Genomic DNA, 62,351 nt, shown 5'->3' with positions numbered 1-62,351 from the left:
TAAAACACAACACAAGATCTTGACATAGCTTAGAAACTTCCACTTATAAACTAGTGAAAGTTTAGATCCTACACCAATGTGGGACAAATGTTTTTCAACTCCAACTTATGCAACAAACACACAACTTTGAAACTCGATATCTCATTTACCTTTAACCCAATTTGGAGACATCTTAGTTTGTTGCGTAGCCTTGGCCGGGGACTACAAAACACACTAAACGGTTTTCGGTATATGTCACATGACCATATATTTATTGATGTCCAAAGCGGTGGAAAGACGCATTTTTTTCAAATATTAATATCTAATAAAACAAACCATCCCTTTTTTTTTTCTTAAACCTTCTACCTTTGAAAAATCAAAAATATTCTTCTTTTTTATTCATTAATTTAAACATCTCCATCTAACATACTTATAATGTCCTTAATGAAATAATTTACAATATAGATCCCCCGACACTTAAGATAACTACAATACCACCTTTAACATCAATTACTTTTACATTCACCACCATCACCGCCCCATCACCGTCCCCACTACTTTCGCTATCATTACCACCACCACTTCCGCTATCATTACCCTCACTACCGCCGTTTTACGCGAGCATAAGTCTAATTTATAATAAAGTAAATTGATGATTACATACTAAGTTAAGTTTGACTAATAAACAAATAAGAATATAGTTAATAAATTAATAGGATTACAGTGAATATATTTTTAAACAAACAGTGAATTTGTATTGATTATTTGTACGTCATTGTACATCCCCAAGTAATAATACTTAAGTGATACTCTCTCCGTCCTATTAATTGTGTTCATTTTTGAATATTCAAAGTCTATTTATTGTAAGTTTGATCTTAAATATTTTTTATTGTATTATATAATATTTGGCAAAAGTTATACCCAATGAAAACACATCTAAACCTCTATCTATTTATATAATTTTCATCAAGTATTACGCAATGCAAATAAAAAAAATTGTGCGCGGTTGGTCAAAGTTGTTGAGAAAGAAATTTGAAAATTAAAAAGTGGACACCATTAATGGGACGGAGGGAATACAAGGTAAACCACAATTCACCCCAAGCTTATACCAACTCAATAGTCCACTAAATCACAGCTAATTTATATATTAAATTTTTAACAGAGAGAATTCTCTAAAGTTATCCTAACTTGACTAAATCTTGACCCTTAGATGAAAATCAAGGGTCAAGATTTAAAAATAAGTTCTAAATCTTGACCCTTGATTTGTCAAGGAGAATCAAGAGAATGAGAGGAAAAATCTTGAATATATCAAGCAACTACCTCTCCTTAAAAAAGATCAGTTAGATGGAGAACAAAGTATGACCAATGCATTACTATTACAAAATGGCCAATTATAAATATATGACATCCGCGAATTTTGACCATTTGACTTTTCATGTAACAGGGCCGGCCCTGCTACCGGATGAAGCGGGTGACAGCCCTGAGCAACAAACAAGTGAGGGGCAGAAATTTCCTGAGCTATATATATATATATAATACTTATACGATTAATTGAAAAATATACATGTCTGCAGGATGGAAATTAAACACTGAATCTAAATTTAAAAAGGAATTACATGTTGTGTTTTAATGGAGATTTGAGAAATGTTCCGTTAATCCTCACGAGGAAGATGAGAGTTTCCACCATGCCTTTTTTTGTGTGGCTATTTTTCCACCACATTTCCAGATGCCTGCCACACTTCATGATTTTTTATTTTTTTTTTTCAATTAAAACCTCACTTGATTAGTGCATACTCAAAATAAACGCTTGACTTTGTAGGCTTTTTTAATTTGTTTGATATAAAACACATATCTGGGTTTTCAAAATAAATAAGTACATTACTTTAGGGTATATGAAATACACTAACATATTAAATCCATCAATGAGATATAATAGTAACAACAAAAGTATATTTCAAGTTAGATATAATGTTCTTAAAAAGGCTATTTTTAGTTTGACAACAGTCTTATATAAAATTAGTCTTGTACTCGCACGATGCCGCGGGACCTTGGAAAAAAACGCTGGTTAAGTAGCGGTACCGTGTTATTACATGAATGTATGATTCATCTCTAAGTGTTTCTTAGTCCGGCTCAAAGTGCAAACCACCGTTATCGTTTTTGATTAAGCGTTTTTTATGTTGATTGATTATTAAATTCAGTAACGTATGTGTGTTATTTTGGTATACCATATGAGCAACTTCAGGGAAGGGAAGAGACACGCGGTTGGGTTTTTTTTTAAAGGGTTGTTTTGGAATTTCAAGGATAAAGTGTTTGATGATCGTATAAATTAAAAGGGTAAATTAGAGATTTTAAAGGTAGAGTGTTAAATTTTTAAGGGTTAGTTTGTTTATATAGATAGTATAGATAATAAAGATTTCGAAGGTATGCAAATTTTTACTCCATATATAACTGATAAAAAAAAAAAACTTATGGTGATGTAAAAAAAAAAGTTAACATATTTAAAGATGATGAAAATATTTCAGTCTTATAAAATTTAATTTAAATGATCAATACATAAATTAGATGGACATATCACTTGCATATATTATGTATGCATGCTGTGAAATTGTAATTTATCTGACAAGATATTGTTTGTGTATATACTTTGAAAGGCCTCGTAGAAATCTAATATACTTTATTGGGATGAGTTGTCTAACTCGATTAGGATTCGCTCTCAAAAATAAGTTGTTGGTAATTAAAAAAATTTAGTAGGGGCATATTTTGATCATCTCGACCTGAGCATCTAATTACTCAGGACCGACCCTGTCATGTAATATGGCCAACGACTTAACATTTTTAACAAAACATGTTATTGTGTGTAGATAATCAAGATGATAATTGTTTTTTTTTAACGGTATGCTCTTTTATTGTTCTTTATGTAGTTGTCGCCTTTCCTACTGTCTGATTCAAGTTACATGTTAAAGTTGGAAAAACTTTAGGGAATCATTTCTCAACTTTTATCAAGTCTTGCAAAAACATATTACTATTTATGGTGTTAGAAGAGGACCAAATAATCTCATCTTTCACGACTCGCTATTCCAATTCACATACACTATTCAACCATTCTCAAAAAGGTTATACGTTCGGAATCACAAACTGCTTTGATTATTATAAATATATCAATTAAAAGTTATTTAAAGTGGCACTTTAGAGTTGAACCATTTTTATCTCTCAAATCCAAAACTAATAAAAAACATCAAAGACTAATAACTATATCAACGTCAAGAATGATCTATCGTCAACCAGAGCCGTATTAGTCAATGGCTTAACAGCTTCATATAAGTTTTCTTCACCTTTCAAATCATGATCTCATAAAAAGTGTTATTATAATTGGAAAGGACAAAAGAGTAAGTGGCCAGGATATATTAGCAACACTAAATTACGCATCCTTCCGTGGCTTGATCGTAGGGTTGGGTTTAAAAAAAAAAATAAACAAAATAATTCTCTCGTTTCTTCTCAAGTGTCTGTACTAACATTTTTGTGTATCTAAAATTAATTGTTAACTACTTAACTGTGAGCGTGTCATTGACAAGGAGAAATGTATCTCTTTACTTTCTTGGGAGCGTGTCATTGCTCCCATTGAATCGGGTGGTTTTGGGTTGGGTGATTTACAATTTAAAAACATCTATTTACTTTCTAAGTGATGGTAGAGACTTAAAGTCAAGTCTCATTCTCTTTGGGCTCGTGTTATTAATGCCATTCACTTTTCTCCTAGTCAATGTTCGCCACTGCCTCTTAAATCCAATTTGGTGGGAGTTTGAAAAAACATTACCAAACTAAACTCCCACCTAGCCGCTTTTGATATTGCTCTTGAGTCCTTGTACACAGGTAAGATTGGAAAAGGAAACAATATTAGATTTTGGCTTGACTCCTGGAATGGTAATGCTCCACTTTCTGTCACATACTCGGATCTCTACAAACTGGAAAAGCATAAATCATGTCTTATACAAGATCGTTTTACCAATGATGGACTCTCCTGACAGTGGGTATGGCAATGGAAACGTCCCTCTTCATCTTCTATGGAGCTTTAGCAACTTCATGACCTTTGCTCCCAAACCTCGCAACTATCACTCAACGATGTAGACAATTCATGGAACTGGTTACATGACCCATCTGGTTCGTTCACAGCTGATGTGTGTTTTTATTTATGTCTTTAAATTTATAAGTTGTACAAGGATCTTTCCTTGAAATACACCACACTAACGAGTAGAGAACCCGGTCAACGTGGTATAGTCTAGTGATAAGCTACAGGTCGTTCGTAGGGACGCGTTGCTTTACCTAATCTAGTATTATGTGTAATTCTAGTTGTTTTAGGGGTTTGTCACTAACTCCTAAATAACTAATACTTTTAAAGTAAATATAATTGTCGTAACCGCTTATTCAGCGAGAGGCTAGGTCTAAAAATAGTTTGAAAAAGCAAATAACAATAATTAAATTAAATTACTTGTTTGACATCTCCGATCTCATGGTACGACCAAATACTATCCTACTGGTTTGCTAGACGGTTGGAAACTTCATCAAGGCTCAGATTCTCGTTAGATTCACTTCGCCTAATTAATAGTGTTGTCGCTAGACTCACACTACCCTATAAACAAATTATCGCTAGATTCATTGTTTAAGTATTAATGACCTAAAGTTTGTGTTACTAATTCATTTTTTAATTACCCAGCTCTTAAGCCATGACCAGATATAATTATCTCCGGTGACCACAGTGCTCGTTTCCAAGTCAAAGGATCGCGTCTGACATTGTTAAGCTTCATGTTCAATTCATCCTAATTACTATGGTTCTGGATCTCTCGGTTACAAGTGAATCAACTTTTTACTTCTAGTTATAGACCGACTAGTCGTTTTCTGTCCTGGCATATTAGTCCTAGTGTATGATCATAGAAAACCATCAGAATTAAACTAATATGTTAAGATATAAAACCAATAGCAATATGAACTACTAATAAACATGGATCTACAATAAATAGTAATGTACACTTCAACAGAATCTAAACAAACACAGTAAAACAATAAGCGTCTACATGATCAAATTGATTCAAACAAGTATTCAGCCTACTAGCCTAGCATTATTAAAGGAATAACAAAGTCTGTGAAGATAAAAGACATTGTTCAAATAAAATAAGTAAAATAGAAAAGCTAGATCTAGACCGAGGATGAAGATCGGAAGGCGTTAGAAGCTCCTAAACCTTCTGGAAATCTGCAAAGTCGACCTAGGGTTAATGTTGTGAGGCTAGGGCTGCTGAATCGGCTCTCTCTTAGGGTTTTGAGGGTTAGTTCGACTTAAATAGGTGTTTAAGTCGGATGTTGATCTGGGCCGACTAGCGGTGCTGGTTGTGGGTTCTGATGGGCCAGCAGAGCTGTTCTTCAGGGAGCGGCGCTGGCTTGTGGCCAGCGGCACTGGTGGCTGCTGTTCATTCTTTTGCGTCTTCGTTTGGCTCTTGAATCACTTTCTTGTGTCTTGTAACTTCATAAGCTTCCTTCTTGAGTCACTTGATGTCATTTACTCTCTCTCGCATCTTCCGTGAACCTGCATAAACATACAATTCATTAAGTACCAATAGTTACGGAATAATAGCTTATTTAGACATAGAAATGAAGCCTTTCAATAGGGGTTTTTATCACAAAATGGACGCTCATCAACAGCCAAATCCATGTGCCTCCTTCATCTAAAGGCACATCTCGGCCCTCAATTTTGGATCTTTCCTTGGAACAAAGTCGCATCATTAAAAGTTAATGTCCTCGGTTGGAGAATCGAAATGAACCGTCTTCCCACAGCTGATCAATTGCTTCAAAGACATATCCACCACGTCCAGCCAGTTTGCTCCCTTTGTCGGGTTCAGAATGAAACAACAACTCATCTCTTTATTGATTGCTCCTTCGCGAACTCATTATGGACATACATCCTCTCTTGGTGTCGTTTTCCTCTAACCAAGCGAACAACATGTCGTGACCTCTTTGAGTTAAATAAAACAATCTCCATTGCTCCCCATAAAAGGAAATTCATCAACCTGATTCTCTTAGCATATTGCTGGGTTATATGAAAATCTAGAAATGAGACGATCTTCTCCAATAAAACTCCATCGCTCCGATTTGCTTTTAAAGAAATAAAGTCACTAAGTTTTCACTCACTCAGTTTTCTTTGGTTGACACAACGTTCATCCCGATCCGGCCCCAACTGGTCAAACTGGAGCAACTTTAATTTAAATCATATCGTGTAACTACTTTTGTCGTTTATTTTCTGTTCCTACTCTTGTATCCTAGCTCCTCGCTAGTTTTGATCTTTCTAATAAAATTGAATGTTCTTAAGAAAAAAAATGGTTGACTACTTAACTCTGATCAGAAACACTAATTATTTATAATTGGATCACTTATTATATCATAAATTTATATTTTTATTATTATTTCATTTCTAGTTTGTCTTAAATAAGAGAGTAAATATGACAATAAACTAAACATTTAATTAATTGCGAAATGTTCGTTGATGGGGTTTGAGTTTAGGGAATATAAGCGTGAAAGTGTTGAGAGATTCGGAATCAAAAAGTGGTATCAAATGGACCTATAAAGTATAAACCAAAACCCCACCGCAATGGTGGGTTGGGGTATTATACAACTTTTGATGGATTGATCATTGTCTGAAAATATTTTGATATTCACATACACTATCTGAAAACCTACTTTTCTATTAAATCTACAAATTCTACACTCATTTACTAAATCCATTAACAAACCAAACGCGCGGTATGATAAAATTGTATCATTTTTGTACAAGGCTCCATTTCATTAAGGAAAATATATATGGAGTATAAATGAGAGTGGAAAGATGTTGATTGATTGGTTAAGGTTAATTAATTACATGTGTTTCGTATGAAACTTTTTGAAAATCTTTTGTAACTCCAATTAGCATAATATTTTCAAATTTTCTTAAATTTATCCTGCGCATTTTAATATAGATTGTTAAAGTTGACGTAACTAGGAGACACACAACCATAGTTACCGATTTGTAACTTTTGACTCGATTCGAAAACACTCATTTCTATCTCTTTTTCTCTCTCTCTAATTTACTTCAAGACGTACGCACATATGTCTCTCTCTATAGAAATTCTCTAATAGATATATGGTAGCCTAAGAATTACGTTGACTAAAAACGTACGCACATATGTCTCTCTCTATAGAAATTCTCTAATAGATATATGGTAGCCTAAGAATTACGTTGACTAAAGCTTTACTTTAAGCATAGTCGTATCACGTATGTATACATTATCAGTTCGCAATAAATATCCATGTTTTGCTTATGGTGGCCATTGACAATTTAATTATATACATATGCACTCCATCAAAATGATGTCATCTTTATTCATATATTAAAGCATACTAGATGGAAATTTGTGTCATGCATTGATGATACCAACAACGGCAATGTAATGGTGATTGACAATAACAACTACTGATAATGAGTAATATATTGATGTATAAAACATAATGAGTAATATATTGATGTATAAAACATAATGAGTAATATATTGATGTATAAAACATAATGTAGTTATTTTAGTAGTTAAAATATTGATGTTATATATTAATTCAATAAGAATATTTTTGTCATGCAGTGATGATACCAACAACAGTGATGTTATGGTAGACAATGACAACAACTGATATTGACAGTAACAAATAGTATAAGTTATTGATGTAAAAAAATTTAGTTATTTTAGTAGTTTAAATATTGATGTTATTTATTAATCAATAAGAATATATATTTTGACAGACTATATTTGTTGTTAGTTACTAGATTCATTGATTGAATGAACATATAATAAGATGAACATATAATAAGGATATTGGTTTATGAATTGAGATTTAAGTGGGTATCAAATGCTTTAATATATATACTAGCATGATATCCGCGTAATGTGGCGGTGATTGTAGCGGTAACGGTGTGATGGGGGGGGGGATGTTGGTGGTGGAGGCGTCGTCAAGTGGTGTAGATAATTGATATAAAAGTAATTGATGAAAAAACTTAATGGAGATATTTTGGATAAATGACTGATATTCTAATTTAATCATTAATAGTATTCTTAATAATTCCTTCATAAGTTTTAAATAGAAGGTTGATTTATTTATTAAATACTATCAAAGTATAGATTAGGTGTATAGGGGAATTAAGATTAAGAAATAAGTGTATTTTGAGTATAAAAAAGTGTTGAATTTCTTAATATATGAAAGGTCAATATGTTTTATAAGGAGTTATAGATAGCCACTAAATTCATTCATTGAATGAAGATATAGTAAGGATATTGGTTTATGAATTGAGATTTAAGTGGGTATCAAATGCTTTAATATATACTAGGACGATACTCGCGCAATGCGGCGGTGGTTGTGGCGGCAACAGTGTGGTGGACTGGGGGGCACTGTTGGTGGTGGAGACGGCGTCGAGTGGTGTAGATAATTGATGTAAAAGTAATTAATGTAAAAGGTTATGAAGATATTTTGGATAAATAACTGATATTGTAATTTAATCATTAATGGTATTTTGATAATTCCAAATAAAAGTTTGATCTATTTATTAAAATAGTAGGAGTATAAAACTATAGATTATGTGTATAAAGGAATTAAGATTAAAAAATAAAGGTCTTTTGGGTATAAAAAAGTGTTAGAATTTTCTAAAACCGAAATATGCCATAAAGGTTATAGATAGATAGGTATAAAGAAGTATCCAAAATTTCTAAGAGGTTAAAAAATGACCTAAATTAAACACTAAAACATGTCATAGGGGTTCATAAGACAAGGTTTTATCTTTGTCTATGCTCTTAATCCATTAAAAATATAGTTTAATCTGTAGATAACTATAAGTTTCATCCTTAGTTTATAAAAAACATACGTTTATTTAACCTCCAAAATTAATCTGGTCTAACTATATGCGCTATTATCAGTACCATCTTCCATCTGCCCCACCATTGTATTGATAGTTTTTCACAACATATTCGAGACCTTCAATTCATATGTATGATTACCCTTGTAGTCATCTTAATATGTATCTTCAAGTGTAAGTGACACATTCACCTTCGTACACATCTTTTTTGTGATCGCTTGGTTACACAAATAACCAATTTCCAGAGTATGGACAAGTTTGAGTTTGTACGAAATTAAGCCCTTCGAATTTTATTACCACCAACAACAAAAAAAAAAAGTGAAAAACAAAGAATGATGGTAATTTACAAATAGTATATTTGATATTTTAAAGTAATTATAATAGAAAATCAATTAAAAGTGAAGCCATTATAAGATTGGATGATGATGATATATTTCCTTTTCTCTTATTTTAATGGACCTCGTTTCTTTTCTTTTTTGGGCAATAAAAGTTTTCCAACTTGTAATCATTAATAATCATAATAAATTTATAGACCACAAGGCCACTTGATCAAACTAATGTTCTGTTACGTGGTAAAACACAATAATTAAAGAATTGTATATAATCATTATATAAGACATTACTAGTAGTCTAGTACAATCATAAAGCTTACCGATCCTATCTGCCAGTTGCCACTGCAATCGCAAAATTATCATTGCTATACATATATTTTTACGCACTTTTAGAATATGTGTTATCAACTTTATTTGGCCACATTCACAAAAGGTGTAAAAAAATAGAAGTTAAAAGTCACAAGCTTTTATTAATAAATGTAAAATTATGTATGCATTTGTACTATGAAAAATGTATATACAAGTTTTATTTTTAACGTGTTTTCAAAATTATCATATACTTTTTAAAAAATGAAAAACTCCAACCATTATATAGAAAATTAAAAATACAAAATTAAAAAAAAAAATTCACAACTAAACATGCCATTAACCACTCTAGTCTTCACCCAAAGTATAAATATAGTATAAATATATGTGCACTTAAATATGTAGATCTATCATATATAATCCATGATGTTTCTAGTTTGTAAATAGGACCATGCATAACTTATTGTAGTGTAACTTAAGTGTTTATCATGTTGATAGAGAACCTTGAGAGTAGTTGCGGAATCCCAGCTATTACCGATCCATATGTCTGCAAGTTATAGCAAATATAATCAAAAATCCATATGATCAGTTTTAAATTGGGAAACTTGTACAAAGTTTTACCTAAAAATTGTTTATGGTCAGTTTTTCAACTCGAGGGCACACACATGAGTTCTCAGGCTATAAATGAGTTTTCAATCCAACTCAGGAGTCCATATAAAATTGTTAATGATCGAAGTATTAAGCCACAATATTATTATTGGATTTATCTAGCAACATTTCTTTTTTTGATTGATTTTGAAAGGAAGTTATCAAACTCAATACAAATCAACTTAATAATCTAGCCTAACAATTATGATAACAAAACTATGCATAATCAAATAAAAAAATGAAAAACCCATAAAAAGATAACTTTTTTACACAAATTTCCTATTAACCTATTTAATTTTTGTATATAAAAAATTTGCAATAAAGGACAAGTCGTTAGTTTTTAACGTTAGCCCTCTCTTAAATTCCACGTCACCACTACCACATCATCAAAACTGCTTAAGTGGCTTTTGACTTTGACTAAGAATATATATATGTGTTTTTATATTAAAAAACAAGTTCAAATTGTGAAATATTCGGTCAAAATTCCTTTTATACACAAAAACACATATATATGTATTCAAAAAAAAGACAAAAATACATTTAAAATTTCTTTTTATACACACATATATATATATATTCAGTCAAAGGCCACATAAGCATTTTGATGACGTGGCAGTGTGACATTACACTTAATGGAGAGCCGGCTTTAAAAACTAACCACATTCTCTTTATTGTGAATTTTTTAGAAATAAGATCCTTTAAATAGATGAAAACTGCATAGGTTCCCTTTAATAAAAAATTTGTGTAAAAGTTTATTTTTTTATAGATTTTTTCCAATAAAAAAACTGAGAGATAAAAGTATTGAATTAATGGCCCTAAATTGATTGTTGTGGTAATTTGTTTTAGTTGATCTACATTTTCCTAATTGAAAATATGTGCATTAGATAAGTGAAGTTTCTTTAGGAAATTTGATTTTATCTTTCAAGGAAATTCTTAAATAGCATAAAAAAAATTGACTTAACCATGATAAACACATTTTAAAGGATTTATACACTAACAATTAAAATGCAAAATACTAATTAAAGCAAACACGCTCTCATTATAGCTTTTTACTTCATGTGTTATAGCATGAAGTGATATGACCATATTCTAACACAACTTATAATCTCAAAGAGTAAAGACACACACATATATATATACCTCGGAACTTTCGTGAAGCTGGCACATTGGAACAACTAGTAACTTGAAGTTTTTCGGCACAACAAATTCCCGACTCAGTGGCAACTTCACAAGGTAGAGTTTAATGCACTCCTGCATACCCGAAAAAGGAAAATCTGTATAACTACCATCTTTGTGCATCAAACCCCCCGCTTAATATAGTCTGATAACACTGTGAATTCACCTTGGGAGATTTACCACTTGCAGGTAGATATGGGAAAGGCAATGTCTCACAATCCGATCTCCACCATGTTCCAATGCATTCGCCAACCTAAAGAAATGATAACTCGCGCATTCATTCATGCTACTTTGCCCTACATACAAGACATAAAGTGAAAATTCAAAACCAAAAATACATATACCTTCCATTCTGTCCGGTGGCTATCATCATCAGCAGATAGTTTGCTTAATAGCTTACGCTTCATGCCGTTGACATCTACAAGATACATATTAGCTGTAAACATTCAATATATGTACAAATACATGGACATAACAATGCTTTCCCTTGCCGTTTAAAAATTATCAAGAAGTTAGTATGTGATTACCTGATTCACCTGGTCGTAAGCGGCCACCAGGAAGCTTATAAACGTAGTTTCTGGTTTGAAGCAACAACAAATGAGGATGCTTGAACAGTTCTACCTGATTTCCAGATTCAAAACACACATAAAAATGTGTAATAAGGCCTCTAATTCACCTACATTTACATTACCCACGAGCATGCACTATCATGTTAATAATTCTTAGATGTAGATGAGAATTTAAAAAAATAAATAAATTTGACTTTACTTCCAACATGAGAAACTTTATGTAGTATGAATTTTTATTTATGATAGATTTGGTTGAGTTTTCCCCTCTAGCTAGATGATAAGGGTTTATCACCAAGAGCTTTGAATTGTAGATCTAGCTACTAGGAGAGGCTCTTGGGTCCTGTTAAGAAAATTTATGCTAGACCTCCCAATATTTACGAGTAATTCACACCTTTAAGGAAAACTAAAAAAGTGAAAGTCCAATTCCGTACAAATTCACAAATAAAAATTCTTTTTTAACTTTTAACAAACTTATGAGTACGTAACTACAACAAATGTAATTACTAGATAACAACCTAATTATATTTTACAAATATCTTAGTTACGAACCAACCTTCAATTCATTAACAACAACAACGTTGTCACTTAATTAATGTTCCATTTTATACAAGCAATATAGAAGGTGGATACATAGAAGAGGAATACTTGAAAATTTCGAAATACATTCATAACGATATGATAAAGGCAGGTAACAAGTTAAATATATGCAATTTTTTTTACCAGTAATACATATGACAGCCTCGATCAAATAATAAAGTAAGTCTTTTTGGAAGTGTAATTACGAGACATTGATGTATACGTACCAATATGACAGCCTCAACACAAGTCCTCATTCCATGAATTTCATAACTAAATACACACATATACACATTAATTAATTAATTAGAAACAGTAGGTAGGTATACATATGTATGGATCAGAAATAATGTGAACTACAGAACATAAATTAATTATGATAAAGTAATTTAAGGAAGTGGTGGGAACATATATAAATACTTGGATTTGAGACGTAGTGCACGATCAGCTAGGCTTTCTTGATCCTTGACGAATGAGGAAATGTGTGGTTGTTTTGAGGTGAAGTAATAGTTACTGAGAGGGTAAATATCCACAACAACTAAATTAGAATTCCTACCATTTTTATCTCCCTCTTCTTCCTGATCTACTTCGTAACTATTAATGTTCAATAATCCATGATGATTAACAAACATTCTACTACTCCTTAATACTTTATTATTGTTACTTACTTCAATAGGGATATAGATATCATATATGATGAAGGAATTAACTGTGGCCGGTTAACTAGCTAGTACGAGTAATTAATTGCATTATATACATGTGTGCGTACTTGTATATGACATATAAACGTGGCAGTTGAAGAACAAAGAATGGGTGATGAGGTGGCGGTTGGAGAGATAAACGTCGGTGGGTGGACGGTGGTTGGCGGAGAACGGGAGAACTTCCAGAGGAAAACGACATTTGATTTCACCGCCATTGGGCTAGAGTGGGCTGCTACATGTATGGGCTTATAATTATATTATATGACCATTATATTTTATCAAATAAATTGGATGCTTCTATTTCTCTTCGACTCGACTATATTTGAGCCCACTTTCTTTTCTATTATGGGCTTCTTGATTTTTCATATCTCAATTTTATATTAGCACGGTACCCACGCAATGTGGTGATGGTGATGGCCGCGACAGAGGTCTGATGGTGTCGGCGACGGACGGTGATGGCGGCGACTATTCGTAGTGAATTGGTGATGACGGTGTCCAGTTATGTAGTTTGATTTAAATGTAACTGATGTAACGCTAGTGGTACAATGCTGGATTATTTTAGAAGTTAGAAGGATACTCGTGCAATACGATGGTGATATGGATATGGGGGCGACCGGTCGTGATGGTGGCGAGTGGTGTTGACAACGACGGCGAGTGGTGGAAGAAATTGATGTAATAGGTAATTAAACTAAAGAGGTAATGGGAATATTTTAAAAGATTAGGAACTCATGGTGTAAATTAATTTTATATATTAGGTATACAATTCTCATTTCGTAACTCTTATTTTTAACAAAGAGATATAATTTGTGTATAATAATATAGAAATATAGATTTCACCTATTAGTTTGTGCATATATATATGTTATTTAGCTAGACTAGCAAACAAAAAGTCAACTACAAGTAATATGATGTAGAAAATCATTCATATATTGTAAGGTTTCAACCATAATCTTATTGTTGGCGGAAGACAAAAATCGTATCGACAAATTCCAAGCTTCAAGCGATCAAGTCACACAAGTATTATTTTTGAACTTTATTCTGGTGAGTATATACCATACTGTGTTCACAACTACCTTTCTTACTTGGGCAAGAGATCGAGTAGTGTGTGCAAACATACAACTATTCCTTTATTGTCATACAAAGTAAACGGTAGCAGTAACACATAGCGTTCCAATATAATGCTTATATAAAGACTTTAACCATTCTATAATGTCAACCCGTTTTGTTGAGTCCTATTGCATTCGAACCATGTATTTTTCTTAGATCCATATTTGCTTAGCAAAACCAAAATTCAAAGAAAATGTGTTCATGCAAATCAGGACCCTCGTGACATAGAAAACAAAACATAAGATTTAAGTTAGTAGCATCATTTACATCTAAATGTCTCATATTGTTTTGAGACTTAGCTTATTATCTTTCCATATGGCTAATATCTATTGGGACTATGACACTGAAGTGAAACCAACTATGACTCAATGGTTATGTAATGTATTGACCTTTCAAACTGGCTATCTGATGTAAGTACCTTTTATTTTTGTTCGTTTAATGTATCCTACCGGGTAACATCCTATTTGTAACCGGTAATGCCACGTTGGACGTAAAAAAGAATACGAATTTAGGCACCGGAGTGTAACCAACTATGAGCGAATGGTTATGTAATGTAGTAACCTATCAAAGTGTTAAATTGATGTAAGAAACTATCTGTTTTGTTCACTCGATGTATGCTACCGGGTTACTCCGACGAATTTATACCCCGGCGATTTTCTCCGGCTAATTTCCGGCACTATCTTCGGTAACAACAATTTTTCCCGGAGAGCAAATGTGAAACTGTAACTCAATATCTAACTTTAATCCCGAACACAATTCAACACAAATAGATGTATATATACGTTTATAAATGTATTGTACGTAACGATGGTCCTCTTGTTTCCTCTTTGAGAACGAATCCCAAATCTTATTCCTACAATCAATTTCATTTCATTTCTTCTACATTCAAAAATAAACAAATTTTCATATCACATCACAAAGTTGAACACCATCCACCATCCATTTTGTCGGAGTTCACAACCCACAATCGTAATCATAACTGTCCAACAGGTCAACCGGTACATGAAAGGAACAAAAATGAGAGGTTCTTACATCAGATAGCCAGTTTTAAAGATCACTACATAATATAATCATTCAGTCATAGTTGGTTACACTCTAGTATCATAATCCCTATTTTATTTGTTTAACTTATGGATTTTATTATTTTATTGTTGTTGTTAACATGGACTACAATATTGTAACATATAAATAATTAAGTTATCAAAATTAATTTTCAATTATCGTGTATAAAAAATTTGCTTTGTTCTCTTTTTATTATTTTACATTTTGGATAATAATAAATTAATTTAATTGATGTGCCTAAAAATCAATCATTTTAATAATAAAATAATAGTATTTGAAAAATTCAATGTATAAAATTACGAAAAAAAATTTAACAGAATTACACATATCAAAGTCTTAAAAAATTTTAATCCCTCATTAGATTATCCTTTTGAATATCAAATCCGTGAAGTTACCATCTTGCAAATTATTTATCTTTTAATTTACTAGTATATCTATAGAGATCTAAAAAAAAGAATTTATGACAAATAAAATGCTTCCCAAAAGGTCAATGAACAGTCAAAATAACAATCAATCAAAATCGTAAGAGTACTTCCGTTTAGGGTTTTCAGTTATATATCTATACTTATATATTATTGAAAAGAAAGCCAAAAAATTACAAGGAAGAAGCAATGAAGGTGGCGTGGCTAAGATCATTGGAAACATCACACGAAGACTGCGTATGGGCTTGCACTTGGGTCCCAGCCACCGACAGATCCCCTGCCCTTCTTCTCACCGGCTCTCTAGACGAGACCGTCAAGCTATGGAACCCCGAAGACCTCACCCTCGTCCGTACCAACACCGGCCACTGTTTGGGTGTGGTTTCCGTGGCCGCACACCCATCTGGGAAGATAGCAGCGTCCGCATCAATGGATAGCTTCATACGTGTCTTCGATGTGGAATCTAATAACACCATCGCCACTCTTGAAGCCCCTCCTTCTGAAGTCTGGCAAATGCAATTCGATCCCAGGGTAAATCTTTTTTCTCTCTCTCTCTCCCTCATATATAATATACATATATATATATATATAGGAGTTTTTTCACTTTGATAAATTTAGGAGTTGGTTTTTAGGAATGAGATTCACAAGATTACCCCTAATTCTAGACTAATTAAATTTAGTGGCTTTAAGAAACTGAATTATGTAAATGTAATTGACAGGGTACTACTCTTGCTGTTGCGGGAGGGAGTAGTGCGTCCGTCAAGCTATGGAATACCGCTGAATGGAAGCTGGTGGCAACTTTATCCATTCCTCGTCCAGAAGGGTCGAAGCCATCTGATAAAGGCGGCAACAAGAAGTTTGTTCTTTCAGTTGCGTGGAGTCCTAGTGGAAGACAGCTCGCTTGCGGCTCCATGGATGGTTCTATTTCTGTCTTTGACGTACAACGCGCTAAGTTTCTTCACCAACTTGACGGCCACACAATGCCTGTCCGTTCTCTTGCTTACTCACCACTAGACCCGCGAGTTCTTGTTTCGGGCTCTGACGATGAGCGTATCCATATGTACGATGCGGAAGGGAAGACCCTGTTGTCTTCGATGTCAGGCCACTCTAGTTGGGTTTTGAGCGTTGATGTGAGCCCAGATGGTGCAGCTATTGCATCTGGCTCTAGCGACAGGACTGTCAAGTTGTGGGATCCTAAAATGAGGGCGGCAGTCCAGACCATGACTAATCACACCGACCAGGTTTGGGCCGTGAAGTTTGAAGCTGCGAGTGTTGGAGTTAGAGGAAGTCTACTTGCGAGTGTTTCGGATGATAAAAGCATATCACTATACAATTATTCTTAGCCACCGATTCTCCCAAGTTTGTTTGTATTTTTCAGTTTGTTTTCTTCCTAGTAGTTTAGCAAGCGAGTTTTGTTTGCAGAATAGACTTGACCTGAACAAACCCAGCCATTAGTACTATGTTGCTGTTGTCATGGGTAAGTTGTCATGTTGGGTTGGCTTGTGTTGATCTAGAGATTTAAGATTAATGGAGTCAGTTTCATCAATATCTATGTCATCTGTCTCATTGCATTATATTTTTATTGCTACCATTAAATTAAATTATACACCGTAATTAACAAGTTTATTGATAATTAATAATATGAATGCTACAACCGAATAAAATGAGCATCTTTGATTGATTGATGCGTTTGCTTTTGATCGATGAACCATGGTGTGTTGTATTTGATTAGCTACTTCATATCTAGTTTTGAAGTATGAATGTCCGTTAGGAGTTTATATTCTTGGCTAATTTCTTTATGGTAAGTATCATTCCGGCTTTCCTCAAATCGCATGGTTTTTTCTTGTTCAGCTATTGACCCAGTGTTTTTGCCCTTTGTGCATTCTTTAGCTTTGCTCTTCGCCTGTGCAGCAAAGTGGACCATGGAAGGTTTTATGAGGCTATGGGAGGGATGTCTTTGCCTGCATTATTTACAAATTAAAAATAAGAGTAAGTTTGTGCCTTATATGAAGAAAGGAGAGACAACTGAAATCTTTGTCTTTAGTTAGGATGTGCTCATTTTATATCAACTTGACATATACCTGTTGTATATAATTAGAGGTTACAATTCCAATTTTCAACCATTCTATATGAAATACAATCAATTCGGGTGTAGTTAATCATAATGGGTCAAATGGGTAAATGATAAGTTGAAAATTTTGGCTATGAGGAAAGATGTCTAATTGGTTGAACCAGTCAGGGCCAATCAAATGCTTATAACTTCGTCTGTTTTAATTTTTGTATCGTTCTTAAATCGTCTGATGGGCGGACGAACCCAATTCAATGTGAACAATTTTGATTTTGTTTTACTTCAAAGTAACTAGTTTTGACCCATATTCTATAATTACATACGTTGACCCGAGCTTATAGATTACGAATTCTTAGACGGACCAATTTTGACCCTTTAATTAGTCCAGTGGACCCTCGGTGCTGCCACTTGTATAAGTTACGTTGGTCAACTGTCAGCACTATCTTTGTTTTCTTGCCTCTAGTTCAAAAACTAGTATTCACTTCTGTTATCTTATTATTTAGATAGAAGCATGAAGTGTGAAGTCTGAAACTGAGTGTATTATTTTTGTAATTTACCTTAATTAGTATTGAGCACAAACCAAGTGCTACATTGGAACTTAAAATAAAGCTAAACACATACATATAGGCTTGATGGGCTGCTTCTCCTGTTGCCAATTGGTGTGTGGATGGAACCCGTGTGTGCTTATATGTTTGAGCTTGGTTAGATGGGCTAGTTGTTATCGGCAAAAGCTTATGTTGGTGTTAGTAGTTTGATTTGTAGACATGCTTATGTAATTGCTAATTGTTGGACGATTTTTCGATGTTTTGTTAATGATTTATTACAGTTCCAATGGTGAATGGACTTGATCATCCATTCACATGTGAGTAGCCTGGATCATTTACATGTGAACACATTAGTTAACATTCGCTTTAACACAATCCATTTTTCTTTTGGTTCTTAATTGAATCTGAACTAATTTTATACTTCTAATGACTCTTTTGTAGTTCTCGCTTGAACCTTAGGCTATATATGTATGTATATGTATAACTTTGAGTGTTGTTTTTTTATTTATTTGTGAGCTTATTGGTTCTTGTATGCTTTTACTAAAAAAATCCTTTTTATCTAGATACTAATGAAAATGAAGCCTACGTGTTCATGATTTGCAGGAATTCCGTAATTTTTAATGATTTGCATCTGTTAAGGTTATTTGTGCTTCGGTGCAACGTAATCGGATGGATGGTTCTCATTGGGTGAATTCCTTTTTAATCTGAATAAGTTTTTAAATTTTTGATATTTTGTTGTGGAGATGCACAAAAAGCGAAGGACAGGATTTGATTTGGTTAACGTAATGGTGAAAGCCTGATTTGGCAGGAATCAGTTGTAGAGTCTTCTCTATTGGCTAAGACTCTTGTAAAACTGCCTGGCCCCTGCAGTCATCATATCTGGTAAGATTGTAAGACATAACCAAAGTTTTAAGTGGTTCACTTACTTTTTCAATTTAATTCAGTTCTGATCTAGTTTTAGCCTTCCAGACATACCAAATCAATCCCGCCCCTCTCCCTTCTTTTGAATTTGTGTAAAACTACTGGTGAAGGTGGTGATTGGTTTGCTGCCTCTAAATCTAAATCACTATTATTTGATACAACAAATATAAAACGATTGGTGAAAGATTCCAGAATTAATGAGTTAATAGAACCTGGATTTGTCAACAACGATGCTTATCCTCGCTTTGTGGGGGGCATTGTGAGATGTAAACGGTCATACCCCTATCCGAAGGTTAAGAGACTATCTTTGACCAATAGTAAAGTCAATGATGACATCATCATTTTGATCTAAGGGTTGTAATTAAAAGTTAAAACTCATCTAATGGTCCTTCCTTTAATATTATCTAAATACATGAGGTTATATTTTGTCTAAATATATAAAGTAGAAGGGCTAATGTTGTCTTTGACCAATAGTAAAGTAAATGATGACATCATCATTTTGATCTAAGGTTTGTAATTTAATGTTAAAACTATCTAATGGTCTTTGCTTTTTCATAAAACAGAAAGACACAGAACCTGAATCCCTGAACCAAATGTTATTAGTAGTAAACTAGTAATATTGTACAATTATTCACTGTAATAAAGAAATACCACCTAATTTGTATCATGGTTGAGTGCTTGACTACCAGTAGTTTCCTTTCTTTTTCGTATTTTATTTGCTATATATCTTTTCTTTCAACTTTTCGCTTTTATTGACGCCATTATATTTGATCAAAAGAAATAGACTAGTTCTTGGCCTTGTTTTTCTTACTCTTTATTGATATGCAAGCAGACTAAATATGTTTTTGTAATTCAATTACGTAGTTTAGACATTAAGTATGAACCCACTCTAAGTTATATATGTTTGTAGACTATATATGATGAGTGCATTTGTTTGGGTTGAAAACCTTCCACTGTAGTTATCTGGATCAAACTTGGTCTTGATATACTAAATTAATGAACCTAGTCTAAGTTATTTATGCTCTGTTCATGCCTGAAAAAGTTATCAGGATCAAACTAAGTCTTGATATTCACCAACCTAATGAAATTTTCGTTGTAGTATCGTCTTGACGTCTTCCCCATGAACTTGCCGTCTCGACATTTGTGTTACTTCCATTTGTCATCTCTAGAATTCATGTAATCTTCTCAGCTTCTCTTGGAAAGTTTCTATCTGCACGACTAAGAACTATATTCAGGTACCAGGCAAAAATAAATTAATCTAATGTTTTTGTTAATTTTTGTTGCTCATGCATCACCATTCTTTATTCGTCTTTTTATAAAATTACAGAGAATTCAATGGGAGTGGCCAAAATGGAGAAGCAAGGGTGGCTACACTTGTAAGTATATTTAATGTGCCTGCATAGACTCCAAAAGATAAGTTCAGAGGCAGAATTCGAATATTCCTTGTGTATATTCATGTGTTCCAGGAGATGGCACATGTTTTCTCTAATTCGAAAGAGCTGAATCTGGGGAGAAACCCCAAAAGTCCCACAATGAAAAGCAACAATTAAGTGACAATGTTAGTGAATTCTGCAAAATTGTATTCTTGAAACCAATTGATGCTATTTCTCACTTGTGTTTGTTTTTTTCTTTCTAATTTGTTGTTTACCTTCCATTTTCAGGAGAACCAGCAGTTGCTTATCAAGTGTATCACACAATATTTTGGGTTCTCGAGTGGCAAGCCAATTGCTGCTAGCATTCTACATTGGAGGTCATTTTTAGTTGAAAGAACTACCGTGTTTGACTGGATTATCCAAATCATTGCTTTGGCTATAGATGTAAGTACTTCAGATGTTTTCTCATGCTTTGGTAGATCCACAATACAAGAATTGAAGCTCCGTTTAAATTTTGTGTGATTAAGGTCTAGGATGGCAATGAGAAAAAAAATATCTCCATTGCTTGGATTATGTGTCCAGGCAATTCCTTTTTTTTTTTTAATGTTATTGGTAGTAGTTAACAAGCAACCAAGAATGCGCGTGGACACAGTGGTAGTTAATCCATTGAGGTGGCAAAATGGAAGGGTTGCTCTCTCCCTGAAGTGGATGTGGAAAAGCGGGCGCTAGGATAAATATTAGGCCCAAACTGAGAAGTGTTGCCATCGAGTTATGCTACTGGGGTTAGAATGGCTTTGTTTTTAAGCAACAGGTGAATGTGCCATTAGTCAGGTTAGTTTTGGTTTTTGGGTCTAAAGATGCACAATTTATTTGATGCAGATTCCACATCTCACAGAAGTTGACGATTAGCTTGAACTACATAAGTTCCCTACGGACAGAAGAAATAAGGTGGTGTTACATCTTATAATCATCACAGCCTCTTGGTGCATCTGGAAATCAAGAAGTGGCAAAATTCATGATAATAGTTCCATCCATTTGTTGAAGCTTAAATAGGACATTAGATCACTCTCTTTTCTTTGGATAAAATAAAGATCAACATTTAGAAACATCTCAAGGGAGGATTGGTGTAATTCTACTTTTTAAAGACATGTACTTTTGTATTCCAGCTAGCTCCTTGCTAGGGTTTCTGTTAATGAAAGTTGTTGGAAAAAGAGAACAAAGAAGTTTAGTTAAATATTTTTGAAAAAAAAGGATCCATCATATATGAGCTGGTAGTTTTAAAAAGATCCATCATGTGTACTGGTGGTTCTCCTGTTCAAGTTATTAGGAGATGATGACATGATTTAGATGTATAGGACTTGATGCAATTATCTCTGTGGCAGTTTCTGTAACCTTCTAACCACCACCAATGGGGGGGGGGGGGGGGGGGGGGGGGGGGGGGCGGAAGGTTCAACCCTCCCATCTCCCTTCAAATAACCAATCAAATTACTCCATCTCATTTCAACGCTCCAATCTTTTTTTCAACTTTTTTTAGTGGCAACCGAAACTCCCAACTTTTTCTTCAAATTTTAATAATTTACCCTTAACATTTATAAACTTTACATAATTACTTTTTTTTTTTACATTTATATGTTAAGAAAACAAAACACATTTATAAGCTTTACATAATTAATAACAAAATACATACGTAATATTAAAAAACACACTACATAATAATAAAAAAAATATATTACATAGATAAAAAAAGAAATTTACATTATGTCAAAAAAACAAAAAAACCTTCAGAAAATAAAGTTTTAGCCCATTTTTTGATTTTAGGCACAATTAAAAATAAACAAACAAAAAAAAACACTTTTGGATCGCAGCTAAAAAAGAAAAAACAAAAGAAATAAAACTTTAGGCCAGTTTACATTTTTATATGTGAAAACTTACACTGCTAGTCCCTGCAACTGTCAGAAAATTTTGCACTTTCAGCCCCTCCTTCCCCAACCCTCCTCCAACCCTCTCCGATCTCAAAGCTCGCTCCCCCATCTCGCCGTCGAGCTCACAACCATGGAACCCGAATCTCCATCATCTGGCTGTAGCCCTCTTAATCTCGCTTTCCATCTCCCCTTCGGCTCCCTCCCCCTAAAGGGAGGTTCAAACCAGAACCTTTTGTAAGGGAATCAGACGACCTCAATACTCAACCTCAATATGTAAACTTTGTGTTTACGCATATCATTAATTTATAGGCTTAACTAAAACCACTTTTTATCTAACTTTCAATTTGAAAATATTTAGAAAGCACTAAATAGTTGAATGCAACAATATAGTTTTTATATGCATGGCCCAAAAAAACGGTTCCTCAAGAACCGGTTTCAAATAACCGGAATCGAAATTGAAAATAAATTGGTTCTTCAAGAACCGAGAAACTGACCAGTGTGGGACCGATTCCACTTTTGGTCCCAAATTCAGTTCCTTACTGGTAACAAATCGGTTCGGTTTTGTTTCTTGGACAAAAAAACCAAAAAATAAAAATAGTCAAAAGTTGACTAAAACCGGTTCCAGTTCTTGAAGAACAGATTCTTCGTCGTGTTGCTAAAATAAATCCAATTTGCCCATATGCTAATAATAGCATGTCACTTGAAAATCAGTTGTGATATTGATGAAAAGCTGAGGTGATATTGAGAGCCCTTTATGAGTACATCTATATATATTAAGGAAATGATAAATTCTCCTAAAAGTTAGCCTAATAATTCTTCTAATAACCTTAAAATATGACATGTGTTATCCATTTAATCGCTCTTTTAATTTTATTCATTGATTTATATACACATGTCATGGTCAAATTTTAGGAGGATAGATAGGCATAGGCTATTCTTTTAAGAGGAATTATCATTTCTCTTTTTCGTCACTTCATATGTGTATATATAATATGTTTTGTTCATTAAATATGAATTGTTATGAGTAACAATGTGTATCTATGTGTAACGTATGTCATTATGTGCAAATGAATATAAAAAACCTTTTTCATATTTGTATGTTTAAGTTAACAAATGATTCACGAATGAATAACACAAACCTAAAGTTGTATTCATGTTTGATTGAGAAGTAAACTGATTCGTAATAAGAAGTATCATGACTTATAGATCAATATTTTAATCACTAAACTCGTAAAATAATAGTCAAGTATGCTTGATTGTGATCTTATTATTAGAAATTCATTATTCAAGTATTTTAAGACGTTAAATTAATGGAATGAAGTTTTAAATAAAAAGTTGATATGGTTTAAAAGTTAGATAAGTATTTATAGTTATATCAAAGGTTTTTATTTCTTATAAATAAAGACATAGATCACAAATAAGTTAGATGTACTTTATAAACGAACATATTTAAATGAATGTTTACAAACAAACTATTGAACATAGTCGAACGAAAGCTATATTTATATTCGTTCATTCAACTAAACAAAAGATTTTATTTACTCAAGTTTGAATTTAAATTCGTTAAAAATTATCTATTGTTGTTCATGAGTAGTTTAATAACTAGTAAAAAGGGGTCCATATTCATACCATATTTTTGTAATCAACCACACAGTACAACTAATATTACATGCACTCTAAGTACATATAATACATAATGTTAAATTTATAAGAAAGTGTGATACGAATATCAGTTTAGTTCGTAATATTTCTATCTCTACTTATATTGTGTGAACCTATATTTTGGTATTAAATTATAAAAATGTGTTATATAAACTTTACATATCTATACTTCCTATATAATAATTATCACACCCTCCATTTTTGAAAATAGTTACACAATAGCTACATACGAAATTACTAAATTAGTTTTAATAAACACTACTATGGAAATAGTTTATAAAATATCAAATTTGTTCTTAATGAATTAATTTACATTCTAAACCTTTATTTTAATATTTAACACTTTGAGTCCTTATATTCTAAAAAATTTTCACTATCACAATTAAATCAACCTACACCACTTGACATCGCCACCACCACCAATAGTACCATCACCGATACCACTAAACCCCCTTCCCCACTATCACCGTCGTATTGCACGGATACCATGCTCATTTTTATAAAATAATAATACTCCAATAACGTTAACATGTAAACAGAAATTGGGAAATTTCAAAATTCAAAAATTGAGCCAAGCTTAGAAGTTACAGCAAATCTAGGTGAAAAGTAGTAAGAAAAGGGCAGATTGGTAAATAAAGCTGGAATGTGGAAAATACAAAGACTTTGCACAGTGTCTGATTTTGAGCCTAGAGCCAGCCACGCAACCCCAGCCATTTTGTGTGTCTTGTGTTTGTGGACGGTCTGACTGACTCCCAATACAAAAACACTATCATAACTCCTCGCCGCTCGCTCAACCTTCCTTCCTTCCTTTCATGTTAGTATTTCATTACATTTTGCTTGCTTGACCACCAAAATCTAGAGAGAGAGAGAAACTTAGTGAGAGAAAGCAAACCCCACACACAACTCTTACATTGCTTTTGCTTTGCTGTGTGTATCTCTTCTCTATAATAATAATAATAATAATAATAATAATATAAATATATATACAGAATAGATACAAAATTCTCTACCTCATTTCTGCGATAAACAAAATATAGTTCCAAAAAGTTGTAATTTACATCATCATCACAATTTTTTTACCTTCTTCTTTTATATCATAATCATCATCATCGTCTTATTGTTTGTATCATTAATATCACCGATCTGAGTCACCGAGTTACTTCCGTGTCACTTCGGTAACTCGGTCGTCTCATTTTTTTTTGTTTCTAAATTGTGTTTGATGACAAGGAAGGAGATCGATAGGGCTTTCTAGTCATCATTTTCAATGGTAATACTTTATATTTTTATTTGCTTTTCTCCTTATTTGAAGTCAAATTAATTCAACTAAGTTTCTTCCTATTTGTTTGAATCTTCGTTTTGCCAGCTGTCAATTGCTTACTTAATTATGTTGTATCTATAGGTTTTAAGCTGATGCAGAAGATGTTATTGTATGATTATTTTGCTTTATTTTTGTTAAACTCTAGTCTTCAATCAAGTTTGAAGTAGTTTATTGTTTTTAGGTAGGTAGGTTTTAGGATCAAAATTGGGGCTAATTTAGTTGTTAAGTAACTCTATATTATTGAGTTTGTTTTTAGGTTGTTAAGGATTTAGGTTTATACATGAGGTTCACATTTTCCGAGCATGACCTTAGGTATATCGATGCGTCAGTTCTGAGGAAACGCGAGACAATTGCGTAGTGTGTGGATTTAGGTTAACTTCTGGACTTCTTGTTTAACCTGAAGGCCAGTTTTTCTGAATGTTGACTTACGTATATTGAATAATGATGAATTTTTATCATCAGTTGGTAGGAGACGTGAGATAATTGTTGACGTATGATTGCTTGACATAAGCTGTGGTATATATGCTTAGGAAACTTAAATGGAGTACTTATGGAATGACTTATCCTCGTTTTTGCAACTTATTGTTTGCTTGTTAGTGATGAGAGATAAAGTTTATGAGTCACACGAGTATAAGTTAATGCTGAATACTCATCTTGCATGGGAACTGCATTTACTACAAAGCTTTTTTACGAAATCGAGCTTACGCAAGTTATCCTTGATTCAATTATAAAGTACTGGTATTAACGCGATCCATTGAGGTGGCTGATTTTTTGGTCATTTTTAAGTATGCATAAAATCCATAAAAGCAACATATTTAAATACCACTTATCTACGGTCATGTTGACTAACAGTTTTGGGGTAGGATCAAACCGTAAGTTTATAGGTGCTTTTACAAACGTGACCATATTGTTTATATCGACAGTAGTTGCAAAACATTGATACTCATGTTTGCATGGTTGTTGTCTAATATAAGGCTAGATTAGATGAGTATTAGACGATAATACTGCTTGTAAATGGGTTGATTGTGTCATGTATTTGATCCCTTTATGGTTTTTAAACTTCTCCTTACTTCCGGTGTAAAAGAATTTGAGTATTATGAAATGAATAACAAGGGTGAGCTTTGGATTTTGGTAAAATATTATAACTCTATTTCATCATCCCATCATAGACCAGTTATAATTAAATCCGACTGATAAAAGGGATGTAGTTTAGTTTTTTGTAGTTAAATCCATGTAAGTCTTTATTGTATGAATGCTGATCCTGCTCAGATTGTAGCGCAAGTCTGTAGGATTCAGTGGCGAGTACCATATTCAATATTATGATTTTGCAATCTATGCTCTTTTTGTGTCTAAACCAGTAAATACTTGCAGGCGGCACCAGTCAATATTATTGTAGGTTCGCATGTGTGGGTTGAAGATCCTGTTTTAGCATGGATTGATGGGGAAGTGACTAGAATCAATGGGCAGGAGCTTCATGTACATACCACAAAGGGGAAGACGGTTAGTGACATAATGCTACATTGACTTGGTTTGACTTGATCGGCTTGCGTTTGACTTACTTGACTTGTGTCTATTTTAATTGACTACAGATTGTTACAAATTTCTCAAAAGCGTACCCTAAGGATACTGAAGCTCCCCCTGGAGGTGTCGATGACATGACACGGCTCTCATATTTGCATGAACCTGGGGTGTTACAGAATTTGGCAGCCAGATATGAGCTTAATGAGATTTATGTGAGATGTTATAAGTCATCTTCTCTGATTGTTATGAGCTGTTTTGGAGACATAAATAATGGATTGCTAATAGTATATCTCTTTTTATTCATTTTTGTAGACATATACCGGGAATATTTTAATTGCTATAAATCCGTTTCAAAGATTACCTCATCTGTATGATACACACATGATGGAACAATATAAAGGAGCAGGATTCGGGGAACTTAGTCCCCATGTTTTTGCTGTAGCTGATGTTGCATATAGGTATACCGTACACATTTTATCCAGTAATTTAGTCTACTCTCTGTTCCTTAAGCTAATGTAGTTAACTTTATAAATAGGGCGATGATTAATGAAGGAAAAAGCAATTCAATCTTGGTCAGTGGAGAAAGTGGTGCTGGTAAAACTGAAACAACAAAGATGCTCATGAGATATCTTGCACATTTAGGTGGTCGATCTGGAGTCGAAGGACGCACAGTTGAACAGCAAGTCTTGGAAGTAAGATTGGATTTTACTTTATTGCAGCTGCCATATTGAGTCTAGCTTTGAAAATCAATAAACAAATGTGTATTTGTGTCTGTGTTGCATAATTTTGCAGTCAAATCCAGTCCTAGAAGCATTTGGCAATGCAAAAACTGTCAGGAATAACAACTCAAGGTACTTGATTTCTCTGCACACTCCAAAATTATAAATTTTCAGTAATATGTTATACTTGGATCTTGATTCTGACGATACTGTCACTATGTTAAATTGTGGCATGTCCAAACAGTCGTTTTGGTAAATTTGTTGAGATACAGTTTGATAAGAGTGGGAGGATATCTGGAGCAGCTATTCGAACTTACCTTCTTGAAAGGTCTCGTGTTTGTCAGATATCAGATCCTGAAAGAAACTACCACTGTTTTTATCTTCTTTGTGCCGCACCACCTGAGGTAAATATTTGAATACTACTTATTTTTCCTATTCTTTCAGTTGAAATGCTCGGTACTTACAAGTTACAAGTGCATTTTTTTCATTTTCAGGACAGAGAGAAGTTTAAATTGGAAAGTCCACAGTCGTACCATTATTTGAATCAGTCAAAGTCGTTTGGGCTCGAGGGTGTAAGTGATGCTCATGAGTATCTTGCCACCAGGAGGGCAATGGACATTGTTGGAATCAGTGAAGAGGAACAGGTATGTTTTTTTTAAGGTTCTACATGTATATCTTATTATTATCTTTCTGGTTTCTTATATTGCAGAGATCTTTCAGGATTCAATTTTCAGGGTTGTAGCCGCAATTCTTCATCTTGGTAATATTGAGTTTGCAAAGGGAGAGGAGATAGACTCTTCAGTGCTTAAAGATGAGAAATCTAGATACCATCTAAACGTGACAGCTGAGTTGCTCATGTAAGTTTTCACACTTTTTTATTCAAACTTCTAATCTGCAAAATTAAATTAATATTTTGAATAATGGTTCTCGCAGTTTTAATTTTGATTTACCATCATCTTTCAACAGGTGCGATGCCAAAAGTTTGGAGGATGCACTGATCAAACGTGTTATGGTAACACCAGAAGAGGTCATCACAAGAACTCTTGATCCTGAAGCTGCACTTGGTAGTAGGGATGCTTTAGCTAAGACGGTCTACTCTCGCTTGTTTGACTGGTAAGGATTTGAGAGATTAGTCAAAATGTATAGAAAGTGGAACATTGTTTTTTTGAAATCTATTTTCTATATCTAATGTATAACTCAATCATTTAAAATGTTGTAGGATTGTGGAGAAGATAAACAATTCAATTGGACAGGATCCAAACTCAAAATCACTGATTGGGGTCCTTGATATATATGGGTTTGAGAGTTTTAAACATAACAGGTAGTGTATTAGAGTCACTTCTGTGTTGAGGCAAAAAGGCATGAATTTGAAATATGTAATGCTGACCAAATGTTTCTTTGAAATAGTTTTGAGCAGTTCTGCATCAACTTCACAAATGAAAAATTGCAACAACATTTCAATCAGGTTCGATCATATCTATCAAACTCTAGAATTACATACATGCAGTTTATATGCTGAATTGCTGATCTTATTTTGTGTGGTTAAATTATTTGAGTGCAGCATGTGTTTAAAATGGAACAAGAAGAGTACACAAAAGAGGCGATAGATTGGAGCTACATAGAGTTCGTTGACAACCAAGATGTTTTGGATCTTATTGAGAAGGTGTTCACTTATCTGTGGTTTTCCTTAGGTACTTGCCTTCCACACACCTATACTTTGTTACGGAAATTAATATAATTTATTGCAGAAACCTGGTGGAATCATTTCACTTCTGGATGAAGCCTGGTATGACCCTTTTTCAAGTTTCTTATTATTTCCGTATTATTCAAACTACAGTATGATATATATGCTCATAAACTACTGGATGCAGCATGTTCCCTAAGTCGACTCATGAGACATTTGCCCAGAAGATGTACCAAACCTATCCGAAACACAAGCGCTTCATCAAACCAAAACTTTCTCGCACTAGTTTTACAATAGCTCATTATGCAGGGGAGGTAAAGATGTAGCAACCTGCTAATATGAAAAATCGTTTTTTCGTCTTGCTTGTTTAGCTGATCATCATACGCAATTTTCACTTCTAATGCAGGTGACTTATTTGGCTGACCAGTTTCTAGAAAAAAACAAGGATTATGTTGTGGCTGAACATCAAGATTTATTAACTGCCTCGAAATGCCCTTTCGTTGTTGGTCTATTTCCTCCACTTCCTGTAGAGTCATCCAAGTCTTCCAAGTTTTCCTCCATAGGTTCCCGCTTTAAGGTATTGCTATTATTTCTTGTTTCTGAAGAAATGGTCTTAATTATATACGTTCATGCGTATTAAGCTTCCGAATCTACTCTCGTCCACATAGCTCTTGCTACAAGCCTCCTTTTTGCATCTTGTTATATTGTATTCTAATGAATGATGAATGTGTCACTAAATGCAGCTGCAACTTCAGTCTTTAATGGAAACCTTGAGTACAACAGAACCTCACTACATTAGATGTGTGAAGCCGAACAATGTTCTCAAGCCTGCTATTTTTGAGAACCTAAACATCATCCAACAATTACGCTGTGGTGTTAGTATTAAGACTCTTGCTTTCTTTATTTATCAAGTGTCCTTTTTCTCTTTATTAAGCGAAGGAACCTTGTCATGTAGGGAGTTCTGGAGGCAATCAGAATCAGTTGTGCTGGTTATCCGACCAGGCGAACATTTGATGAGTTTCTTCTCCGTTTTGGTGTTCTCTATCCCGATGTTCTGGATGGAAAGTAAGTTTTAAATTCTTTTGTTTTTGATTTTTATGTTCTCATTTAATTTTCTGTGAATGTTAATCATGTAGCTATGACGAGAAGGTTGCATGCCAGATGCTGCTAAATAAAATGGGATTGAAAGGCTACCAGGTAACAACCGTGATATATTATAACATTTTTTATTAGTCCCATTATTTTGATGTTACGCACATAGTATCTGTGAGATGCTTTTAGATACCGCAATTTCTCATTTTAATTACCTTTTTAGATTGGCAAGACGAAGGTGTTTTTACGAGCTGGTCAAATGGCAGAACTTGATGCAAGGAGGGCAGAAGTTCTTGGGAATGCGGCTAAAATCATTCAAAGGCAAATGCGTACTTATATTGCACGCAAGGAGTATATTTCAATTCGCAAAGCTGCTATCCAGTTGCAGGCTTGCTGGCGAGGTACCTGTCACGCTTAGTAACAATTGCTTACGATTTCGTATATTTAATCATCTTAAAATTATATTGGAGCGTTATCTCTTTTTTTTCCTCGATCAGGTTTATCAGCCTGCAAGCAGTTTGAGCAGCTGAGAAGACAAGCAGCGGCAATCAAGATTCAGAAGGACTTCAGATGTTTTGTTGCTAGTAAATCATATTTAACACTCCGGGTTTCTGCAATCACATTGCAAACAGGCTTGAGAGCAATGATTGCTCGAGATCAATTCAGACACCGCAAGCAAACAAAGGCTGCAATTTCTATACAGGTTCCATTAACGATATGGATTTTCAAATTAATTTAAATTCTACAATATATGTATTTATCTATATACTTATGGCACGCAGGCTCACTACCGTTGCTACAAAGCATCTTCTTACTACAAGAGTCTTCAGAAGGCTGCATTATATACTCAGTGTGGTTGGAGGAGAAGAGTTGCCAGGAGGGAACTCCGGGAGCTCAAAATGGTATTTTAATCATTATAGTCATTGTCATAATGTCATCCAAAAAAAAATCATTATAGTCATTTATGAGGACCTTATCTTGGCTGTTATAGAAACGTATTTGGAGTTGGTGACCCGTTTTGTAAATTTTCAGGCTGCAAGGGAGACTGGTGCCCTTAAAGAGGCGAAAGACAAACTAGAAAAGCGCGTGGAAGAGCTAACATGGCGTTTGCAGCTAGAGAAGCGATTAAGGGTAACCTTTAGTCCTTTACTCAACAGTACCCTGCTTTATCATTTAATGCTTTTTTCCTTACAACTGTGACTGAAATCCTTTACAGAGTGAATTAGAAGAGACAAAATCCCAAGAAACTGCAAAGTTGCAGGAAGCTCTACGGATGATGCAAACCCAAATAGATGAAGCAAATGTTAAAGTAATAAAAGAGCGTGAGGCAGCACGAAAAGCTATTGAAGAAGCTCCTCCAGTCGTTAAGGAAACCCCAGTCATAGTTCAGGACACTGAAAAAATTGACACCTTGTCAGCTGAGGTTGAAAGCTTGAAGGTAAGTAGGCCCTTTACATAAGTCATGGTTTTTTTTAGATGGTCATGAAATGTGAATAAAATAATTGTTTGTTGATTCGGAGTGGGTCAAGCTGTTGTAAGCTATGCGATAGCATCAAGGACTTCATTGGGATATGGTAGCTTAACTCAATCTATTACTTGTGCAGACTTTGCTGCAAAGTCAAAAGCAGGAGGTAGAAGAGACTAGAAAGTCTTTGATAGAAGCTGATACCAGGAATGCCGATCTAATGAAAAAGTTTGAAGAAGCTGAGAAAAGAGCAGACCAGCTTCAAGAGTCTACTCAAAGGTTTGTGGTGAAATCACTAAAAAATTGCTCTCCATATTTGATTTCTATGTTAACCAGTTATGTAAATGTATAAAGGTTTGATTTTATCATTGTTTACCTGTATAATGGGCCTATGATACATTTGATTTTTTTGATGATAAATTGTTACAATGTCATTTAATTGTTTAGGCTTGAAGAGAAGCTTTCCAATATGGAGTCTGAGAATCAAGTTCTTCGCCAGCAAGCACTAACAATGTCACCTACTGGAAAATCTCTATCTGCACGACCAAGAACTATGATTATTCAGGTACCAGACAAATTAAATTAATCTGATATTTTTGTTAGTTTTTGTTGCTCATGCATTACCATTCCTAATTCTTCTTTTGTTGAATTTACAGAGAACTCCAGAAAATGGGAGTGCTCAAAATGGAGAAGCAAGGGCGGCTACACCTGTAAGTATACTTAATGTCTTTTGCATATACTTCAAAAGATAAGTTCAGAGGCAAAAATTGAATATCATGTTTCATGCGTTTCAGGAGACGGCACATGTTATGTCCAATTCGAGAGAGCCTGAGTCTGAGGAGAAACCACAAAAGTCTCTCAATGAAAAGCAACAAGTAAGTGGCTACGTTAGTGAAATCTGCAAAATTGTATTCTTGAAAGACAATTAATGCTATATCTAATCTAAAATATGTTTTTTTTTTCTTCCTTTTCCTCCCTAATTGGTTGCTTACCCTATATTTTCAGGAAAATCAGGATCTGCTTATCAAGTGTATCACACAAGATCTTGGATTCTCGAGTGGCAAACCAGTTGCTGCTTGTTTGATATACAAAAGTCTTCTTCATTGGAGGTCGTTTGAAGTTGAAAGAACTACTGTGTTTGACCGGATTATCCAGACCATTGCTTCGGCTATAGATGTGAGTAGTTTAGATGTTTTTTCATGATTTGGTAGATCCACAATACAACAATTGAAACTCATTTTAAACTTTGTGATAAAGGTCCAGGATAGTAATGATGTGTTGGGTTACTGGTTATGCAACACATCCACATTGCTGACACTACTTCAACATACCCTTAAAGCAAGTGGGGCGGCTCATATGACTCCACAGAGGCGGAGATCGTCATCAGCCTCACTTTTTGGAAGAATGTCACAAGTATGATCTTAATCATATGTAGCCCCACTTTAATAAGTATTATTGTTGATCTTTTGCTTAAAAGATTATTTAAAATTTCATTTAAATTTCAGGGATTACGGGCATCTCCTCAAAGTGCCGGCCTTTCATTTCTTAATGGTCGAGTCCTCGGTAGACTTGATGATGTACGTCAAGTGGAAGCCAAGTATCCAGCTTTGTTGTTTAAACAACAACTTACTGCATTTCTTGAGAAGATATATGGAATGATGAGAGACAATCTTAAGAAAGAAATATCTCCATTGCTTGGATTATGTATCCAGGTAATTGCTCTTATTTTGTTGGCGGTGGTTAACAATCAACCAAGAATGTGTGTGGTGCGGACGAAATGGTAGGTTATCCATTGAGGTGGCAAAATGGGCGGGTCGGGCTATGCTATGGGTTAGAACAGCTTTGATTTAAGAAACAGGTGGCCATGGTCAGGTTGGTTTTGGTTTCCAGGTCTGAATATGCAATTTATTTGACGCAGGCTCCGAGGACATCTCGTGGAAGTTTAGTTAAAGGACGTTCACAAGCTAATGCCGTTGCTCAACAAGCATTAATTGCTCATTGGCAGAGTATTGTCAAAAGCCTTGATAATTATTTGAAGACGATGAAAGCAAATTTTGTGAGTTGTTAGACTCTAACAGTCATAATGATTCTTGTGTAAACTATGAAAATATATTTAACTTCTGTTTTCTGGCTTTACAGGTGCCTCCATTTTTGGTTCGCAAAGTGTTCACTCAGATATTCTCGTTTATCAATGTTCAGTTATTTAATAGGTAAATGGAATAAAAATAGCTATATGTTCTTTGTGTCATAGTATCCTTGCTGACCATTAATTCTCTTTGATTGAAGTCTTCTTTTGAGGCGAGAGTGCTGCTCGTTCAGTAATGGTGAATATGTGAAGTCGGGGTTGGCTGAACTTGAACAATGGTGCTGTTATGCAACTGAAGAAGTAAGCGTTATGCTGAATTGAATAAATTGTAACTGAAGTTTTTGTGAATTCTTTCCTAACATACATCGATTTTCAGTATGCGGGCACAGCTTGGGATGAGTTGAAGCATATAAGACAGGCTGTTGGTTTCCTGGTTATACATCAAAAACCCAAGAAGACTTTGAATGAAATAACAAATGAACTTTGTCCGGTACAAGAATCTACTATTAAAAATTGAAATGTATCAAACAAATAATTGTTTTTTCATTTTTATCTTGTCATGTATCGAAGAACTTGTGTTTGCTTTAATCAGGTGCTTAGCATACAGCAGCTATACAGGATTAGCACGATGTATTGGGATGACAAATATGGCACACATAGTGTCTCTTCAGAAGTAAGATACTTCACACCATACATTCCATTTTTTATATTGTTGGTTTTGATACTTATAGTTATCTCAACATTTTTCTAAGGGTTTTTTTGTACATAGGTCATTTCAAGTATGAGAGTTATGATGACAGAAGACTCAAACAATGCTGTGAGCAGTTCATTTTTGTTGGATGATGACTCTAGGTATATTCTCAAAATTTTGAGTAAAAATATTGATGTTAATCGAAGATTGAATCCATTTTCACAGCAACATTACACATTGAGGTTCACGATTTGTATGGCTGATATATTTCTCGTTGCTGCAGCATACCATTCTCTGTGGATGACATATCCAAATCAATGCCACAAGTGGACATAGGTGACATTGAACCTCCTCCGTTGATTCGTGAAAACTCAGGTTTCGTATTTTTACATCAACGGGCAGAGTAATGGTTGAATGGATGAAAAAGTGGGACGAAAACGACATGCCATCCTTTTGATGTCATGGCTGAATACCTGTGAATACAGTGTTTTTTGGTACATTCATTACGGTGTGCTATACTTCTTTTTTTTTTTTTTTTGTCATTTTCCCAGGCAGTTTGGGTTTTTAGTAATGTCTGGGTTCCAATTTATTTTGTGCCCCTTTGAGCCAGTGGGTTGGGTTGTAAAGGGGTGATTTATTCATTAGATATGATATGGCAATCCATAAAATTGCCAAAAGTGTGGTGTTTTATCGTTTTGAAATATTTGTATCGTAATGGGAGGGTGAATGTAGGGCTTCATATTTTTATAGTTGCAAATTGTTAGGTTACAATTTGTGGTAGTTGTCGAAAAAGGAAAACTGTATAGCTGAATTCTGTATATGACATCTTCCCTTAAAAGATCTACGATGTGTCAAATTTTACTTTTCATATGTATCTAAGTTTGATACGATATTGAAAAAATTTGCTTTAAGTTATTCATCACTAGCTAAACTACATCTCATATGATAAACATGTGAACCTAAAATCATTTGAATTTTGAAAACAAATCACACGACAGTCAGCCAGCCGGCCTGTAGTTTAAACGTGGCACGTGAAATATATTAGCGCCCCGAATTTTGAATTCTATGATAATAATGGGAAGGGTGGGCCAAATACATATCGCCTAGCAAGCAACAAAAAATTATATGTTCATTAACCATTCATGTGAATAGGGTACACACTAAAAAAAATAAAAAAAATAGGACATAATCTTTCCTTTCTAAAAGGGTATATCCTACAAGTTGTACCGCTAACTGTACAAATTAGTAGTGCACAATTGTGTGTATAAAATTCACTTAAATCATTTAAAATGTTTTATCTCACAAACCGTAAATCGTTAGACGAACAAAAAGTATGGGTAGTCTTACAATTTCGTCATTTTTCATTAGAGATTCAATTCGATATACTTTTGGCGACTTTTTAATTTTTGTTTTTTCTCCTGTTGTACTTGTGTAGCTACACATGTGTAGAATTATTGTTTTCACATGTAATTTAGTAAATGAACATATATAAACAATGAAGGTTAAGAGCGGAGCCCGTCAGTCCATGACGGAGCCATAGCGGCTAAAGGCGGAGCCCGTTAGGTAGATCACCCATCACTGGTCACCCTTATGACCTATCATCCTCTACGACCTATCACACTATGACCTATCACTCTCAATGACCTATCACCCCCACCAGCTTTGGTTTATGAATATCCTTGAGGGCGAAGCCGGCTCCGAATCATAATTTTTGTTCAACATACACGTGTAAGTACCAAAAAGAAAACGAAAATTAAAAAGTCGTCAAAAGTATATCAAATAGGATTTCTAATGAAAGAGGATGAAATTTTAAGGCTACCCATGTTTTTTGTTTCGTCTAACGATTTACGGTTTGTGAGATAAACCATTTTGAATGATTTGGATAAATTTTATTATTTAATTAAAGAGAGAGAAATAAAGAAAGAATGTATGGTCCAAAATGATTTTTAAGTTTTTTTTTAATTATGAGTTTTTAAATAACCATTCTTTTTTAAAACTATATACTTTTATTAATTGTACTCAAATAAAAAAAAAAAAATCTTCATAAAAAAGTAATCACTGTACAATATTATCAAGGCATGTGTATTAGGACTAGTTTATCAATAAACATTATCTTTAGCTGCTCTATTAACACGACGCGAATGTTTATTTTGGTCTACTTATAAATTTATGAGTATTTACTTTAGTGGGGGTTTTATGTAATAAAAGTAGCAAAGTTTGTGATATTAAGGGAGGGAGAGAGGGTGGTAAATAAGAAAGGCGTTAGTTTCAAGTTGGAACAAAAAAGAGTCTTTGAAAAAGACTATCACTCAACAGAGATAAACAGATTCAGGGGTAAATAATAATTAAAAATATATTGATAAATATAGAGGAGATAAGAGGGAGGGTTTCAAGTCAATCCAGGCGGTAACTTGTTCTTTTCCTGTTGTTGTTTCAAACACTCAAATCAAATCACACCCATCCACCCACCCCTCCTTTCTTCTATATCATCTCTCTGGGGATTGGAATTGGAATTGGAATTGGAATTGGAATTGGAATTGGAATCGGGGGATTTCATCAAGGCAGGCAGGTAAGTAAAAGTATCCCTATTTCTTTTACATTTTTCAAATTTACGGTTTTTTTTTTGGTTGTATAATAATTCTAATTCTAATAAGACTGGCTACTACTTTCCGTCCTGAAAATTAATTCCACTTATTAAATTTCTTCAACTTTTCTTCTATTTTGTTAAAAAAACACACACACAAAACTTGTGACTAATAAGAAGGGGGGAGGCAGGTCTTAATCTTGACTCCAGATAGATGGCTGTAAGGATACCTTTAAATCATTCAGTAATTCTTTACCTGAGTTTTCATTATTATTCTTAGTTATATAGATATAGATATATGTATTTTGTACGCAGAGAGGATGTCAAGAAATCACAAGGTAAACAATCCCACAAGTGGTGAGGGTTCTGGAAATAATCATAATAAGACGTCATCGTTTAATGATGATATAGATGTCTTGTCCAAAGTTTTATATCATGATGATAATAATAAAACCCCCACCACCCATCCTAGGATTGGTAGTAATTCTATGACCCGATCCAAATCTGTTTCAAGACCCAATACCAAGCCAAATTCCAAGATCTCTAGTAACGAAGATCGGTTTCTCAAGGACAAGAAGTCCCTTTGGAGTTGGAACACCTTGAAATCTTTGACCCACGTGCGTAACAAGAGATTTAACTGTTGTTTCTCTCTTCAAGTCCATTCCATTGAAGGGCTGCCCCCGAGTTTTGATAATCTTAAAATTTGTGTCAAGTGGAAGAGACGGGATGGTGAGTTGACCACCGGTCCCGTTCCTGTTGTGCAAGGTGTTGCTGAGTTTGAGGAGCTTTTGACCAACACTTGCTCGGTTTATGGTAGTAGGAGTGGGCCGCATCACTCGGCTAAATATGAAGCTAAACACTTTTTGTTGTATGCATCTTTGTTTGGTGACCCTGAGCTTGACTTAGGAAAACATAGGGTTGACCTTACTAGATTACTTCCTCTTACATTGGAGGAGCTTGAAGATGAGAAAAACTCAGGGAAGTGGACTACAACGTATAGGTTGTCTGGGAAGGCCAAAGGTGCAATCATGAATGTCAGTTTTGGGTATTCTGTTGTAGTTGGGAATAATAATAGTGTTGGCATGGCCAAATATCCGGCAAAGGCATCAAGTATCAGGCGAGGGGATAGTCTTCCTGTCAGTGCTCGTTCTGTAGAAGATATAAAGGATCTTCATGAGGTGTTGCCGATATCAAAGTCGGATCTTTCTGAATCAGTGAGTACGTTGTATAAGAAACTCGAACAAGAGAAGTCAGATGATCTTCATGAAGTGTTGCCAATATCAAATTCAGAACTTTCTGAATCGGTGAGTATGCTATATAAGAAGCTTGAAGAAGACAAGTCAATATTATCTGTCGACTATGAATCTCAACGAGATGTTCAAGTTGTACCTCATGAACCCCCAAATCCAGATTCAAACACTCCCGATCCTGATTACAGTAACATGATCAGTGAGTTTTCCGTCCTGGATCAGGGAATTGAATTTCCGTCGAAAGATTATGTAAAACCAGAACATGATATAAAGGCTTCTGACAAAGAAGGTTCCTTGAAAGTTTTTGATGGTTCTGATTACGAGTCTTTGAAGATCAATGTAACCGATAGTAAAATAGAGTGTGACATAACTGAAAGCGGCACCAGAGGACAAGACTGTGGTGACAAAGAATTGCTCTTGCAAGAACTGGAGTTGGCTCTAAATAATGTGCTGGACTTGAAAGAAGAATCAGATTCACAAGAAGAAGGTCAAAATCTTAAAGAATATGATAATGCTGTATGCAGTGACGAATCAGGTTTTGGATATGGAGAAAGTCAAAACTTTGACCAAGGGGAATACACGGAGCTTAAAGTTGGGTACAAAAAGAAAGGGAAGTCGCTTAAGCTGGATTGTGCTGCTGAGGCCGTGGCTGATGATTTCTTAAACATGCTTGGTATTGAGCACAGTCCGTTCGGCTTTAGTTCTGAAAGCGAGTCAAACTCACCACGAGAAAGGTTGCTAAGGCAATTTGAGAAAGATGCCCTGGCTAACAGTTCTTCTTTGTTTAACTTTAATATTGATGACGATGATGAACCAGGTTTCATGTCTGACCCTCCATCTGCCTCAATGTGGGGACTGATGCCGGAAGGACCAAGCAAAACAAAGGCATCCATCTTGGAAGACATGGAGACAGAAGCCTTGATGCGTGAGTGGGGTCTAAATGAGAAAGTTTTTCAGAGATCCCCATCGAGTATTTCAGGTGGATCAGGAGTTGACCTTTCTCCCGAAGTGCCACTTGAACTTCCTCCACTTGGAGAAGGGTTAGGGCCATTTGTTCAGACCAATAATGGTGGGTTCTTGCGTTCCATGAACCCTGAGATTTTCAAGAATGCCAAAAGTGGAGGGAACTTAATTATGCAGGTTTCCAGTCCAGTGGTTGTACCTGCAGAAATGGGTTCTGGCATAATGGATGTATTACAATGTTTGGCCTCGGTTGGTATCGAAAAGCTTTCAGTACAGGCTAATAAGCTCATGCCTCTAGAAGATATATCTGGAAAGACCATTCAGCAAATAGCTTGGGAATCCACACCATCTTTGGAAGGACCACATACGTATGCATTTTTTTTCATCATTTTTGTCTTTAGTTTCATACATAACTTTGTTTAATTACGTTATTTACACATGTTTTACATGTATCTCTTGTGCAGGCAAGATTCGTTGCAACAAGAGCCGGTTCATGGACAATTTGCAGCAGATCACTCCAATTTACAATCCTCTGGTCGGAGGTCTAGAAAATACGATTTGGGTGCAGTGGATCCTGAATATGTATCGTTGGAGGACCTTGCTCCACTGGCAATGAACAAGATCGAAGCTTTATCAATGGAGGGGTTAAGAATACAGTCGGGCATGTCAGATAACGATGCACCTTCAAATATCAGCCCGCAATCCATCAACGAAGTTTCGGCTCTTGAGGGTAAAAGGGTAAATTTGGATGGGTCTTTGGGTTTGGAAGGAACTGGGGGACTGCAGTTGTTGGATGTTAAGCACAGCACTGTTAGTGATGGTCATGATGATGAGATGGATGGAATAATGGGTTTATCTGTTACTCTTGATGAATGGATGAAATTGGACTCTGGTGAACTGGGTGATGGGGATGAAATTAGCGAAAGAACTTCTAGAATTCTTGCTGCTCATCATGCTAGTGATTTGATGCGTGCAAGAAGAGGCAAAGGTAAAGGCTCAAAGAGAGGCGGTCTCTTAGGAAATAATTTCACTGTGGCATTAATGGTTCAGCTTCGCGACCCATTAAGAAACTTTGAGCCCGTTGGCACTCCAATGCTTGCTCTTGTTCAAGTTGAGAGAGTTTTTGTCCCACCAAAACCGAAGATTTACAGCTCTATTTTTTCGTTGTGGAATAAACCTGAAGAAGAAAATGAAGCCACAGTTGAAGAAAAGAAAGTTACTGTTGAAGTTAAAGAAGCTAGTGTTGAAGAAGAGACAGTTAATGTTGACGAAAATGTTTTGGTTCCTCAGTTCAAGATTACAGAAGTTCATGTTGCAGGTGTGAAAACTGAGCCCGAGCCAAGTAAGAAGCAGATTTGGGGTTCAAACGCTAAACAACAACAGGCTGGATCTCGATGGTTGGTTGCCAATGGGATGGGGAAGAAGAATGCAAAACATCCGCTTATGAAGTCAAAACCTGTTGCTGCTTCTGGTAAATCTTCTGGTAGTTTATGGAGCATATCATCTAAGGGTAAAGGATCAGTTAAGGTGGATACACCTGTAAGAAATCCTAATGTCATCATCCCGAATGAAACGGTTAAGTTACTTAGTGGAGCGGGTTTTGTGTAAAGAGATCATGAAAAACCTGCATGAATCATTCATTAGTTCAATGGCTTTGACATTTTCTATTGAACTCTTTGCTTAAGGGCGGTGGAAGTGGAAGGTCAGAATCCGAAAACTGAAAAGTTCCTGAAGTTGATAGTGCTTGTGATAGCGAAATGTCTTGTGACTATTTAGAAGACCTGTTTTCATTAAAAGGCAACGGTTAGCTGTTGTGGTGTACAGTGTTTGTTCTTCTGAAAAATATTTAAAATCCCGACCAGCCCTGTCTGATCAAAACTTGAAAGAATGGATAGTCGTAAAAACGTACTTGATTCCCGTGGAGTGGGGCGACGCCTTTGGTGCATATGCTATTCCCCACTTGTGACTTCAACTTTAAATTTAAAGTTAGGCTCCAAATGTTTAATTATATTGTCAAGACTTCTTATTTATTCCACATTGTATATGATTTTCTCAAAGTTCTTATGGATTGTTAAGTGCTATTAGACATTTAGCTATCTTGGTTTGTTAAGGGTGCGTTTAGGTGGTGAAAACATCCATTGTTTTTCATTTTTGTTTTTCAAAAAAAAAATATGAAAAACAAAATACACATGGAAATTATAGTTTTCTAAAAATGTTTTTCACTTTTCATTTTCAAATTTTCTAAATTTTGAAAACCTCAAATTGTATTCCATTTTAAAGTTTTGAACACGGTTTGGTAAACCTTATTTCATTTTCCAAAAAAATTAGAAATGAAAAACTAAAAAACGTTTTTCATAACCAAACACATCTAAGTATAACCATGTAGTATTATGAGTCTCCGGAATGTAATGCACTCCAGCAATCTCTTGAACTCTGTCGTTCAGAATAATGGCTTTACATGCTCCCTTCATCTCATTAACACTACCATATTAACTTCTTTTATGGCAACCATAATTCTGGTCTTTGCCCAACTGAATCCAAATGATTCAAGTCAACCACAACACAAACTCAAACTGAATAATGCTTTCTGAAAAGAAAATTGGTGTGGACTGGTTTCGAATGATCCAACTTTGCCACTCGCTGGGTGTACAATGTTTATCTTGATGCATAGTACAATTGATATACCTGTAAAAGAAACTTAAAGAAAAAAAGCATTTGAAATATTCATTGGAAGGAAATGGTAAACAACATCAGATATCAAAATAAGATGATAAAACTAAAGAGATCATCAAGTAATTCTGCAAGAAAAAAAATCTACAATCTACATCAAGGTTTAAACGAGTGATACAAGTCAAAACCATATTAAGAGCAAATAATCCATCTATAGTAAACAAGTAACACATCTAGACTCGAATTGATATCAGCAAAATGCTGAAAACTGTGCAAGCCATGCCATGATACTCACTGCACGAGCACTTGCGAACACACACACACACACAGGATGAGTAAATCACTTTGGGTAGATGATTAAGGTCACATTCTCTAGGCGTGACATTTGTAATGCTTAATTTGCTAGGCCTTTGCAGGAGTAATCTTCACACAATTTCCATGGAACCACCACCCACACATCACAGCAAATTCAGAACTCATCTGAGGCATAATTATCTCCACATGCACCACACAGGTTATCACCACACCGATCCCATGGCCATTATGAGTAAACACTAAGTTACGTATGGCTAATGGGACAGAATTTGAAACTTAATCTTCGCTTTTATGTCACATGTTCCCCACCACTAAGCCACGAAGTATAGTACCATAGTACGGAGTAATACATTAAGGTTTTATATCCGATTCAAGTTTCATAATTATTTGCAATTCCCATAATCAGAATCCAACCCTTCAATTTATACAAAGTCTAGTGGTGAAGAATAGCATTCAAGGTTAAAATACAAACTTTTTCCAAACAAAAATTATAAATATAAGCTCAACGATCACAAAATGAACATCGAAACTTAGTAACAAAGCCAAGGATGAGTTGCCCAGCCGGTGTGTCAGCCCGGTTCTTTACCATTGCAGAACCCGTGCCTCACCGGCCTATAGAAGCATGATTATGATCCACATTGCTCAGGAACCCTTCACTTCCTCTCCGCCCCCATGAGTATCCTTGATCCATGTGCGAATACATAACATGATCACTTCCAGATGTTGTAGCGCAGTGGGAGCTTAAGAAGCAGCTAGGTTTAGATTGCTGAGTTTTTTTGGTAGGAAGGAACCTCCCACCCGATCCTCTCACCCTATTTAAAGCATGCTTATGTCGTGATTCATGAAGGTAAGGCTGCAAATTATTTCACACATACAAGGATCAGTAAACATATCCGACGTGATATTCCAGAAATAGATTGTAGAACGTGCATTATTGCATACCCTACGGTTTTTGACGAGTTTGTTTTGAGAGTCAAGCTTAGCACGGATCTGGCGCCTTCTGAGGATACCATTATACTGTTTTGCGTTCACATAAACAGGGCCATCTTCTGATAGATCAAGGGGCAGTGGAACTCGGGTAGGAGCTATTTGTATAAAGTGAGGTTGAATCTAATCAAAGTACCAGTAACAATTTTTATCAAAATGAGTATACATTTCGGCCCAAAGAAATATCAAAATGATTATTGGAATTGTTAGACCATCAATATACATGGTTCTCTAGGGACAGTGTATAATAAGATGCTCAATAAGATTAGGGGCAACCTCTAAGTTATCAACGACTATATTTGGGTTGTGATCAAATGTATTGAGATGGTCAAACAGGTCAAAGTCATATACCAAGTCCTAAAAGACCCAATATATAACTTAACTATATATACTTCGAAATTTATATTTTTGTTGCAAAAAGTGTGTTTCGCATCCACCTACACCAGCCCATATAAAACTAACTGCTCTAACCCAAACAAATTTTACCCATTACCTAACCCAATTGCAGAGCTAGTTTTGCCACATCTACCAAGCGCTATTAAGAATCAGATTATATTTGTGCTCGGAGGAACTTACCATGGGATGCGGTGCATAACCAGCATAAAAGCCATTCATGTAATGATCAGCATAAGCATGTTGAATCTGATTCAAAAAGCAAAAGAATAAAGTTAGTAAAGTATCCGAGAAACGGAATAAAAAAGGAATGACACATAACAAACATACGACTGGCATGTTCCTTTCAGTTTGATTATCAGTCATGCCAAAACTTGGATTCCCCATGAATAAGATTGGCCTCACTTGAGTTTCTTCAAGCTTCTTGTTGCTTTCATCTTCAAAATATCATGACAAAAGAGCAATTAATCTGTTACTACGCTAATCATGAAATTACTAGAAACAAAATGAATCAGCAATCACATACATAGATTCTCACAACCATATATCATCTCTGTCCAACTGAGGTGCAATCTCATATATCTAAATGCCGATAGTTGTTGGCACTTTCTTTAGCACAAAGCAAAAGTCTTTGTGCTACTTTATTGATTAATTAAACTCAACAATTTTGACTTTAATTCTTAATCCAATGGAGATAGTGCAACTAACATGGTTGAGAGAATCTCAACACACAATCAAGAAAACTATTAAGTATGAAAATCCGTTGACCAGTTTATTTGTTTATTTGTTTTGCTAATAAGTGACGAGTGACTTTGGAATTTGCTGAACTAGAATAAGTACTTTTTGCAGTTTTTAATCAGCACACTTGTTGCACAGACCTGATTATTGCTAAACCAAACAGGTAATAAATCACAGGTAAATGTTGAACAGCAATAACATCAAGTCATTGACTTTCAAAAATAAACAAATAAACTACCTGAGTCTGATGAGTAGTGATCTTGAGAATAAAGCACTTGTGTATCAATATTATCATCCTTGTGAGATTGATCGGATGAATAACACATAGATGAATCTTGATTGTGAGTTTGTCGAGTCAACTCAGTTGCATTTGCAGTGGCATTGGGTGCATAAACCATCTTTAAGCTAAAACTTTAAGTCAACGCTGTTCATATGGACTCCACGCAATTAACATAGGTAATAGAAATCAAACAGATGGAACTCTGAGAAGGGTTTTTCCTTCTAGATGTTCCACTAGTGTACCAATTTTGTTTTATTTTTTTTAATTTTATACTGTTATGTAAGTGGATAATCTTGATGTGTATTTTGGCTGCTTAAATATTGGAAACTCAGACACAAGAACGGGTTGTACAAGGTTGAATCATTCAAATCATTTCAAAATGAATTTCACATCATAACATAAATTAGATCAATTAGTGTATGAATCATTCACAAAAAGATTGCAAATAAGATCACATGCATCCCAACCACTTAGTTGAGGAGCATCTTAAATGCCCCTTGAGACCACTAGCCGAAAGAAGATTCATACATTAAAAGTCAAGCTAAACATCTGCAGGTTTCATGATGATACAAACACTAAATATAGATAATACAACCATGAGAAACAACATGCTAATTATTGAGAAGACACAGAGGTTGAAAAGAACATCGTTGACCGAACACCAACATCGGCGTTGAATCCACTAAACATGCTGTAATCGCAATATGTATCAAGTGTTTAGGGTGTAACCGCCAATGTAAGATGGATGATTAGATGAATAGCATAAGTAAACCAAATTAAAGATCTTGTCTTTACAACTAACACTTCAAAAAGTGCTTTTTTTGAAAGAAAAGAAAAACAGGTATGCAATAAATGTAAATGCAGTTTATAAAACCAAACCAGAACTGTTCTTCTACTCAGTCCTTATGCTTCAATGAATCTAACCAGATACAGAATGAAAATTGGAATCCATCCAATATCAATCATACTTAAGATTCAGTCACATAGAGATCAAAATCAAGTTAGATGCACAACTATTGCTGTATTTTTCTTGAAAACACCAAAAAAGAATCAAATCCCAAATCTCTTTTTTTCATGAAAAGTAAATCCAAGAATCGGAAAGCCATTGTTTATTAACATAACTAAAGTTACTAACTCATGCACTGATTTGACCCAAGAAACATAGATGCAAATATATATGACATACCCACAACAAGCAATGCATTACACAAAACAAAGAAAAACAAAATACTAGTTAAAAGTCAAAGAAACCAAAGATAAGATTAAAAGAGATTAAAAGAAAGAACCTTTGGAAAGTTGAAGAAGAAGAAGAAGAGGAAGGAGGAAGTAGTGTGTGTTGGGTGAAATTGGGCATGTCCCCCTCCTTGAAACTCTCAACTATACTTAGTTATAGATCTTTTCTCTCTCTCTCTCTCTCTTTCCCTGTCATATATATCTATCTATCTGGTTTTGGTTTTTCTTTACCTATATAATTACTACTACTATTATTTTATCATAATAAAATGTTTGGTGATTTTTTTTGTTGTATACCTTGCTATTGCTAAATCAAATAATAGAGACAGGCAACAATACCATGATATAACTTGCCTTTCCCCTGATCATTTGGAAATTTGCTTTTTATATATACTTCTGTAATACCATGATAATTTATAAGTTGTTGCTTCTTATTCTGTGCTAGGCTTTGGTCCCACCATTCATTCAATATATACCACTATCGTAAAAGTGGTATTTTATCTATAATTTATACTTTATGAAGTTTGTGCCTTTCCAAAAAGAAGAAAAAAAATTAGTATAAAGTTTGAACAACACAATATGTTTTATAATTTTATTATTTCAGTTTGTGATTAGTTAGTGTACAACTAGATAGCTTGTAACTATGTACTATAGTTCGTTAGTAATTAGTCCAATATTTATTAAGGATTAGTGGTTAATTAGTGATATAACAATTTTATTGTTTTTTTATATGACGTTAATAGGACTAGTGGTTGGTTAGTAATGATATTGGTCAATCCCATATCATCACCAACCAATCACTAGTCCTATCAGCCACATTAGCACTACCAATAACCATTAGTCCTTGCCAGCTTTACATCAGAAAAATATAAAAAAACTCAAAGAGTTTAACCACTAATCCTCTAGCGATATCCTCACTGCATCATTAACCAAATACTAGCCTTAATTTACAATTGGATTTTAAAAAAAACAAACTAGTATCTCATGACCAACACCACATACCTCAGTGACCTTACCACGAGACAACCAAGAATCATAGCTAATGGTGTTGGCCACTCACGAGTCAACAACAAGCCCTCCACTAGGGCATTAGAGTCCAGATCATCCAAAATAGTGTTTTTTCATAAAAAAAAATAAATAAATAAGAATGTGTAAGTTTTTTAAAGAAAACTTTGCTCTCCAATGACCAAACAAAAAAAAAATTCAATAGGTTAATGTTAATTTAAATATAACTATTTAAATATATTTAAATGAGAGCAGATGAAAATCCTCCAACCTATAGATTATATCTTCTAACTTATGTTTGTACTAAGACTAATAGGAGTGAAACATATTTTTAAGGGTGGGGGGTTATCCGTCATGTGGCGCCATGTAAACAAGAGGTTTTTGATGGGAAAATGGGGAAGTGAGGCATATTTAGGAGTTGGGGACTTGTGATACTTGTTACATTCTAATGATTTTTTTTCTTTTTTTTTCATCTCCATTTTTTTAATTAAAAAAAATCCAACTTACTATAAATAGAATTCAAAAAATTAACTATTACATAATTTATAAAGTTCAAATACATAATTATTAAAGTTCAAATGCATGATTCATAAAGTTCAAACACATGATTAATAAAGTTCAAATACACACCATACAACATATTAGACTAAAAACTAGTCGTCATCGCTAAAGTAAGACTCAACGGTAGGCGGCACGTATTCTTCTTCGCCTGTCCTCGTGCGGTTCTCCCATACATGATCCACCAAATCAGCCAATAATATGTTATGTGTTTCCCTGCTTCTAACCACATTTGAGTTCTCAATCCGCTTCTCCATTAGAGTTTCTTGCATCCAATATTCCTCGTCCAAAGGCGGGTCGTACTTGTAGAAGTCTTGACAGAAAGCTTTGTCTTCATCCTGCAAAATCATGTTATGTAAAATAATACATGTATATAACACGTTATACATCCTCTCTTTGGTCCAAAACCGTGATGGAAAGCTAATAACTTTCCAACGCTTCTTCAACACGCCAAAAGCTCGCTCAATATCCTTTCTCGCCAACTCCTTTTTTTCTTGAAGTATTTTCTTTTGTCATCAATTGGGTCGGTAAATGACTTCACGAAGGTAGCATACTCTGGATAGATGCCATCACTCAAATAACATCCGGCTTTGTAATAATTGTCGTTTGCATAAAAAGGAGCTGCAATTTATAACTTTAATACGTTATAATCATATAATGTTGAAGTGTATACTAATTATAATGTCAAATTTTATAATTCTAACCTGTAGGTGCCAACCCGGGAATAAGTTCTTCAAGTATGGGCGACGACTCAAATACGTTGATGTCATTGTTTGAACCTTGCTGCCCAAAATAAGCATTCCAAATACACAAATCAGTCGATACGACAGCCTGAAATATCATGGACGGCTGCCCAATATCCCCTCGTGTATGCGTACCACGCCATGTTGTAGGACACATCTCCCATTGCCCAATGCATGCAATCAATACCTATCATGTCCGGGAAACCATGTAGCTGCTCATGCACATCATAAAGCCGCTGTATATCGCTAGAAGTAGGTCTATGTAGAAAGGTCGGCCATATATACTCCTAACACCTAATAAAATGTAAAAGTACGTAACTAAATTATAATAACTAATTTATAATAAAATGTAAAACTACGTAAGTAAATTATAATAAATAAGTTATAATAAAATGTAAAACTACGTAAGTAAATTATAATAACTGAGTTATAATAAAATGTAAAACTACGTAAGTAAATTATAATAACTAAGTTATAATAAAATGTAAAACTACGTAAGTAAATTATAATAACTAAGCTATAATAAAATGTAAAACTACGTAACTAAATTATAATAAGTATGTTATAATAAAATGTAAAACTACGTAAGTAAAATATTATATTGATACCTTCACAAAAGTTGGCCAGTGACTCTCGTAAAACGCTTTCAAACATCTCGAAATTTTCGTCAAATGAGTCGACGGTACTCCCGTAGGCTAGTTGGCGAAGCGCCGCAGTACACTTTTGTATCCCGGTGAAACCTAACTTCCCACGAGCATCATATCTTTGTTGGAAGTACCTATACTTCTCTTCCAAATCTCTTGTTATTTGCAAAAATAAACGTTTACTCATACGGTAGCGCTTCCTAAACTCCCTTGGTGGATAAACGGGGTTGTCAACAAAGTAATAACGCATCAACCATTCGTTTGTCTCATGCCGTCTCCGATCTAGAACAGCCCTACGCCTACTTCCGGGCTCACGTGGTATTGGTGCGCCCCCTCATCTTGTTCTTCTTCTCTTGCGGCTTCTAACATCGTGTTTATCATCAAAACGATTGTTTGCTCAATAGCCTCGTCTAGATCGGTTGAACCACCACTTGACGAAGAACTAGAAGATGAAAATTCATCGATATTTTCCATATTTGTTAAATAATGTAGTGTTTTTCTTTGTATAATTTTTGGAAGGGATGTTGGTTTTGTTTTAGTTTTTTATTGGGTTTGTGTTGGTTTAAATATAGATGGGCAGTATATATATAGGAAGAAAAGAAAAAAAAATATATATTCAAAGTAGCCGTTGGAGACCGAAAACACGGAAACCAATTGTTTGGTCAAAGGTGTTTTGGGCGGAATATATATCTCGCCAGAAGGGGGGAGGGGCGCATTCGGAAGGGGGGGCGGTGTGCTGGGCGAGTTTTGGACGAAAAATAGGGGGATTTCTTCCCACTCCGTTTAGCCTAACTTAATGTATATTTTAATAAACTTTAAGCTAATGTGTAGTATTTAATGTCTTCAACTTACAAATTTAAAAAATAAAAATTTGTTATTGGAAAGTAAAACTTATTTGTAAAAACCTTTTACATCTTTTTAGACATTTCTTTTTTTAAAAAAAAAAATTGTAAAAAAACACGATTGTGGATGTCCTATACTCCTAGTATAAATTTAACTTAGGAGAAACTACAAGTTATGTTCGTGAGGTTGATAGGTTTTTCTAAAGGGGTTTGCTAAATACAGCCCTTAGGGCTGTGTTTAAGGTGTATAAATTGTTTGTACATTTACCATGAAAATCATGGGGCGGGCTTTTAATATGGAAAGTACAAGTTTTTTTATGCACGTTTGTATTTAAGCATTTCCCTTTTCTAAATAATCACATTTTTCCCATTTAAATGTAACAAAAATATCCTTGTAGACTTTGTTGAGGCTATTTTTATTTTTTTATTTTTCACAATCATCCTTTTCCCAATATAGCAACACCATTATTATTAGTACTATTAGATCATTTTAGTTATTTTTAATGGGAAGATCATTGCAAAAACCTACGTAAAATTTGCACTTTACCTTTTAACTTCTAATCAACATAATTACCATATTTGATTTTCTTTTTATATGTTTGAGAATTAAAGTATTTGATTCCCTATAGAAATTTCTTAGTGCTTGATATCCCATTATTATTAGTATATTTGGTTTTTCTTTATATGCATCTTTGTAATTTAACATCCTGGGGTCATCAAAACAAAGATTTGAAAACACCCATAATACAATATCCAGATTAAACCTTAGCTTCCACATCTGAATCGAAGACTTTTTGGCCCATATAACACATTTTGGTAGAACTAGCTAGCTTTCCACTTTAGTGTTAATAATTTAATTGTTATTTTTATTTAGGTTGCATTTGATTTATAAAATGTGGATGAAAAAAAAAAAGTTTCATCCATATTAAAATGGTATGGTCTATTGTGTTGAAATTGTTTGGTTTGTTGTGTTGAATATCAATATTAGATATCTAATCAAATAAATTTGGCATATACAAAAGCCACATAAAATGTTGGGTTCAGAAATTGATTTCCATCATTCCCATCAATAAAGGGAAGTGATATTAGTACTAATTAAGTTGATTGATTTACTATGCATTAACTGTTTATATAATGTGTTGTAATATTTGTATAGTATGGTAAATTAATCAAGTTTGGTGGTATGAATATCACTTCCCATCAATAAATCATACACCCGTTAAAATCTTCTTCACTAGAAACAGACTATATAAAGAAGAAAAGAAGAAAGATGATTTTATTTATTCTAGTTCTAGTTTTTTACTTTTATACATGCACTGTTTTTAATTAACAAAAAAAAAAGTCACATGTATCGTGAAAAAGTATTTGGAGAAAACAAATAGAAAGACACAAAATTTACAAAAACGAGTGGCAGGCCTTCCTTCCACAAATGTAGCCCACCCAGCCAAATGGGCATCAACTGTTATATTTTTATATAGTATAATCTTTGTCTTCGAGATACATAGTCCATCCAATACACTCACTACGTATATATATATATATAAGTAAATTAAAATACCGGCATTGATGAAGTCAACTATTATTAAATGGGAAAGGATTCTCTAAGTTGGGATAATTGATTTTTTAATTTTTATCTAAAGGTCAAGATCTTTTCAACTTAACTATGCAAGTTGAGATAACTTTATAGAACCTTCTCCCTAAATAAATAGGGTATATCATTTTCCCTTCCTATTTATCATAATCTTTCAATCAAGTTAGTTTCAGGATAACAATTTTTCGAGAGATTAAACATAGATTGTGTATAGCTCAATGGTTGAATACTAACTTTACATGCTAGAGGTCTAGAGTTTAAGACATGGAAAAGACATTTCAAAAAAGTTCAAAAATAAAGTTCTTCTGTGAAGTAGGTTTAAATCATGCAAGGGGACAGAGTTTTATCCCAATTAAATGTCGTGTCTTCAGACTTGCGAGCAAATTGATCCACACCTTAAATAAAACATAGATAGTATCAATATAACAAAAAATTATGATTTATGTATTTGAAAAAATAAGATATCAAAAAGAAAAAATAAAAAATCTTCAAACTATTATATATTTTCAACTAGATATTTCATCCGAACATTATCGCGGAAGACATTACATTTATTGTTTGCGCCTCTGCGGTATGTCGGTAACATACAAATTTTTATATTAAACTCGCTAACAATCCTTGTATCAACATCCCTGCACATATTTGTACTCTTATGAAATTGCTGTGACTTTATATATAAAGTATAAAAATTTTAGCATTGTCGTTTAACATAAGAAAAAAAGAACTTAAAAGTTAAAAGTAACAATCTTTCTCGTCTTAGTAGCAACATAAGTAAAAATAATGTATAAAACTTAGAATAAAAGCGAAGATGAAGGCGTGATAAAAGAAAATGACCAAAAAGAAGCTCAGATAAGAGACGCTAAATTTTACATATACAAATTAATTTATAAATTAAATATTAAATACAACCCTTATGACAGTAGTTAACTTGTATAAAACATTTGTATATTATATATTAAAAGCGCACGGCCTGAACAATACCATATATAACTAATTTATGTACACATTAAAAAGTTAGAGCTATTTTTAGCAAGTCCTTTATAAAACACACGTAAACAAAGTTTTGTAAAGAATGTTATAAAGGCTATGTAGCCCTGAGAGAAATTATGTTTATCATTTGGGGTAATATGTAAAAATTTTAAATGTGTTTTAGAAATATTTGCAAAGAATGTCACAAGGTCTCAAGCCCCGATGATAAAATTTAAAAGTTGTTGAAGCGGTGTAGGAATGATAATGGTAATTCGATCTAGTGAACATTCACCCGATTCGATCCATCATTGGTAGATATGGATGACATTAAGTGGATGAAGTTTGGATGTAGAGCGAATATAGATGTTTAATGGAGTGGATATGGATGAAAGTTTGTCATTCATGGATGTCATCCATTAACCCGAAATTAACTAAATTTGTTATTATTATTTATATTATTACAAATATAAATGCACATGTGCTTAACATATCTTACATTTTCGTTATATATATATATACTAGGTATCTTACCCGCATGATGTGCGGTTATTTAAATTGATGATGAATATTGTTTGTAGATACTTGTAAAACATGTTATAAGGAAATGGTATCAAAGTTAATTAATATGTAAATTAGTAGTAAACACATTCATGTTTAATGTCATGTACAAATGAACTACGGAAATATGCCATACAATGTAAAAATAAAGGTAATTTGATGGGAATTCTCTGATTCAATGTACAACATTGTTATGCTGAGGTTTTTTTTTTTTTATCAATAGTTAGTTTCAATTCTCAAACTTTTTGACAAGAGTGAATCTGGGTCTTTCAAAACACAAATCTTCAATTACGTCGTGATGTAAGATGGTTAACAATATTAAAATGAGAACCAAATTAAAATGAGAACAAATGAGAACACTTAAAAACTACATTTTGATGCATTAAAAGTCTATAAAACTGACATAGTGCATAACTAATTATCATTATTTAAGTGTTTAACAACACATTAATCCGTCAAAATAAAAAAATCACGTTTTTTGTTTGATGTATCATTTTGATGAATATGCATGCAAGATAGATGCACAAAAAAAACCGTGATTTTTTTTATTTTGACGGATCAATGTGTTGTTAAACACTTAAATAATAATAATTAGTTAATATAACACGTATCTTTGAAAAATCTTTAAACCATCCGTTGTTTTTTTGTTTGAATGAAATTATTAATTTTTATTTTAATACATAAATTAAATAATATTTAAATATAAATTGTGAGAAAAAATATGGGAATTACCTTGATCAATAAAAAGCCCTTGAGTAAGACAAATTAGTAAAAAATAGTCAATAAAAAATAAATAAATTATGTATTAAAAGTAATTTTTTGTTTGAGTTGGGGTGGAAAGTGACTGCTCCTATACACTATTTTTTCTTTGTTAAGAATTAAATCATCAAAACATTAATTATCAGATTTTTACATGGCCAATAAATCCCAATTACAATAATACAATCATGACGAAGCCAGGGTCTTAATATTTTCATGTAAAAACTTATAAATTGCAATTGATTTCCATAATAGATCATTTTAAAAAATATAAATTGTGGGAAAAAAATATGGAGATGCCACATAGGATAAATCCTACGTGGCATATTTTTAAAATAGGTTTGTTTTTTTAGAGGCTTTAGAATCGTTCGGTTTCCTACTGTTTTAATAATTATATATATATATATATATATATATATATATATGACTTGTAACTTTTGAGGTTGGTGTGTTCCTAAAATCTTGATATTGCACCAAAAAATATGTAAACAAAATAAAGCTAGTAGTAACTATTCAATGTTTTATACTTTAAATTGCAAAAAGTATGGAAAAACTTATATATTATAGTTGTACAAGTTAAAAACTGGTGATTTTTGATTGTATAATATAGAAAAAAAATTCATGACGTGTGATTGTCAAATGTTGGAACAATATATTTATCGATGACAACGATGTTTACTGTATATTTTATGTTGTTATTTTTTTTTTAGAACATCGAAGGGCCGGACCATGGGTATCCGGACTGGATACTGAGGGCCTACCCGATCCCCTCCCCCGCCCGCCCCACCCGGTAACTTCAACTCGCACGCTTAGAATATTGGCTAGTAACAATGCTCGAAACGGGATTCGAACATGTGACCCTTATTACAACATCCGATTGCGAAAATATTTTAAAGACATCTAATAGATAACCATTTATCCATTGGATATGAATATGGATGGATAAAAACATTTTAAATGGATATGAATATGAATATGGATGATAAAAAAAAATTAGATATGGATATGCATAATATAACGACATTCAATCCATATCCGATCCATTGTCATCTCTACTTTGGTGGCTAGTATTGGTTTGGTTTGACCAAAGAGAACTTGGATGATATAAAGAATGATACGTGAAGCTAGATCTTATATAACGTTGTCATGGGACTACCAACCAAAGGAATTGGTAAGTCCAGTTTTGGGTTGCAAATGATGAACGTCGTGGCGGCAATGGCTGGTATTATTAAAAGTGAAATGTTACCAAAAACGCTAGAAAGCAATTCGGTTGGAAGTAGATCGAAGATAGACATGCAACAAAGGTATGAAGATGGATACCATCAAGAATAGCACATCAAGATTAAGATGTAGGTCTAAAATTGGTCAGAACCTCAAATGATCTAATACTTGAATTAGTTAAGACAGCTAGAAGGCGGGAAATTAACAAAAGAGTTAGAACCTTGGAAGAAAAGCAAATAAGTTACAAAGGATTATTCAAAAATTGATGCAGATGATCCTTTAGAATAAGCGGGATCAAATTAAAGGCTACACATTAATCATCGAATTGAAGCAATCACAATCGGACAAGAAGTTCGTTCGTTTTAATTTGGATTTGTCATGTCAAAAGTTAAATGGGTCAAAAACAATTACTTGTAGTTGATGACTTGATGGGTTACATTTAAAATACATGCAAACAGCTTAATCTTAATCTTAATTTTAATATATATTATAAGACAGTTGAACTAATAACTTATTAACCAATCACATCACTCAATTTCATTAAATTGACTTTTGATGATGTCATCATTTAGATAAACTATAAATTAAAAATCCTGATAATCATTATCCAAATATATTATTATATTAATATTTAAATTAATTTGTAGAAAAAGTCTCATTAATATACATTTTTTTGGTTTTCATCAATAATTTACACTTTGTAGCCCTGAATACTTAATCTATATATATTTTTAGCCATCAACTTGAGAGAATTCTTTAAAACTTGCAATCATTTAATTTATTGAAAAAAGTTCAACAAATAAAATATTGTATACAAAAATTTATTTCAAAACCTAATGCCTTATTAACAAATATTATATTAGATTTTTATAAATTATAAATATAAATATTTAGTTTAATATTTAATATAAACATAAATTAAACTTTAGATACATATACCAAACATAATAACAGATGACGATATATAACATCATCATTTTAAACACAATAGGAATTACAGAACATTTGACGATCACCGAACAAAACACGATTTAGAACAGAGCGTTACTTGAATACTAAATCCAAATCAATATAAACTCCATACAATATTTATTTTATCTCTCAATCAAGAAGATACATAATTTTCTCCTTTTTTTATATATTAGTTTTTATAATTGTCACTTAAATCAAGAGTCCTGATTGTTATAAAGAATATAAAAACAATTCTAATTGTTATCAAATTATTATAGGACATGTGATTGAAAATAAACCTATGCGTGTTATGGGTCTGCATCATGATCAAATACATATACTTGAATATCAAGTACAAAATCACAAGTATGTTTAATTCTTAATTATTTTTCATAATAATATCAAATTATGATCACAACTGGTTTCAAAATATTCTATAAATGAAAAATTATTATATATAACATGTTCCTTGTTGAATGACTACGACAAACATATCAATCAATATGTCTAGGCTAATAATGACAGTGACGAACCTGTGATTATTTTACTATAACTTGCACAATATAACACTTAAAACCGTATTTTTACAAAATTATAATTTATGACTTAAATGTATAAAGATTTAATATTAATAATATCGTAAATCCTGTGTCCATTGTTGAACACGGGTCTAAAATCTAGTTATATTTAAATAACATTATATTTAAAGTACTACGTGCGTAATAAGGGAGTCAAAACAATCGTCATTTTTATAGGCGTAAAGACAATGTAATTGGGAATTAAATGAAAATTAATGTGGAGATGAATAATCTAGCCAACAAGAGGGAAAGGAACAACTTAGGTGGGTGTTTTTTTATTTTATTTTATTGCATGTTTGGTCGACGGCACTTTTGTCCTTAACATTGGACATCATGCACACTGCATTTAATTATTCCAATAATAATTTATATTAACTTTTCTCTTACTTCTTAAACAAGATTATTAACCGGCGGAATATGCGAGAGAACACATAAAAAGTATATCAATATGACACCAGTATTCCACCCGATCATATATATTCAATAGAAAAACATGTTATGACTAAACTCACAAAAGTAAAATTGAACCCATAACTTTTAAATTACTTAATTTTTTTATTTTTTAAAATATATCTTACAATTAACTTTTATAAAAGATGCAAAACTCTATAAATTAATATCAACATAACCACATATAATATTATTAAAAAAATTTCATTCCCACTTCTATATTCTCGATTTAAATCTTCGATGTAACCAAATAAGGAAAGTGTTTCTCATTTCCTTTCTCCTCTTTCTATTACATCATACCAGACACCCCCTTACTTCATTATACTTCAAAAAGTGGAAAAAAAAGTTATTGGAAACTTGAGTTCATATACGTATCAATCTATGACAGAAATCAAATATGAAATTAAATCAACTTAGTTTAATTATTGGGTTATAGTGGTTTTTTTATTAGCAAAGTTTTATGTCACATATATATAAATAAAATGATAACTGTTATATTTTTTAACATTAATTAGTAATGATAAATGTTCAAGCAACAATGAAAAATTTAGCAATATTGTACATTCCAAAAAGTTAAGGATAGAGATTTGAGTTCATATATTTATCTAATTGTAACCGAAACCAAATTTGAAGCTAACATAGTAAGAAACTTGATCTAGTACCCCAAAAATAAAAGTTAAGTTAGAAAATTGGTCAAAAGAAAAATTAACATATCTTTAACAATTAGTGTTAATATAGGATGAAGATTCTGTCAAGTTGAAACAACTTTATCTTTAACACTTAGATTAAAATAAAGTGTCAAAATTTAAAAATTGATTTTAAACTTTGATTATTGATTTTAATAGTATCTTTTCATCTTTTGTTATTATTAGTTAGGGCTTAACATCGCTGCAGCGGATTATAGCCATTTTTGGCTGCAGCAAGGTAAAAATTAGGGGGGATTTATATATGTATAAATCAAAAGGTTTAAATTGGAAAAAAAAAATCAAAAATTTATACATGACTGTAGCCATGATAGCTGAAGTCCGCTGCATATTCTTTTTCCCCTATTAACTAATATATTAAGAGACAATGTCGTTGAGGTTAAATTTATCATTTAAAAATTAATTATTAGTTAAATAATTATAAACTTCAAAATTTTATAGAAAAAAAAATGGTAATATAAATGTTTTCAAGTTATTGGAGACTTAAAAAAAAAAGAAGATAATTGGAGAATTTATGAGAAATGTATTAAACTCAAAATGGTTGTCATCATTAAGAATTTAAATTGATAAGAGATAATAATTATATATAAATAAATAATAAAAGATGGTATACATAAGTTAATATTACTATTATAGATTTAGACCCGTGTCAAATATACGGAATATCTAAAATGTTTTTAAGATAAAATCAAATATATGTAATATAAAAAACTTTTTTTTTTTTTTTTACAAATATACTAATTGAATAATTATCATAAATAACAATAATAGTAGAATTCATGCCGATAATCAATAGTAATAGGAATTTACCCACGAAACAACTTGTCCACTGCCTGTTTCATCTATCCAAAGAGAATCAATCGCAATATAGCATAACACTAATTCATCACATTCTCCAACAAACTACAAAGAGCGACGACCGTTGAAATCATACTGAGAGTCAATAATAGTATGACTTTACCTGCAAAACAACTTGTTATATGACGTTTCCATCTATTCTAAAAGAAGATCAATGGTAATAACCCTAGTCTTTCATCACTTTCTCCAACAAACTACAAATAGGAATAATAGTAGAATTCATATTGAGAATCAATCCCGTTTCCCATGTATTTGACATGGGTATAAAGTAGAAGAAAAAAAAATTACTATTTAAAAATCATAAAAAATCGTATACATAGACTAACCATTAAAATCCAACAAAAGCTACCTTTTTGACAACATATATGCCAACTAAAATTTTATGATTATTCATAACTAGCTAATAAACTCGGGTTCAACCTGGGCCGCTTAATTAAAAAGCTAAAACCAAAGAATATATAGACTTATGTATGTAATTTAAGAGAGTTTTATGTATGTCAGGTTCAACCCTATTTGCTTCTTTGGTTTGTTGGGAGGGGGTTTATGGGAGTTATTACGCATACTACTTGTAATTGTTGAATCCATGCTTGGTTGTTCGCACATGGACATGTTTAATAGGTTTAAATGCCCTTTTTATTATGTATTATCCATTTTGCGCTAAAGTGTGTTATGTGGTGTCTGCTATTCTTCTCTAATTGTAATGTAGTCAGACGATACTCGACCGACATGTATGGTTACTAAACTTTTTACATTTTCTATCTTTTGCCTCTTTTTGGCTAGAGAACCTTCTGGAAGCAACCTCTGTACTTTCGTATAGGGGTAAGGTTGTCTACATTCTACCTCCGCCAAACTCGCCTTTTGCCGGATTGGGTATCGTTGTTGTTGTTGTTGTATGTAATTTGTTGTCAATACATTATAACTTTTGATATGCAGATAGCAACATACTTATATAGATAAACATTAATATATAAATTGATTATGGCGATGAAAAAGTAAAAAGTCTCTAACGTAAATCAATGGTAGATATAGAATTCAAAATAAAGAGCTTAAGATAAATAATTTGTACAAAATAAAAAGGTTAAGAGTTTTTGAAAATAAATAAAAATAATTATGACATTATAAATTTATACAAAATAAAAATAACTTTATTTTATTTATATAAGAGATTATGAAATTATATACTGGCTGCATAATTACAAAACAAGTGGCCATATAGATATATCATAATATCATAATAATTATCTCCTAGATTAGATAATGATATACTACCGGTACTAATATTAATATCAGTAGGTTAATGAGTTGCAAAACAAATTAACAGAGATCGATTATTATATATTTTATTTTATTATAAATAATATACTCGTAACTTATTAGATGGACTATTTATCCTGCTAACTTGGGATTGACCTATGTTTCTAATTAATATAACTTATTATTGAAATTGAATTTAGTCACATGTTTATTAAGTTAATTTAGAGAAATCGAGAGCTATGATTTACCAATTAAGGTTAGATTAGTTGTCTTTTAGTATATATAGATTTTAGACTCGTGTCAAATACACGAGTTTATAACATTATCAATATAAGAATTAATATAAAAATAAAAAAAATATTTATACTTTAAATGTAAAAATATACTTGAGATATTTAAACCTTAACACTAAATGCTAGATCATATCAAGGTTGGATGGTATAGAGAGTCTCTTTTATACAAACCTTTCCAGATAAGCAATATCTTAAAATTGATTATACAATTAACCGAGTTCTCATTGATGTCTTCCAACAAAGTAATTTTAGTTTCGTTAGCCACGAGAAGCAATATCTGAACTTTAATTATACAATTGACCGGGTTATCATTGATGTCTTGCACAATAAGTAATTGTATTTTCATTAGTCATAATTGTTAAGAACAATAAAAGTAGCAGCTGGTTCATGGGGTTTTCAATTATTTCGTGTGTTCTGATTTTATTTATAAGGTTCAGTTTATATAAGAAAAATATGTATCCTAAATATAGTTTGATTCCAAAAACTAATGACAACAATGATTATCCTAATTATAGTCTGATTTACAATTACTAATAACAACAATATTACAATTAATAAAATATTGATACAAATATTAATTTGTTATTAGATAAACATTATGTAATAAAATATTAATTGTTCGTAAATAGGGTTAAAGTGTAAATTGATGATGGAAAGTCAAAAAGTGTAAATTAATTTAGACATGTGTTGATTTAATTAATTTTTGAAAATTAAGAGATGTGATCGGTCAATTGAGGTTAGAACAGTTGTCTTTTAGTATATATAAAGATAAAGATAAAGATTAAGATTCAAATTGTTATACGTATATTAGTTATAGTTAATAATATTAAAGTTTGTATATTAATTAAAAGCTAGGAAATTCAGACCCCGCGTTGCGGGGCCTCAGTTGTCTTGTTGAAACGCTTATATTATTGTGGTGTATATGTGTTGAACCTTCAACCACTTATTAATTAGAAATTATTTTGTCATGAATATGTTTGTTTAAAAGTGTGCAAAAAATCAAAAAGTAATTCGTAGTAGAAACCGAACGGGATATGATATAGCAAAAACATCAAGATCTTAGTTGAGCGTTCAAGTGGATGCGATGTAATAAAATGTAAATTGTGATACGACGCGTGACACAAAAAGGTTGGATGACACTAAAAAGTTGGATGACTTAATAATGTGGAAAAAAACTAAAAAGTAACCTGTAGTAGAAAATCCGTAAAGAATGCGATTTAGCAAAGTCTGAATAGTGGTACGGGGTTTGACATCAACAAATAGCAACTCACACGTAGGCGGTTTACTATGCAAAAAAATCTATGGAAAAAATCAAGAATAACCAAAAGAGAAAAAACCCAAACGGAATCCAATATGACAAAATCTGAATAGCGATACGGGTGTAAAATCAACCATTGATCAAGTGACACGTGTTGAACGTTGATTGTTGACAAGTGGCAAAATATTAATGGGCATGGCACTATTCATAGCCATGCCCTTTAATATATATAGTAATTGGGAAGTAATGTAATCAAGACAATTTAAAGGTCTTAACTTAAATGTAAATTTTTTATATAAGGGTGGAGATTTATTTAAAAATTAATTTATGAAGTTGTTTTATTATTATTGTTAGATTGATCGTGTATATTTGACAAACTATTTAATTTAAATAAATTGGTAATTGAGGATAACTTATATGATGTTAACATCATCTATTATGTGATATTCCCTTACAAATCTCATTTTATTATTAGTCAAATATAACAATTTACCATCAAAAACTCATTTTATTAAACATCTAAGGAAATAACCGCACATCATGCGGGTAAAAAACCCTAGTGTATATATATATATGAGTGAGACTATGTGTAGTTAGATACTTAAATTTGTGTATAGAATCCCCACATCTTAATTTTTTAATCTATATAAAACATGAGCCCCAATCTTATCCATTATTTATATTAAAAAAAATTAATATATGATTATTCACACCTAAACTTAGTTATTTAACAGCCATGTATTCATTTTTCTCATTTCATTTGAAATATAATATCACTATATTTCAAATTAAATGGTGATATGAACTAAAATTTTGATTAGTTATACATTTATTTTTACATATACT

General features: G+C 33.2%; 5 protein-coding genes and 1 long non-coding RNA gene across 8 annotated transcripts; 4 read left to right on the top strand and 2 right to left on the bottom strand.

Moving 5' to 3' along the window:
* Positions 1–9,893: 9,893 nt before the first annotated feature.
* On the bottom strand, positions 9,894–13,132 carry LOC122599388 (pre-mRNA cleavage factor Im 25 kDa subunit 1). The gene is made up of 7 exons (XM_043771895.1): positions 12,921–13,132; positions 12,728–12,773; positions 11,883–11,976; positions 11,700–11,773; positions 11,522–11,608; positions 11,320–11,430; positions 9,894–10,078 (listed from the first exon to the last, which is right to left on the bottom strand). Exons 1-7 carry the CDS (start codon positions 13,130–13,132, stop codon positions 10,007–10,009), a joined length of 696 nt encoding a protein of 231 aa, XP_043627830.1. The 3' UTR covers positions 9,894–10,006.
* A 2,734-nt stretch (positions 13,133–15,866) lies between these two features.
* Positions 15,867–17,335, top strand: LOC122599046 (WD repeat-containing protein VIP3). Its single transcript, XM_043771496.1, has 2 exons — positions 15,867–16,320; positions 16,509–17,335. Exons 1-2 carry the CDS (start codon positions 15,982–15,984, stop codon positions 17,130–17,132), a joined length of 963 nt encoding a protein of 320 aa, XP_043627431.1. The 5' UTR covers positions 15,867–15,981; the 3' UTR covers positions 17,133–17,335.
* A 3,148-nt stretch (positions 17,336–20,483) lies between these two features.
* Positions 20,484–21,907, top strand: LOC122599047. Its single transcript, XR_006323849.1, has 4 exons — positions 20,484–20,558; positions 20,651–20,881; positions 20,985–21,140; positions 21,576–21,907. It is a non-coding gene; the product is annotated as an uncharacterized LOC122599047 (long non-coding RNA).
* Positions 21,908–25,272: 3,365 nt separating this feature from the next.
* On the top strand, positions 25,273–35,724 carry LOC122599045 (myosin-17-like). Its single transcript, XM_043771494.1, has 38 exons — positions 25,273–25,547; positions 26,970–27,098; positions 27,188–27,331; positions 27,432–27,577; positions 27,655–27,811; positions 27,912–27,970; positions 28,083–28,242; positions 28,333–28,482; positions 28,559–28,695; positions 28,805–28,951; positions 29,058–29,159; positions 29,246–29,303; positions 29,400–29,501; positions 29,587–29,624; positions 29,710–29,836; positions 29,929–30,099; positions 30,266–30,397; positions 30,478–30,587; positions 30,659–30,719; positions 30,838–31,015; positions 31,112–31,317; positions 31,397–31,516; positions 31,647–31,745; positions 31,831–32,052; positions 32,219–32,358; positions 32,527–32,644; positions 32,736–32,789; positions 32,874–32,954; positions 33,085–33,255; positions 33,337–33,492; positions 33,585–33,791; positions 33,998–34,135; positions 34,219–34,289; positions 34,366–34,465; positions 34,542–34,655; positions 34,758–34,838; positions 34,935–35,017; positions 35,140–35,724. Exons 1-38 carry the CDS (start codon positions 25,545–25,547, stop codon positions 35,261–35,263), a joined length of 4,596 nt encoding a protein of 1,531 aa, XP_043627429.1. The 5' UTR covers positions 25,273–25,544; the 3' UTR covers positions 35,264–35,724.
* A 1,453-nt stretch (positions 35,725–37,177) lies between these two features.
* Positions 37,178–41,710, top strand: LOC122599384 (protein PLASTID MOVEMENT IMPAIRED 1-RELATED 1). Its single transcript, XM_043771889.1, has 3 exons — positions 37,178–37,425; positions 37,756–40,021; positions 40,118–41,710. The coding sequence occupies exons 2-3, from the start codon at positions 37,761–37,763 to the stop codon at positions 41,259–41,261; spliced, it is 3,405 nt and encodes a 1,134-aa protein (XP_043627824.1). The 5' UTR covers positions 37,178–37,425; positions 37,756–37,760; the 3' UTR covers positions 41,262–41,710.
* A 1,303-nt stretch (positions 41,711–43,013) lies between these two features.
* On the bottom strand, positions 43,014–46,603 carry LOC122600742 (nuclear transcription factor Y subunit A-7-like). 3 transcript variants are annotated; one of them, XM_043773500.1, is made up of 5 exons: positions 46,323–46,603; positions 44,995–45,180; positions 44,202–44,455; positions 43,581–43,748; positions 43,014–43,491 (listed from the first exon to the last, which is right to left on the bottom strand). In XM_043773500.1, the coding sequence occupies exons 2-5, from the start codon at positions 45,152–45,154 to the stop codon at positions 43,243–43,245; spliced, it is 831 nt and encodes a 276-aa protein (XP_043629435.1). In that variant the 5' UTR covers positions 45,155–45,180; positions 46,323–46,603; the 3' UTR covers positions 43,014–43,242. The 3 variants fall into 3 exon arrangements, with proteins under 3 accessions (XP_043629435.1, XP_043629436.1, XP_043629434.1); XM_043773501.1 differs by lacking the exon at positions 46,323–46,603 and having other exon boundaries at positions 44,202–44,267; positions 44,349–44,455; positions 44,995–45,898; XM_043773499.1 differs by lacking the exon at positions 46,323–46,603 and having other exon boundaries at positions 44,995–45,904.
* Between the last annotated feature and the right edge of the window lie 15,748 nt (positions 46,604–62,351).

Source organism: Erigeron canadensis, chromosome 5 (assembly GCF_010389155.1).
Source record: "Erigeron canadensis isolate Cc75 chromosome 5, C_canadensis_v1, whole genome shotgun sequence".
Classification (NCBI taxonomy): domain Eukaryota; kingdom Viridiplantae; phylum Streptophyta; class Magnoliopsida; order Asterales; family Asteraceae; genus Erigeron; species Erigeron canadensis.
The sequence above is the reverse complement of the archived record's forward strand: the minus strand, read 5'-3'. Positions and strand labels throughout refer to the sequence as shown.

Coding starts and splice junctions, on each gene's coding strand:
- LOC122599045 (XM_043771494.1), top strand. Junction 27,099..27,187: donor ATACCACAAAGGGGAAGACG/GTTAGTGACATA, acceptor AATTGACTACAG/ATTGTTACAAATTTCTCAAA. Junction 29,502..29,586: donor TTTTGGATCTTATTGAGAAG/GTGTTCACTTAT, acceptor AATTTATTGCAG/AAACCTGGTGGAATCATTTC.
- LOC122599046 (XM_043771496.1), top strand. CDS start 15,982: ATGAAGGTGGCGTGGCTAAGATCATTGGAAACATCACACGAAGACTGC. Junction 16,321..16,508: donor AAATGCAATTCGATCCCAGG/GTAAATCTTTTT, acceptor TGTAATTGACAG/GGTACTACTCTTGCTGTTGC.
- LOC122600742 (XM_043773500.1), bottom strand. CDS start 45,154: ATGGTTTATGCACCCAATGCCACTGCAAATGCAACTGAGTTGACTCGA. Junction 43,749..44,201: donor GTTATGCACCGCATCCCATG/GTAAGTTCCTCC, acceptor TACTTTGATTAG/ATTCAACCTCACTTTATACA. Junction 43,492..43,580: donor AACTCGTCAAAAACCGTAGG/GTATGCAATAAT, acceptor AATAATTTGCAG/CCTTACCTTCATGAATCACG.
- LOC122599384 (XM_043771889.1), top strand. CDS start 37,761: ATGTCAAGAAATCACAAGGTAAACAATCCCACAAGTGGTGAGGGTTCT. Junction 40,022..40,117: donor TCTTTGGAAGGACCACATAC/GTATGCATTTTT, acceptor TCTCTTGTGCAG/GCAAGATTCGTTGCAACAAG.
- LOC122599388 (XM_043771895.1), bottom strand. CDS start 13,132: ATGTTTGTTAATCATCATGGATTATTGAACATTAATAGTTACGAAGTA. Junction 11,977..12,727: donor GTGTTGAGGCTGTCATATTG/GTACGTATACAT, acceptor TCTGGAAATCAG/GTAGAACTGTTCAAGCATCC. Junction 10,079..11,319: donor AGCTTCACGAAAGTTCCGAG/GTATATATATAT, acceptor TATAACTTGCAG/ACATATGGATCGGTAATAGC.